The following is a 58859-nucleotide window of genomic DNA, read 5'->3' as shown; positions in this document are numbered from 1 at the left end:
ATTACCCACTGTTGGGGAATAGTGCGTGAGCCATTTTTTTCAAAGTTGTCCACCCCACTTTTTTTGTAACATGGGTATTTTTTACGCGATTCATACTCAGAATTGCGAGGTCTTTCGATCCTGATAGGAGAAAAAAAAATGTCCCATGATTTCTATACATTTTTCAAACCTTCTATTCCGTTACCGCCATACAAAATGTATGAAAAAATGGTAACGAAATTGGAAAAAAACCTTGGAAAACTACTTTCCTCGTATTAGGATTGAAATGAGAGATCTCGCGATTCTGAGTGGAAACCACATAAAATTTTCAAAAAAAAAAAAAATGCGGTGGACAACTTTGAAAAAAATGGCCCGCATATTAGTACTATTCTTTGAATGGTGCCTTCCCCTCTAATCCCCATGATTATCACTTTACATACCTGTGTGCTACACTACACCGGCATAGTCATAGAAAGGTAAGTTTGCAACGATTTCACAAACTACTAAGAAGATATGAACGATTTTGACAGCCCGCGGTCCTCTTCAAACTTCAAATCTTATCAAAAACCGGCCAAGAGCGTGTCGGGCCACGCTCAGTGTAGGGTTCCGTAGTTTTTCGTATTTTTCTCAAAAACTACTGAACCTATCAAGTTCAAAACAATTTTCCTAGAAAGTCTTTACAAAGTTCTACTTTCGTGATTTTTTTCATATTTTTTAAACATATGGTTCAAAAGTTAGAGGGGGGGGGACGCACTTTTTTTTTCCTTTAAGAGCGATTATTTCCGAAAGTATTAACATTATCAAAAAATGATTTTAGTAAACCCTTATTCATTTTTAAATATCTATCCAACAATATATCACACGTTGGGGTTGGAATGAAAAAAAATATCAGCCCCCACTTTGCATGTAGGGGGGGTACCATAATAAAACATTTTTTCCCATTTTTTATTTTTGCACTTTGTTGGCGTGATTGATATACATATTGGTACCAAATTTCAGCTTTCTAGTGCTAACGGTTACTGAGATTATCCGCGGACGGACGGACGGACGGACGGACGGACGGACGGACGGACGGACGGACGGACGGACGGACGGACGGACGGACGGACGGACGGACGGACGGACGGACGGACGGACGGACAGACAGACATGGCGAAACTATAAGGGTTCCTAGTTGACTACGGAACCCTAAAAAGAGTAGAAGTAAGTGACAACATTATTGCAATGTCGTCCCGTGCATGCTTCGTGTGGTAGCACCAAGCGCAAGCGCAATATAAAAAAAAAAGCAAAGTTAAAGACGAAAAACGCCCCAACGCTGTCACATCAAGGTGACCTTCATGTAAAACCAGTTTGACGTTTGCTAACCTATAAAACTATTTTCATTTGGATATTCTACCCGCGAAGTCATGTATCCGCACCCGAGTTTACGTAAATAAATTCCGTAATACCTCTTACAGTGCCAACTCGCTTCCCACCACGTTTTACTTAGTGTTTTAAGTGATAAAACTGTGAAGAGAACTCTTTTTGTAGTCGGTGATAACTCGCTTGTTATTAAACGGTAAGTGTAGATATATATGAGATATAATGCCGCACAACGACGCTGCTTTTCATTCACGCGGCGTGGTTAAAAATAGTTTTAAATTCCTTCCGGTTTTGCGACGTAATTTGTAAAATAAAACAATTTACATTTCGATGTTTTTCAAGTTCAATGCTCGAGGTATTTTTACGTGCGTCTGTATCTATCGGACTTAGTTTCAGCGGTCAATAATCATCGACCACTTTTTCAACAATTCGAGCTTATTATTACTGACAGTATTTTTAATATTTTTATGCTGTGAATAATTTGATCCTAATAAAATTCTAAATAAAGAGAAAAAAAAAAAAATAAGGGTTCCTAGTTGACTACGGAACCCTAAAAACGACGGGGTGTTATAACTTATAAGTTTGACGTGTCTGTCTGTCTGTCTGTTTGTCTGTCTGTCTGTGTGTGTGGGTCTCTCTGTGGCATCATAGCTCCCAAACGGATGAACCGAGTTAGATTATTTTTTTTGTCTGAAAGCTGAGTTAATCCGGAGTGTTCTTAGCCATGTTTCATGAAAGTCGGTCTACTATGTCGCGGTCGGGGGTTTTTTCAAAATTTTAATTTTGTGGTTAGGTTATGGCACAAGCTTTTATCGCCGACTGTACCTTTCTTTGTCAGTCATCTAATACTACTACATCAGCAATTCCCGTTTAGATTGTACATTTAGATCACGTCTCCGATTTGGATAAAAATTGGTAGGCTGATAGAGTCCACGATGCTGAGCAGGATCCACTAGGTTTCCCAAAATGTCCTAGGTTGATTGTATGAAACTTTCCTTTTTTGTTACCGAAAATGTATAGAAACCTGGTAACAAAAAAGGAAGGTTTCATACAAACTACATAAGACATTTTGGGAAACCTAGCGGATCTTGCTCAGCATCATGGACTCTGTCAGCCTACCAATTTTTATCCAAATCGGAGACGTGATCCAAATTTATCCAAATGTACAAACTTAACGGGAATTGCTGACATCTACTTTCTAAAAACCCCTTACTCAATGGGATACGACGTTTCATGACAGAGTTCCTATGACCACCTTTCTGCTCCATCATCAGATCAGCTCCATGATACCATAATATTGCATAAGGTACTTGACTGTAGTTAAAATAAAATATTCTATACCATGCACGAAATAAAGCATCAGATAGTTATAAGAAAAACATGGACAGAAGTTATTTTTAAATCCAATTTCTATTTAATAACTTAGGTATAAATATATAAATTAACTGAGTTGACCGTGACATCACTCAATTCAATTTCATATAAATTCCATATTAGAAAGTCGTTCAAATTCGTTTTGACAGTTCTCAAAAAGAAGCTGATTTGACTAGGAGGCAAGTAGCCTATTGTCACGTGATTTACATGTGTGCAAAATTTCAGCTCAATCGGAAACCGGGAAGTGGGTCAAATTTAGCTTCTACGTTTTGACGCACACTAACATGCTAACAAGACAAGTTTAATTTTTTTTTTTTAAGTTGAATAAAAGCTTGCAAAAGAAAAGAGAAAAAACCGGCCAAGAGCGTGTCGGGCCACGCTCAGTGTAGGGTTCCGTAGTTTTCCGTATTTTTCTCAAAAACTACTGAACTTATCAAGTTCAAAACAATTTTCCTAGAAAGTCTTTATAAAGTTCTACTTTTGTGATTTTTTTCATATTTTTTAAACATACGGTTCAAAAGTTAGAGGGGGGGGACGCACTTTTTTTTCCTTTAGGAGCGATTATTTCCGAAAATACTAATATTATCAAAAAACTATCTTAGTAAACCCTTATTCATTTTTAAATACCTATCCAACAATATATCACACGTTGGGGTTGGAATGAAAAAAAATATCAGCCCCCACTTTACATGTAGGGGGGGTACCCTAATAAAACATTTTTTTCCAGTTTTTATTTTTGCACTTTGTTGGCGTGATTGAAATACATATTGGTACCAAATTTCAGCTTTCTAGTGCTAACGGTTACTGAGATTATCCGCGGACGGACGGACGGACGGACGGACGGACGGACGGACGGACAGACAGACATGGCGAAACTATAAGGGTTCCTAGTTGACTACGGAACCCTAAAAAGTTATATTTAAACAAATGCATAAATATATGAACGTGTAGTTAGCGAACTGGTTAGCACTCTAATAATGAACAGATAAGTATGTTATATGCCGTTACATAATCAAAAACATGATAATGGGATTGAAAGTGAATTGAGTAGACTGATAACATTAACATTTACGAGTGTAGGTTAATCAACTTTAGACACTATTTAACCCCCGACGCAAAAACGACTGACGTGTCTGTCTGTAGCTCCCAAACGGATGAACCGATTAAGAATTAGTTTTTTAACCCCCGACGCAAAAACGACAGGGTGTTATAAGTTTGACTTGTCTGTCTGTCTATCTGTGGCATCGTAGCTCCCGAACGGATGAACGGATGATGATTTAGTTTTTTTTTTGTGTGTGAAAGCTTAGTCGGGAGTGTTTTTAGTCATGTTTCGTGAAGATTGGTCCAGTATGTTGGAGGTTTTTTCTAAATTTTTCCCTTCACTAGCTCGGAAACACGTGTTTTGTCCTTTAATACCAGCGGGTAAAAACGCATTTTATCCACTAGTGGGTAAAGTAATTTGACCTTGAATAAAGTCAAATTAACTGCTTTAAAATTGATAAAAGTAGGTGAATCTAGTAATAAAGATGATTTACCACAATTACCACCTGTAGAAGTACTGGAAGCAGCGATAAACGCATTTTTTGCGTTGTAGTTTCCTCGCTATAGTGAGGGGAAAAGTTTTGTGTTACACTCGGGTGCAAATGTATTTTACTTCTCGTGTGTGTCGCAAGTTCAGGATTCTATTCTCGAACCACTCGCTTCGCTCGTGGTTCAACTATAGAGTCCTTTCACTTGCTCGTTTTTCAATTCCACACTCGGCGTTAAAATACAACTTTGCCACCTTGTATAATAAATAACTATTAATTTTGTGGTTAGGTTATTTCAGTCATGATCATATACATTGGAGTGGCCAAGGTGATCAAAAGTATCTGAACTCGCAATAACAATGTGTCACAAGAGAGCAAAATTCTGTTTACATCTACAGTGTTCGATTCGATTCGCACAGAAAGAAATTTTAAAACTAAAGTAGAATCCTGAGCGTAGTGATGGATCCTAAAATGCAATTTTGAGCGTAGACAGGGAGGCAAGTGACACCCAATGTAGAAACAATTTCAATGGTAGCATGTAAAGAATAAACACAAAATTAAAATTTTGAAAAAATCCCCCGACCGCGACATAGTGGACGGATTTTCATGAAACATGGCTATGAACACTCCCGACTAACTCAGCTTTCAAACAAAAAAAGCTAAATCTAAATCGGTTCATCCGTTCAAGAGCTACGATCCCACAGACAGACAGACACGTCAAACGTATAACACCCCCTCGTTTTTGTGTCGGGGGTTAAAAAGACTAGCAAGAACTCTGAGCGAGCGTCCACACTCATGAGACGCGTGTCTTGCGGCGCGCAACGGACGTCTCCGCCACGCCGTTACATTCAGGCGGCGTGACGGAGGCGTCCGTTGCGCGCTGCAAGACACGCGACGCCTAAGTGGGGTCGGTCCCTGAGGTATTTATTCATAATTTAATGTTCGTTTTTATAGTTTATCGGGTACGTCATCCGGCACGCACGTTTGATCGCGATATAGTGAGAGATGTAAACTATAAAATATTGTACGTAACTCATTTAGTTGACGCTGTTTCTTGTATGTATTCTTTCCTTCTGTGAGGAGTGGAATTCCTTGCCGACGGCTATATTTCTGAGCTCATATAACCCGGCAACCTTCAAATCAAAAGTGAACAGGCATCTTCTGGGCGAGCTCACTCCATCGTAGGCCACGTCTTTGCCTTTGGCTAGTCTGTGGCCAAGAGTAAGCCAATTTATAATAATAATAAAAAAAATGTAATTAATATACGTTAACATTTAGTTAACGTAAATGAATAGGTTTGAGGAAACCCTTAGGCAGTGGGGTACAAAGAGCAACACCCTTAACTAACCATCGGTAGACTTTATGTCCTTGTGATAAGGATTACAGATGTACAGCTAACAGTGTTGTCGATGGTACTAAAGAACTACCTTAAAATGTGGTGTAGCCAAGATGACAATCTTTCGCAGAAGAGAGTGCTTCTCCTCAATGAATTGTTTTTTTAGAAGCTTTTATTCAACTTACCTTGTTAGTATGTTAGTGTGTGTCAAAACGTAGAAGCTAAATTTGACCCACTTCCCGGTTTCCGATTGAGCTGAAATTTTGCACACATATGTAAATCACGTGACAATGCAATGTTATGGTATCATGGAGCTGATCTGATGATGGGGCAGAAAGGTGGTCATAGGAACTCTGTTATGAAATGTCGTATCCCAATCGAGTAAGGGGATTTTAAAAACGTCTCGGAGAGCAGTAGATGACTGTTGAAAGAAAGGTACAGTCGGCGATAAAAGCTTGGGCCAAAAATTAAATTTTTGCAAAAAACTTATTTCTAGTCTTAAAATTTCAAGACATGTCAGACATATCATTAGAATCATGCTACAGTCCCACTTCGAGTGAAAACTGCATCAAAATGAGTTTTTTTTCGAACGGACGCGTGTTGATAGATTATTATTTCACACTCGACTTCACAGATAACGATCTTCAACTGTCTTATCAGCAATGGACCGTGTATAATTTTTAAGAAAAAAAAAACCGCCTTCCTTTGGGGTTCTGGTGATAAATACTTTCAAATGTTGGATTATGTTATCAATTCGTCTGTATATTTTTTAATGTTTGTTATTCGATATCTCCGTCATTTCTGAACCAATTTTGAAATCTGGATGATTCTGAAGTACTTACAGATGAGAATAATTATCAGAACGGAACTCTAACCAGGGGCGGCTCACTCTTCATCAGCAGTTCCACTGCACAAAATGTCACTGTTCTGGACGTAAGTGCATGCTGTTCTTATAAAAATACCAAAGTCACTATAAGTGTGCCGTTCAGATTTGAGGAGTTCCGTTCTGACCATCATCAGCAATTCTACTGCACCAAATATCACTGTTCTGGACGTAAGTGCATGCTGTTCTTATAAAAATACCAAAGTCACTATAAGTGTGCCGTTCAGATTTGAGGAGTTCCATTCTGATCATCATCAGGAGTTCCACTGCACCAAATGTCACTGTTCCGTACGTAAATGCATGCTGTTCCTTTAAAAACACAAAAATCACCATATGTATGCCTTTCAGATTTGAGGAGTTCCCTCGATTTCTCCAGGATCCCATCATCAGAACTGGGTTCTGAGAAAAATGGGACCAATCTGTATGCATATACATTCAATCAAAAAAAAAAATTTTCAAAATCGGTCTAGTAACGACGGAGATATCGAGGAACAAACATTAAAGAAAATAAAAAAAAAATAAAAAAATAAACTTTTTTAACAAAAAATAAAACCGCCTTCAAAAATAAGCGCGTTACAAAACACGGAGAAACTAAAAAGCAAAAAATAATAAACCTTTGAATTCAGATTTCTTATCGTATTGCAATAATCTAAACATCCAAATTATAAACAAATCAATTATTTTTGTAGTCGGTACCAGACCTGTTCGTCGCCTTGCTATTGCCTGTTTGCCCCACCCAACCATACGCAGGCTGGCACCGACTCCAAAAATAATTGATTTGTTTATAATTTGGATGTTTAGATTATTGCAATACGATAAGAAATCTGAATTCAAAGGTTTATTATTTTTTGCTTTTTAGTTTCTCCGTGTTTTGTAACGCGCTTATTTTTGAAGGCGGTTTTATTTTTTGTTAAAAAAGTTTATTTTTTGTTGATTTTTAGTGGTTCCTATTGATATTATACGTATCAGTCCGAATATATGTACACTAGTGAAAGAATTATCCTTTAACTCCTAACCATTGAGGAGTTGACCTTCCATCATCAGCTCAGCCACATAAAATTATTACCATCAGGCGTAAATACTGGTTTACCTTTGAAAAATACACTAAAAACATTACATGTGCCTATAACATTTGAAGAGTTCCCTCGATTTCTCCAGGATCCCATCATCAGACCCTGACTTGGTGCCAATGGGACCATCTCGGGGTTATACCCGTTCGATCAAAAAAAAAATTTTGAAAATCGGTCCACAATTCTCGGAGATATCGAGGAACATACAAAAAAAAAAAAAAACATTCAGTCGAATTGAGAACCTCCTCCTTTTTTGAAGTCGGTTAAAAACATACAGACGACTTGATAACCCCTTCCTTTGAGATTTGGAAGGCGGTTAAAAATGCAAAATATTGAGAGGGACACGAGAAACATGCAAGTGATAATACTTATTAGCACAGTATAATAAAGAGTACTATCGGACAGTATGGCCACTCCCGCTCCCCGCTGAAAGTGCCGCCCACCCGCTCTCGGTTACCTGACAGTTGTCGCCTGTCAAGAACGCGACACCTCGGACAGTGGCGATCAAATATATGAGAAAAGCGCGTTCCTACGCACACAGTTTAAGCTCGTGTACTACGCTACGCTTAACATGAGTGAGATGTGACATTTCGACTGGTTGCATCAGTAGATGCAAGTTATTTGTAGTGACATCTAGCGTCAATCACGCGTCAAATTGCGTAAATTATCAGTAGCACTACTCGACACTAGTTTTCAACAGTGTTGCGTCTGACAAAAATTTAATATTAAAACAGTTTACAACTTATACGACAAGCAGAAGGAATTGAAAACAGAAATTGTTGAGCATATTAGACTTTTTGTTCGTCGCGACATCTATTGACAAGTAGACTGATAATTTACGCTAGTTGACGCGTGATTGTCGCGTGGATGACGCTAGATGTCACTACAAATAACTTGCATTTACTGATGTATGGAGTTACAACTCTTCCCTTACTTATTTCTCAATGGTAGGCGGTAACTGTGAGGTAACCGAGAGCGTGTGTAGCTCATTTTGGATGTAGTTGAAGGTTATATGTGTTCTAAATATTTTAACATATTAAAGATGTGTTGGTCCGATATATACCGATGATAATATTGATAACTTTGATAACAGCTGAACACGCACACTACACATTTGTTTGTTCACAACGTTGATAAACTTATCAGTTATATCACATATCGTCTACATTTCTTGACAGAATATCAACCTTTTTGTAAAAGAATTAAAGTCTACCGACGGTCAGTTAGTTTTATTATTTATTTACACTTGTTCAAGATTATGAGCAAGTGTATAAATAGGTCTATGTCAAGGTACAATCTACAAATATACGATATGAGGAAGTTGTATTTTGATCTTTAGACGAAATCTCTGGAGTTTTAGTTCATATGATCATATCAAAGAGGTTCAAGTACCTATAAAGAATAATAACCTGACCTCAAAATTAAAATTTTGAAAAAACCCCCGACCGCGACATAGTAGACCGATTTTCATGAAACATGGCTAAGAACACTCCTGACTAACTCAGACAGACACATACACAGACAGACACGTCAAACTTATAACACCCCGTCGTTTTTGCGTCGGGGGTTAATTACTATCAAAGTAAAATGTGTACAGACAGACATACACACACAGACAGTAGTCACAGTCTCACAGTAAGCTATCTCTCGACACAGGATAAAAAAATTTGAAACTCAGTGTTGTCAATTTGACCCATATTCTTAACTTGATATTAGCGCCATCTAGCCGAAAATCAACTTAAAAGGTCAACTAAAGTTTTGTGTTTCACAGGGCACCATAATTTTATTTAACCTTCGTGTCTGGAAACCAGTAGTGCTCGAGATTCCCCTTTTCGTTCCACCCTCTATGCTCGTGGGTTCAATATTCGAATTTTTCTTTTGCTCTAGTATCAAATGTGTACGCAGGAATCTCAATGACGGCATTATACCTAGTATAGTATATTTATCACAAGCTTTTATTCAACTTGCTTTGTTAGTATGTTAGTGTGCGTCAAAACGTAGAAGCTAAATTTGACCCACTTCCCGGTTTCCGATTGAGCTGAAATTTTGCACACATATATAAATCATGTGACAATGCAATATTATGGTATCATGGAGCTGATCTGATGATAGAGCAGAAAGGTGGTCATAGGAACTCTGTTGTGAAACGTCGTATCTCCATCGAGTAAGGGGTTTTAAGAAACGTCTCGGGGAGCAGTAGATGACTGTTGAAAGAAAGGTACAGTCGGTGATAAAAGCTTGTGCCAAAAAGGTTTTTTTTTTTTTGCAAAAAACTTATTGTTTTTTTTTTTTTTTTTTTTTTTTTATGGGATAGGAGGCAAACGAGCAGACAGGTCGTTGTTTTGCTCTCAAGCTCTCATCAATGTTTTTTTTATACTACGTCGGTGGCAAACAAGTATACGGTCCGCCTGATGTAAAGCGGTCACCGTAATGTGTAGGCACGAATGTAAATGACGGCATTGACGACCATCATACCTAGTATATTTATTAAAATACCTAAACGTAGTACGAGTATAGGCGCCATGTGATAAGATTTCATATTCGTGTGTAAGACATTCGATAAGCACGCATGTTTTGCGTATTTCTTAGCTTATCTGTAGTTACAAAAACACTATATTCTTGGTGTTACTGAGTGCTAAACGAAACGCGGTCTGTCTATCATTTTGCTATCATTCCTTCATATTTAGAGCGACGTGACCGTGACAATTTCGTGTGATAAGTAGAATAAACGAGAGAATGGTGCTTTTAATTGTGTTTTTCTACTCCAGCACTTAAATCTGTCAATTAGATTATTGTCAGCGGTATCCAAATTAAGTTCATTTGAGTAACGATGAGAAAGTCTATTTGTCTATAAGTTCATAGGATTACTGCTAGCAGTAATCATATGAATATAGGAGTTCTGTTAATTTTTTTTTAAAAGCACAACTTCCATTTATCAGGTATGTTTTCATTTACAGTAATAAGTAACTTTTAATAAATAATATAATATTTAGGTTCATAATTTAAATCAAGATGAAAAAATAAACTTAAATGCGTTTTACATATTAGATATTGCAAAACAAAGGTAAAAATCATAAGTTTATCCAATAATTTTACATTCGACATTTAAATATTCTTGAACGCAACCACATTTTTCGTAATTGAAAACCGGCTTATTTTCTATTTCTCTTGTCTATGGTATGTTTGACATTTGTAAACTTATCACGAAACTATTTGAACTATTTCGGTGGTGTGTAGTTTGTTTTAATTCGACGTTATTGTGCAAAAACATAAGTAATTATGAGTGATTCTGGTGAAAAATTCGCTTCCGAAGAAATCAAGGCTATGGGCGCTCAAAGTGACTGACAATTTGTTACATGAAAAGTCAGATAAAGCGTACCAAAAATGTTATGATTGTTTTGACATGGAAATTGCAAAAAAATGTTTCAACTTTCTCTGAAACGGCGTTGTTGGCATATTTTGAAGAATTGTGCAACAAGTTCTCGCCATCAACATTGTGGACAGAATACTCAATGCTACGACGATCCACACAAATATTCCCATTCATTACATGAAGTAAGTAACTAACCCATTTTATTATTCTCGAATAGGTATTTTTAACTCCCGACGCAAAAACGACGGGGTGTTATAAGTTTGACGTGTCTGTCTGTGTGTGTGTCTGTTTGTTTATCTGTCTGTCTGTTTGTTTGTCTGTTTGTTTGTCTGTCTGTCTGTGCATTCCGAACGGATGAACCGATTTGGATTTAGTTTTTTTTTGTCTGAAAGTTAAGTCGGGAGTGTTCTTAGCCATGGTTTTCATGTCTTCTTATTTGTAACATTTATTTTGTGTGTGTGTGTGTTTTAACGAATAAATGAATTCTATTCTATTCTTTTCAATATTTATAACCACAATACAAAATTTATATTTTGAAAAATAGTGGTCTCATTTCCATCAGACATGGCTAAGAAGCACTCCCGACTAATTCAGCTCTCAAGAGCTTTTGACGACCGGTCTGACTCAGGCGGTAGTGACCCTGCCTGCTGAGCCGCGGTCCTGGGTTCGAATCCCGGTAAGGGCATTTATTTGTACCTACGATGAGCACAGATATTTGATCCTGAGTCATGGACGTTTTCTATATATAACACACACAAGCCATCTTGAGTTTACTGTGGGACTCAGTCAATCTGTGTAAGAATATCCTATAATATTTATTTATTTCAAAAAACAAAAAAAGCGACATCTAAATTGGTTCATCCGTTCGAGAGCTACGATGCCACAGACAGACATACACACAGACAGACAGACAGACAGACACGTCAAACTTATAACACCCCGTCGTTTTTGCGTCGGGGGTAAAAAATACGTCTCACGAAAGTTGAAATTGACAGTATCAAGTCAAGTGTTAAACAGGCTGTGAAACAGGCCATAGTTCGGGCGTACTATAATCTGTAGTACCCTTAATGGCTCAGCCACGACATTGGTTTAAGCGCGACAGCGGCGAGCGGCGGCCATACATTGAAGCGAGACACAGCGATGGGACTTTTCATTCGCACGTATGGCTGCCGCTCGCCGCTGCCGCGCTTAGACCAATGTCGTGGCTGGGCCGTAAGACATTTGATAAGCAGGCATGTTTTCCATCTTAGCTCTACGACAACACGATAAATTATAGTACTGAGCACGGCTTTACACTAACTTTATCTTGCACTCACGTCATGATGTAATGCTGTTCCTATGTATAAAATGTGACGGAGGTGTGTCACCAGTGTCACATTTACATATCGTTGAAATCGTGTGCGATTTCGCGTTTGATAAGATTGATAAGGCTCCGCGCACACGGGCGACAAAACTGTTTTGTCTCCGTCGCTCGGTCTATGGGCTAGTATGAAGGTGCGCACACGAGGCGACGCAACTTTTCATACAAATACGACGGAGACAAAACAGTTTTGTCTCCCGTCTGTGGGGGGCCTAAGACTGCATGTGCAATGTAGAATGTTACGTAAAGCCTGGGGACTTTACTGCTTCAAACTGCACTGGTACCTATTGATACATTTATTTGTACATATTAGTGTAAAATCATAGACATATGTGGATCGCAATTCGGGGAAATATTGCAAAAAGGCCAGGTCAGAAGTAGTCGAAACCGACGAGCGTGTATGAGAAACGTTATGAAAGTGTGTGAAGCGAAAGTGGTTTGTCAGGATCGTAGTAAATGGAAATCCGTGATCTCTGCCTACCCCTCTGGGAAACAGGCGTGATTGTATGAATGTATGTATGTATATGTGAATATAATTTACTTCCTGGCCTGCCGTCCATTTGCTCGTTGGGTGGACGACATTTGAAGAACTGCGGAGCACCTCTGGATGAGACTAGCCCAGGACCGGGATAAGTGGCATACGCGAAGGGAGGCCTATGCTCAGCAGTGGGCGATTAACGGCTGAAATGATGATGATGAATTTATATCCGGGTTTGTCCTTCGTCTGAAGCAACCAATTGTTTTTAACCCCCGACGCAAAAACGACAGGGTGTTAAGTTTGACGTATCTGTCTGTCTTTTTATCCGTCTGTCTGTCTGTCTGTGTTGTGTGTGTGTCTGTCTGTGGCATCGTAGCTCCCGAACGGATGAACCGATTTAGAATTAGTTTCTTTTTGTTTGAATGCTGAATTGGTCGGGAGTGGTCTTAGCCATGTTTCATGAAAATCGGTCTACTAAGTCGGGGGTTTTTTCAAAATTTTAATTTTATTTCGAAATAGAAATAATAATGTGACTATTTTAACTATAAAACTCCCGAAACATATCGAACGCTATATCGACTTAATACGTGAGTAACCCGCTTAAAATATTTTTAAAAATGTGACTATAATCAAATCATTACACAGAAACTTTGCTATATGCTAGATTTTACGGCCGTGGCCGCAGACATGCACAATACCTAATTATTATTCGTAAACTAAGTAGTAGTTTTGAATTTTGCGTGGAAAATCCGTACCATTCATTGCCAAGGCTGTATCTATTGTCACTTGTTTTTATTTGTACTGACTTTGTAGACGTTAATAACCACATTTTGGATTTACGCCAGAACCAGCAACTTCTATGATTTATATGCAGTTGTCAGATGTCAGATACAACGGAATAGGGTGCGTACACTGAGAGAAATTTGCATTGTGAATTTAACAAGTTCGACTTGTTGCGGTTTATCCGTTTGAATCAGCCAAACGTATGTTTAAAACAATATTATGTGTCAGGTTGTTTTTATAAAATCGACTTGTTGATTCAAATATATTGCCGATTCAAATGACAAGTAGCTTGTTGTTTGAACCAAAGAGCACGTAGGCGCTATTTTAACCAAAAAACTTGTTGAACGAACATGAAAACTGGTTGTATTTTCTCTCAGTGTATAGCCGAATAGCACAAACGCTCACGAAATGCTCGTAATTATCTATCTCTGTCGCTCGTGTGAATTGGCGCGACAGAGCCAGACTACCTTTCGCGGCATTTCGTTTTCGTTTCGCGTCGCAGAAATGCCATTCGGTTAAAGCACCTGGGGCCCGTTTCTCGAAAGGTACAAGCCTTGTATTACAAGTGCGCGAACTGTCAAATCGTATGGGTTGTCATGGAAACACACTTGTAATACAAGGCTTGTATCTTTCGAGAAACGGGCCCCTGGTAGCCCAGCGTATATACACCTTATTTTAACCCTGTATCCCACAGTCGACTTCTACGACACCCAGAGGAAGAAAGGGGGTGGTGAAATTCTTAACCCGTCACCACACGGGTGAATATTTTGTGACTCCCTTTATACTTTTACTAGCTTTTGCCCGCGGCTTCGCTCGCGTTAGAAAGAGACAAAAAGTAGCCTATGTCGCTTTCCATCCCTTCAACTGAATCGGTGCACTATGTGGCAGTCGGGGGTTTTTTCAAAATTTTAATTTTGTGGTTAGGTTATGCCGTGTTAGGTACACAGCAAAAAGGAGCGTACAAGTTGCCGACGATTCAAAGGACAATAGACGGAACAAATTAGTTCCGTACGTAGGTCCTTCCGTCACCAGCACACGGCACCCTCGTTGAGCTCTGGCAGCCTTACTGGCAGGAACACACCACTATGAGTAGGGTCTAGTGCTATTTGGCTGCGGTCTTCTGTAAGGCGGAGGTACTTCCCCAGTTAGGCTCTGCTCTAGATTCGAGCGAGATGATATCCGCTGTGCTGTGCCCTACCACACAAAGCGGAATATCATTCGCTATGCCCTACCTAGGGTTGCAAACAGAAAAATAACCAAATGATTTTTTTTTCAGAATTATGAAAAAAAAAATGAAAGCACCTGTGGTTTTTTCTAGATACGGTTTTTTTTTCAGATGAACAAATAATTCGACAATAACGGTTTTTCGTGAGTTGTAACGTGTTTCAATAACAATAACGTACATTTTAATTCGATTAACATTCAGTATACAAACGTTTATTGGGGAATCCCCGATGCTGCGTGCAGCGTGGAGAGGCGGTGGTGTTGCCAACAGTAAATAGTGATAACTACCAACTACAGATTTCGTAAATGTTACTTTTATAAGACCAGAAAATAAAGTTATTTGATTAAATTCGTTTAGTAGTTAACATTAAGTCTAAATAACCATAAATAAAAGTATTAACTGCTTTGCAAATTTTGATATTTCGTACTTTAGAAAAAAAACATACTCCAGAAAAAAAAACTGTTTTTTTCCCGGTTTTTTTTTTCATGTTTTTTTTTTCATGTTTTTTTTTTCATGTTTTTTTTTTCAAGCCAGAAAAAACCGTTTTGTTGCAACCCTAGCCCTTCCTCCTTTAAATAAAATTAATGCGACTTATTTTTCCACAGGCCATGTCGCGCGACAGAACCTCCCGGCGGTTCTACCGGGCTGAGTCCACCCACGACCTGCTGTCCTACATGGACAAGGGACAGGCGGCGAGCGACGAGAACCGCTGGACCTTCGAGACTGCGTGGGAGGCTGCCAACAAAGGTACATGTACATACTGACCTGACAATACTTTATAAACGACTATAAAACACTACAAATATATTACAAATTCACAGGGTAAGAAATGATAATTATCAAAAATAATTATCAAAGATAATTATCAGAGATAATGAAGATAATTATCATGATAATTATCGTGAAATTAAATGGTGGATAATTATCGATTGGTAGCAAACATTAAAATTTTGAAAAAACCCCCGACCGCGACAGAGTGGACCGATTTTCATGAAACATGGCTAAGAACACTCCCGACTAACTCAGCTTTCAAACAAAAATAAAAAATCTAAATCGGTTCATCCGTTCGGGAGCTACGATGCCACAGACAGACACACACACTGACAGACAGACAGACAGACAGACAAACAGACAGACAGACACGTCAAACTTATAACACCCCGTCGTTTTTGCGTCGAGGGTTAAAAATAGAATGCACTTTTCCAAAAAGTGACTCCTTATCGCCTTAAAATCTATCGCCGAAACATCACTATTTAGGATATAATTATAGTACATTACTACAGAGGCCGGGACAAAGGGGGTTGCCGGCCGAAGACATATAGACGGCCGAGCGAAGCGAGGTCGGATAGGTCTGAGGCGGGCAACCCCATTTCCCGCCGAGGTATGTATAGTGCTTTTCTCAAACATGGTATGAAATAACTAAAGTTTACTGAAAATAGTAACTTTGGATGGCTGTATCTCCTAAACGGTGCGTCGTAGCGCAAAAATAATCGAATTTTCGTTCCCCTTTGATACCCCGTATACGCTTATAAAAAAACAAAAAGTTAAAAAAAAACGAAAAAAATTTTTTTTGTATAAAAACGCACCCAAAATCAAATATTGTCTAGGGCCCGTACCAGTTGCAGTCGGCACGTCTATAAAGCCCCTTATAGTTTTTTTTTTAATTGGCTAAATACCTGGATGTTATGTCACAATTATCTGTGTTTGGAAATTAAAAAAGAGGACTTTGCCGGCCTTGGCCTGCAAGGTTTGTATGAAATTCCATTATCTATCAATCGTCCTAGCCGCACCTGCAACGTCATACTTCGCTGCCAATTATAAGGCACATAACATCAATATTTCATACCATGTTTGAGAAAAGTTATATCCCGACTGGGGGGAAAATGTAACTGATTTATTTTTTCCACGTTTTACAATGTTTGCATTATTAATACGCTTCAACATATCTGATAAAATAGTGTTATATATTAAATAGTGTCCACCGGTTATATATGGTAGGCGTGTTCAGTGGGTACATGTAGAACTCAACAACATAGTGTAATAATGGAATAAAATTGATCAGTTACAATTGCCCCCACCCCCACAGTCGTAATTTGCCCCGCTGTACCTTACGTTAGATTTTGAAAACTTTCTAGATTGGCGGGGACTGGAAAGGGGTTCTTAACTATTTTGCAGACTGTACACTTGCTGCCTAGCCTATCTTTTCTCGTTCTGTCGTTGCGTTCTATTACCTTCATGAGACATCTAAGTAACATGATACGAGTATTGTTCGTGTGCAAGACCCTTTACAAAGACGAGGCGAACCTGTTTGGGATTGTCTTACGCACGGCTAGGTTCTTGTTTTGGATACTTAATACCTATAACTCTGACTTCTAATGGATGACTGTAGACTCCCTAAATCTGTTTTCTATTCGGAACTTGAGTATGGAAAACGAAGCCACGGGGGACAGTTCCTGCGTTATAAAGACGTTTTGAAGCGCCATCTTAAGGCTTGCGACATCTCATGTGAACGTTGGGAGGAACTTGCGGTCCAGAGGTCAGAATGGCGCCGTAAAGTAGGAAAAGGTGTAGCTGCCTTTGAGGAAGCTCGACTGGAGAACCTGGACCAAAAGCGCCTTCAACGGAAGTCTCGCCCAAAACCGTCCTACGCGTATACATATAACGACCAAGGGCAGCTTTATTGCGCACAGTGCGACCGAATATTTAAAACGAAGTTCGGTTTTGCGAGCCATATACGTGCTCATCAGAGAAAGTTGTAAAGGTCGCCGTTGTCGGATACGACATGGAGGACTATATACCTATAACTTGAAACTATAATTAAAATTTTGAAAAAAAAAAAACCGAGATTGTGGACCGATTTTCATGAAACATGGCTAAGAACACTCCCGACTAACTCAGCTTTCAAACAAAAAAACTAAATCTAAATCGGTTCATCCGTTCCGGAGCTACGATGCCTGTCTGTCTGTCTGTGCGTGTGTCTGTCTGTGGCATCGTAGCTCCCGAACGAATGAACCGATTTGGATCTTTTTTTGTTTGAAAGCTTTAATTAGTCAGGAGTGTTCTTAGCTATGTTTCATGAAAATCGGTCTACTATGTCGCGGTCGGGGGTTTTTTTTAAATTATAATTTTGTGGTTAGGTTATTTTGGATACAGAGTAATACTTACGCGCGTGTCTGTCTGTGGCATCGTAGTTCCCGAACGGATGAACCGATTTAGATTTTTTTTTAAAACCTGAATTAATCGGGAATGTAGCCATGTTTCATGGAAATCGGTTCACACAGTGGGGTTTTTTTTCAAAATTTCAATTTTATTAAACGAATTTTACTAATATTTTGTCTGGAAGAAATTAGCGATAAGACCGCTGTTGCTTACCTTTGTTCGTGTTGCTTCCTTGTTTTGTATTGTTGTATTTTATCAAGGTGTGCAATAAAGAGTATTTGTATTGTATTGTATTGTACCTTATTATGTTTGTTACAGTTGGTGGCATCTACACTGTGATCCGGTCGAAAGCCTACGTGTCTGTGGAAGAAATGGGAGAAAACTACTGTTTGCTTGGTACGTATACCCAGGGGCGGCTCACTCCGCGATTCTATCGCCGTGCTACAAGTACATGCCGGCGGCCTAATCAGTAGGCTTGTGCCGTTTCGTTCGTTGATCGGAGCGCTCCGATCTCGTTCAATCGCTCCCACGAACTAGTTCGCTTTTTTAGGTCTTTTGCTCATTTAGTTCAGCCAGACCAGCGACCACTGCGGTCGGAAAGATCAGAACGAATGGGACCAAATAGTGTCAAAATGATACGAATAGTCCACAGATAGTAACATTCCGGGCCCAAAGGTTGTAAGTAACCGAAGTTTAATATGAAAATTTGACGTTTTTTTGTTGCTCTGCTAATTACCTCTCGCTCTCGGTCGGCGCAGTCACACACTCGTTCTCGATCCAAACCGCTCGCGCTCGCCGATCCTATACTGAACTAAATGAGCAAAGACCGAATCTCAGAGCCTGGAAAGATTCAGTTCATTTCGGTCATTGATGGGATTTTATTCCTAACAGTTCATAGTTCGTGAACTACACAAGCCTACTAATCAGGGGTGGCGCGCGTTCTCACTTTCTATTGTTACGTGAGTTTTTTTAAGGTTCATATGCGATGTCCGCGTATGAAAATATGTACCATAGGACATTCTTACACATATCTACTATTGATTAAGTCCCACGGAAAAGTTCAATAAGGCTTGTGATGTTGGAACTTAAACCAAAATACTGTATATATTATATATACCTAGGAAGTACCCAAGACTTAAATATAATAGTATAAAATTTTATCTGAGTAATTAATTCGTTTTAATCCATAGGCAACCCTATCATCCGACGCTGCGCACGTGCGGCTGGTTTCTTTGTAAACAATTTGTAGGCATTTAAGCACAGATGTCATATATACCATAGATCAAGCAAACGTATCTACTTAGCGTGTCAAATGAACTCAGTGAAATCCACTGAGTTGTCCGTCTTTACTCGCAGCTTGCAGCTTTCGGGCGTTGTAAGTTGAAGTCAACCAAAACATAAAAAATGCCTCGTTACGTGATATTCAATTGCAACAACACAAAAATTATGAACAATCAAGAGCCTGAGACATATTTAAAAAAACCGGCCAAGTGCGAGTCGGGCTCGCGCACAAAGGGTTCCGTAGCAGCAAATATAATAAACCAATAACTTAACCAAAATTACAGTTAAATCAACCTATCTCAAAAACTATAAGAGATACTTTGATCAAACCAAAAATCGTTGAAAGAGTTAATTAGCATGCATCACCTCTATTTTTTTTAGAATTTTATACCCCGTAGTTATAAAAATAGAGGGGGGGGGACATACTTTTTACGACTTTGAGAGCTGATATCTCAAAAACCGTTCACTTTAAGAAAAATGTTTTTTAGAAAACTTTATATCATTTTAAAAGACCTTTCCATTGATACCCCACACGGGTATGTACATCGAAAAAAAAATTTTCATCCCTCAGTTACATGTATGGGGGCCCCACCCCCAATTTTTTTTTACTATTTAGTGTCATAATTTTGTAGCGGTTCATACAACACATATTCCCATCAAATTTCATCACTGTAGTACTTATAGTTTCCGAGTAAATCGGCTGTGACAGACGGACAGACGGACAGACGGACAGACGGACAGACGGACATGACGAAACTATAAGGGTTCCGTTTTTGCCATTTTGGCTACGGAACCCTAATAAAATTACAGGCAAGAATCAACTTCAGTACAAAATTTGACACGCTCGGCTCCTATACAAATATATGAATTTGTTTCTTCTATATGAATTAAGTTCTGTGCATTTAAGGCATTGCATTTCGTGAACATCAAAGCAGTAGGCCTTCTGTACTTGTACTATTATATACCTATTCTGTCACTTGGGGTCGGCACAGTTTCCTCTTCCATACATCTCTATCGCTCGTCATCTTTATCGGTCTGACTCAGTGGGTAGTGACCCTGCTGAGCCGCGGTCCTGAGTTCGAATCCCGATAAGGGCATTTATTTGTGTGATGAGCTCATGGAAGCTTATGGGAGCCTGGAGTCCGCTTTTGATAACTAATCCCATGATTTGGCGTAGTCACTGCGACAACCCGAAGGGTAACTAGGCCTTATTGGGATTAGTCCGGTTTCCTCACGATGTCTTCCTTCACTGAAAAGCGACTGGTAAATATCAAATGACATTTCTCACATAAGTTCCGAAAAACTCATTGGTACGAGGCAGGGTTCGAACCCGCGACTTCCGAATTGAAAGTCGCACGCTCTGACCGCTAGGCCACCAGCGCTTCATTTGTCTATTTGTATACAATAATTGCATGTGTCTCACTCCAGGTCCGTACAAAGAGCATTGCGCCCGTCAGGAGGTTGAGGAGCAAGATTTCCCCCCCAATTCCCCCCTTTCTGCCGCCGTCAATGCCATGAGGAATCAGGGGTATAAGGTATGAAAAAAAAAAGAAAAATGATTACTGGTAACACTTTAACACATAACTAGAAACAAACAGAAGACTTCTTTTAAGTAAGATATTTACTTGTGCTAGAAGCCTAGGTATAACTACATAATTGACAATTGACAACGTTTCAAAATTTTCAATGTCCCTAAATCGAAAACCATTTCGAGATATACGCTTGTAGATCACATAAATAATTTTTTTAATTTTTTTTCCGTATTTTTAGTATAAAAAGTCTTAAAAATAGTTTAAAGGGAAGTGACGTCAAAAAGCTGATTTAGAGCTGCCACTATAACAAAAAAATCTTCCAGTTGGGATGTCACTTGAGTTTGACAGTGACACTTATCACAGTTCGTAGCAAAGATATTAAAAATTTCATGGCTTAGTCTATGGTTCGTAGTCATTCACTATAGGTTGACAGTGACATATGACAGTCAGACATACCGGACTGTTTGAGCTGACAGTTAAAACTATATTTTTTAGAAATGATTTTGTCGTTTTCTTAGATGTATGAAACAACACATGTGACGTCACGAAGCTGTCTTGACGTTTGTAACTTACGCTCTTTCTGCTCGAAGTAGTAATAAGAAGGGATTTTCTCATTAAAATAGCAGTTTTTGGAAAAATAAAAAAATACGTGTATCTTTTAGTATTGAGTTCTTTCAAACCAAACAATAAAAAGTAGTACTCAAAAATATGAAATGTTGTCAATTAAGGGTTTTGAATGATTCACGGTTATTTTCATTAGACTTATATAGACCGTGATTAAGTTTTTGATTTTCGCCAGTTTTTAACCCCCGACGCAAAAACGACGGGGTGTTATAAGTTTGACGTGTCTGTCTGTCTCTCTGTTTGTCTGTCTGTGTGTGTGTGTGTTTGTGGCATCGTAGCTCCCGAACTAATGAACCGATTTAGATTTAGTTGTTTTGTTTGAAAGCTGAGTCAGTCGGTAGTGTTCTTAGCCATGTTTCATAAAAACCGGTCCACTACGTCGGGGGTTTTTTTCAAAATTTGAATTTTTTTAAGGTTGCATTTCGACGCACATTTTTTGAGAAAACATACATACATACATACATACATACATACATACAATCACGCCTGTATCCCATAAAGGGGTAGGCAGAACACATGAAACTACCAAAGCCTCAGTGCCACTCCTGGCAAATAAGGGTTGAAAGAAAACGAAACTGTGACATTGCAGTGACAGGTTGCCAGCCTCTCGCCTACGCCACAATTTAACCCATTTCCCATAGTCGCCTTCTACGACACCCACGGGAAGAAAGGGGGTGGTGAAATTCTTAACCCGTCACCACACAGGCAAAACACAACTTGTGTCTTGTTGAGAAAACATAACTTGTGATAATCACACACTCGGTCAGAATCAGAACTAAACTACCTCATATCTGGACGACCAGTCTGGTTCAGTAAACCGCGGTCCTGGGTTCGAATCCGGTAAGGGCATTTATTTGTGTGATGAGCACAGATATTTGTTCCTGAGTCATGGATGTTTTCTATGTATATAAGTATGTATTTATCTATTTAAGTATGTATATCTTCGCTTAGCACCCATAGCTTTGCCTAGTTTAGGGCTAAGTTGATCTGTGTAAGGCGTTCCCAATATATTTATTTATTTATATCCTATCTAATTGCAATATTTTTCTATCCTTTCAGCTACACACAGGCACATGGCTAGTGGACGGCAACCCTCAAATAATCCTCTTCGATATTGGCTCAGGCGCGTGGCAGCTGGATGGTTACAAACAACAGCTCTGGGACACTTGCTCTTTGGGCATCCCACACTTGGATATAGAAGCTAACGACGCTGTTATACTGGGGTTCATGGTTGCCCAGTTCATTACTGAGGTACGTCATCGGTTGATTTTATAGGAAAGACAATTTGGGGGCGGTATGTTGTTCCAGCATGTTGTGGCGGAGTATCTAAAACTGCCACGAAATGCTGTCTTGTTCTATACGTCTCGCTCTAATAGAGCCAGTTGGATGTTTGCAAACAAGAACTTGCTACACTTGCTCTCTGGTCATACCACACTTGGACATTGAGGCTAACGACGCTGTTATACTGGGCTTCATGGTTGCCCAGTTCATTACTGAGGTACGTCATCTGCAATGATTTTATAGGAGAGATAATTTCTTTGAGGCGGTATGTAGTTCCAGCATTTTGTGGCGGAGTATCTAAAACTGTCACGAAATGCTGTGTCTCACTCTATACGTATCTTTCTAACTAAAAGTAGTGGTTCGATGGTTACAAACAAGAGCTTGGACGCTAGCTCTCTGGGCATTCCACACTTGGATATTGAGGCTAACGACGCTGCTATACTGGGGTTCATGGTTGCCCAGTTCATTACTGAGGTATGAAGAAACCTAAATGCATATCTGAGACACCCTCACTTAGGTTTCCATTTGGATACTCAACACTACGTAATAGCCTGGTGCTTGAGAATGGAGACGTACATTCTTCAAAACCGCGCGAGTGATTAATATTAGTATTTTATATTGATTTAAACTAACACGATCTTCACTCATATTATTAAATTAAAACGGGACTTAATCGCGTAAAACTTACGTTTTATATTTAACCCGACGTTTCGGACATGACATTACGTCCGTGGTCACGGGTAGACTGGCTGGGAGTTGTATCAACATCTTCTAGCTGTACGAGTTTTTCGAACTACCCGCACTTGATTGTCATCAGTCACTTTTACGCTAGGGTTGCCACTCTGCCTACATACAACACTCACGACATCCGATGGTATGGGACGGGAAGTTTTTTCACGTTTACACTTGCTAATCACTGGATTCCACGAAGATGAAATCCCTTGCCCTTCATTTTGATTGAAATTACGATGTTTCCTGATTTCAATCGCTTCACGTACTTTCCTGCTATAGTAAAGACGTTCAGTTGAAAGGACTTTAGGATTATGCAGTTCAATCCAGTGGTTCGGTCCTGACTCTAGCAAATGCGGGTAGTTCGAAAAACTCGTACAGCTAGAAGATGTTGATACAACTCCCAGCCAGTCTACCCGTGACCACGGACGTAATGTCATGTCCGAAACGTCGGGTTAAATATAAAACGTAAGTTTTACGCGATTAAGTCCCGTTTTAATTTAATAATATTAGTATTTTATTTAAATGAAAACGAATTTTTTATGGGAGGCGGTATGTTGTTCCAGCATTTGGTGGCGGAATATCTGAAACTGCCACGAAATGCAGCTGTGTTGTTCGGCTTGTATTGTGGTTAGATAAAGCTTCTCTAACATACCCGCTGTCAAAATATTTTACAACTTTTTTTGATGGATAACGTCAACAATCTATCCATACTAATAAATGGGAAAGTGTTTGTTTGTCCGTCTTTCACGGCATAACGGAGCGACGAATTGCCGTGATTTTTCAAGCGGAGATAGTTAAAGGTATGGGGACTGACATAGGCTATTTTGTGTCCCTTTCTAACCCCCACTTCCCTGAAATAGAGGGGGTGGAAATTTGTATAGAGGAAAAGGTAGTACGGATTATTTTAACTTACTGTTATTCAATAGCTACAGTTAACTATGATCTAGCCCAGTCCAAGGCTAAACTAAACTATCCTGAAATTGAAAGGTTACGGGGCTACTAAAGGAGCGACTGACAGCTCATAGGCTACGCTTGTCAATTTCCTCAGCCCCCGCAAGCACGCACACATAGAAGCGCCGAAATGCGTTCCGCGGAGCAATAGCCCAGGTAAAGCGCCATCTAGCTTCATGAATGTAAACTACAATTAACTACAATTACTTTAGCTTAGTTTATTTTGTTAGACCAAGTAGAAAAAGTCCTATAATATGTTATATGAGCTTACCGTGGGCCTCAGTCAATGTGTAAGAATGCCATACAATATTTATTTATTTATTATTATATTATTATTATATATTTGTAAACTACTCGGAAAGCTCTTTAATATGATACCACACACGGTATGATTAAGCGCTCGGTTGCGATTTCACTATTTTTCACATGAAAGCCCTCTTAAAACATTGTTGTTGCAGTTCAGAAAAGCTGCTGAAGGCTACAGCGACACCCCACCTCGAGTTGTGGCGCATTTCCACGAGTGGCAGGCGGGTGTTGGTCTTATAGTACTAAGGTATTTATTTGAGGATTTAAGGCAAGAGCATTTCTTATTTTTTTTGCCACTTTTTTATTTTGATTTTTTTTAGGGAATTTTAGGTCAATTGTACTCAGAATCACGAGTATTTTCCATCTCACTGGGAGACAAAAAGTTTTCCAGAATTTCCATACATTTTTGTTAATTTCCTCTTTTGTTACCCCACACAACATGTACGGAAAATGGTACCAAAATAGGAAATAATCGTATGGGACCATTTTTTTAACTACTAGGATTGGAAGCTAGGGATCCTGAGTAGAAATAGAATTTTTTTTTTTCAAAAATATCACATTTCTTAAGTGACGAAAAAATAAATGAAATCTCAAATTGGCCATGTAGAATAAAAATGCAAACGCGAGTGTAGTGAGCGCTAATATGAGTTGCTGAGTTTTTTCTATTGTTAATAATGTGTCGTTCTGACGGGCTTAGAATTTCATCAGCTTTTCTCCCCGTTGACGGGTGTCGACGTCGACGTGGCGTGTCGAGTGACGCCGAAGTCGACTTTGGTATAATATGTAATGTTTTTCCACAGAGTGCGTCACGTAGATGTCGCCACGGTATTCACCACCCACGCAACTCTGCTGGGCCGGTACCTGTGTGCTGGCAACACAGATTTCTACAACAATTTGGACAAGGTATGTAACCAACTAGCGACCCGCCCCGGCTTCGCACGGGTACTATACCTACATGTAAACCTTCCTCTATCATCATTATCATCATCATCATATCAGCCTGCCGCCTATGCAGCCTGTGTGGTGACGGGTTAAGAATTTCACCACCCCCTTTCTTCCCGTGGGTGTCGTAGAAGGCGACTATGGGATATGGGTTAAATTGTGGCGTAGGCGAGAGGCTGGCAACCTGTCACTGCAATGTCACAGTTTCGTTTTTTTTCAACCCCTTATTTGCCAAGAGTGGCACTGACGCTTTAGTAGTTTCATGTGTTCTGCCTACCCCTTTATGGGATACATGCGTGATTGTATGTATGTATGTATCATATCAGCCCTTTATCGCCCACTGCTGAGCATAGGCCTCTCTTCTAGTACGCCACTTCTCTAGAATCACTCTATCTATTAAAAAAACCGCATTAAAATCCGTTGCGTAGTTTTAAAGATTTAAGCATACATAGGGACATAGGGACAGACAAGCGACTTTGTTTTATACTATGTAGTGATAGTGATACCCATCATAAATGAATAAATATACTCTCTACAATAGTATGAATGACAATGGTATATAACCTAACCACAAAAAAAAAAAAATCACAGTAGACCGATTTTCATGAAACATGGCTGAGAACACGCCCGACTAATTCCGCTTGCAAAAAAAAAAAACAAAATCAAAATCGGTTGATCCGTTCAGGAGCTACGATGCCACAGACAGACACACACACAGACAGACAGACTCAATATCACATTTAGTTTTCTTTCAACCACTTTGCTAAGAGTGGCAAATATGATACTTGAGCTGTTTGATGTGCTCTGCCTACCTTGTTTAGTATAGTTGAATTGAAGAACACTATAATAAAGAGTACTATCGTACAGTATGGCCACTCCCGCTCCCCGCTGTGCGTGCCTCCCTCCTCCTCCCCCGCTCTCGTCTCACAGTTGCCGCCTGTCACCGCGACCACGAGACCTGTCTCTCACTCACACAAGCATGGTACGCGTTTATACGAGCTTAGACTGTGTGCGTAGGTAGGGTTGCAAAAAAACGTTTTTTTTCTGGCTTGAAAAAAAAAAACATGAAAAAAACGGTATTTTTTTTCTGGAGTATGTTTTTTTTCTATGTTTTTTTTTCTTTTCGACAATGCAATATTATGGTATCATGGAGCTGATCTGATGATGGAGCAGAAAGGTGGTCATAGGAACTCTATTATGAAACGTCGTATCCCCATCGAGTAAGGGGTTTTAAAAACGTCTCGGAGAGCAGTAGATGATTGTTGAAAGAAAGGTACAGTCGGCGATAAAAGCTTGTGCCAAAAATGTTTTTTTTTGCAAACAAACTTATGTCTATCTCGTTTTAGTTCTCAGTGGACGAGGAGGCGGGAAAGAGACAGATATACCACCGCTACTGTATGGAGAGGGCAGCGGCGCATATGACACACATTTTCACCACGGTGTCAGACATTACAGGTACAGTCAAGTAGAAAATGTACATATTTAATGACATTGAGAATTATATTAGCCTGTGTAGCCTGTGTGGTGACGGGTTAAGAATTTCACCACCTTCTTTCTTCCCGTGGGTGTCGTAGGCGACTATGGGATATGAGTTAAATCGTGGCGTAGGCGAGAGGCTGGCAACCTGTCACTGCAATGTCACAGTTTCGTTTTCTTTCAACCCCTTATTTGCCAAGAGTGGCACTGAAGCTTTAGTAGTTTCATGTGCTCTGCTTACCCCTTTATGGGATACAGGCGTGATTGTATGTATGTTATATGTATGTATGAGATTTATATTATCTTTTTCTTCTGTGACAATTTGATATATTTTCTCTGAAGAAGAACGACGTATTATTAAGCTATAATATTTAGTTCTTGTGTAATTCTAGGTTAGATAATAGTATTAGTTGGAGCTCGCTGCATTATATGAGAGAATGTTATGTACTCCGTAATTGTCATATGCCTGTTTGAATGCTTGTTAATGTAATCTACAATATATATGATGTGGATGTACTTTTATAATAAAATAAAAATAAAAAATATAATGTAATTTATTGGAATTAATTTCCATAGAGTACCTAGTCTGTTAACATTTTTTGATGAATACTTTTGCACGTTAAATTGTATCTTGTTATTTAATGCATGTTAATTATAAGATGTAATGTTTTGAAAAAAAGTGGCCCGCCGAGTTTCTTGCCGGTCCCATAGTGGATACCCCCCTCCCAACTGAGGGGGGACTGAAATCTTCTCGAGGCTGACGTAACCGGGATAACGTAAGAAGGATGATGATTACTGTAATTTTAAAACTTTTTTTTTTCAGGTTTCGAAGCTGAGCACCTTCTCAAACGCAAGGCTGACATCATAACGCCAAACGGCTTGAACGTGAAAAAGTTTTCAGCTTTACACGAATTTCAGAACCTCCACGCTTTAGCTAAGGATAAAATACATGATTTTGTCAGAGGACATTTCTATGGGTAAGTCCACTGTGAATAGGAAGCTTGATTGTAGTTAATAGTATATTGTGCAACAAGGGAGGTAAGGGGGACATAATAGCCACAAGTCTTTAATGTTCTTACCTCCTGAGTTACACATAATGTTTTTCATCACATTTGAGAGAAAAATACAGAGGAAACAGTCATAAGGCGTTGCGACCAGTAATGTATCTTGATCTACATCAGATTATTCATATTAAATCCATTGTTTTTGATAACAAACACTTTTTGAACGAAAACAAACACGAAAATACTGCATATAAATTAAATGCAACGTTAAAAAAAGCATTAAATCATATAATTGAACTAAAATTCTACTTATTTTTCATTCATTCAAATTTACGATATAAATGCAAAACACACAGAAATAATTGTATAACATAAATAAAATGCATTTTAATACCGTATTATATCTTTCAAATTTTGGTTGTGCAATAAAAATCCTTGGCAGATTGAAACATCCTTTGCCTGAAGTATTGTACGGATTGTATTAATTTTTAAAACTAAATCCATTATTCCCTTGGGAATAAAATAGTACTTTATGCTTCAGTACACGTAGACGCAATGATACCTTTAAACAGCAAATGTGATGAAATAGTATATTGTGCAACAAGGGAGGTTAACCCTCGGGTTAACCCTCCATTTTCGTCGGTGCAAGTGGCCCTTAGTATGTTAGTTTGGGTCAAAACGTAGAAGCTAAATTTGACCCACTTCCCGGTTTCCGATTGAGCTGAAATTTTGCACACATATGTAAATCACGTGACAATGCAATATAATGGTATCATGGAGCTAATCTGACGATGGAGCAGAAAGGTGGTCATAGGAACTCTGTCATGAAACGTCGTATCCCCATCGAGTAAGGGGTTTTTAAAAACGTCTCGGAGAGCAGTAGATGACTGTTGAAAGAAAGGTACAGTCGGCGATAAAAGTTTGTGCCAAAAATATTTTTTTTTGCAAAAAAACTTATTTATGAAATTAAACATAAATATTTTTGTTCGCAGTCATTTCAACTTCGATTTAGACAAGACGTTATATTTCTTCATCGCTGGTCGATATGAATTCGGGAACAAGGGAGCAGACATCTTCATTGAGGCTCTAGCCAGACTTAACCATTATTTGAAGGTTTGTGTATATTTATCTAAAATTGCAAACGGGGCCTGAGCATTTTTTTTTTTGCCATTTTTATGAAGTGCGATATTTTTGAAAAAAAAAAAAAATGCTATTTCTACTCAAAATTACTAGCTTTTTCAATCCTAGTAGTTAAAAAAATTGTCCCATACGATTTTTTCCTATTTTGTTACCATTTTCCGTACATGTTGTATGGGGTAACAAAAGAGGAAAGTAACAAAAATGTATGGAAATTCTGGGACACTTTTTGTCTCCCAGTGAGATTGAAAGTACTCCTGATTCTAAGTACCATTGACCTAAAATTCCCTAAAACAATAAAAAAAATATTGGCAAAAAAAAAGAAATGCTCGCCTAGTCGCGTATTACTATGTTTTAAACACTAACCTACGATCATTAGTAAATGTAAGAATTATTAATAAAGATTTTTAAGATATGTAGTTGTATAGCTTTTTTTAAATCTATATTATTTATGGTTCATAAATATTTTTAATATGTTGGTAGTTTTTGCACATTGTAGTTTTCTTCAGTCACCCGTTGACCACGAACGCTGTAAAGTGTTCGAAACGTCGGGATGAATAGTAAATTCATTATACGCGATTTAATCCGTTTCCATTGATTTATTTCATGAGTAACTATGGGGGGGACAAATGTAACTGGTCTATTTTTTCCATGTTTTACAATGTTTGCATTATTAAATAGAGTGTCCACCGGTTATATATGGTAGGCGTGTTCAGTGGATACACGTAGAACTCAACATCATAGTGTAATGATGAAAAAAATGGATCAGTTACAATTCAATTCGTCGTACAGTTGCGTTCGTGACCAACAAAATGGTCCCGACGGAAGACCAGCGCTGACCCTCGGGTTAGCATTTTATGCTGAGTCGGGACCATTTCGTGGTAACTTATATGTTTAATTTCTTTTTTCTACTCCCGTACTGTTATTTGTGTGTTACAAGGTCGTGCATAGAACTTTAAAACCCTACATAAAAGATGTCAGGACAAGTCTATCTAGTCTATACCCTGAAAACATTTAGTAGCAGTAGCACGATATAGCTGTTACAGTTCAGTAAATACATTGCTACCAACTTAACAAACCAATTCGCAGAGTTGAGACTCCTTCGTTTTCTGCTGCGTTCATTGGCGACGCGTCGAATCGCATTCAAATGTATGAGAACTCGATTCAACTCGGCTCGATTCGTCTTAGTGGCCAGGCTTCAAAGAACCATACCATAGACAGTTTTATTTTCATGTTTGCACTCAAACTGCATATTCAAAATGGTAGGCGGTCCACCTAAATAACTAAGATGACTGAAAGTAGGTATTTGTTGAATTTATAATTTTCTTTCAAAATAAGTGCTTGGTCGTAGAAAAAGTATTGTATGCAACGGTGTATAACTGAGTCAAAAAATGCTCGTGGCGTCTTTATTAACAATTTTCGGCTTCGCCTCAAATTGTTACCCACGCCACTCACCTTTTTTGACCTCTTTTAACCACCAGTTGCATAAAATACTATTATTTGCTGTTTCTGTTTTCTTACCTGTGTATTTTGTAGTTATCACGAATAAATAATTGATTGATTTGATTGATTGAATTGCCTCCCAGCCGAGATTAGCCCCAATGTACCTTATAAAAATGTATATTTTTCCCAGGCTGCAGGGTCAGACATGACCGTGGTAGCGTTCCTCATCTTCCCCGCCAAAACCAACAACTTCAACGTTGAGAGCTTACGCGGTCACGCGGTCACTAAAGCGCTGAAGGATACTGTACAGGATATACAGCAAAAGGTCGGGAAAAGGATGTACGAGATTTGTCTCAGGTCTGTATTTCTGGTATAATAAAAGTATAAATAAATAAATAAAAATAAAATAAAAATAAAAATTATTTATTTTCAGATAACTATGATCCATATATTCTTAGTTAAAAAGAACACTAAAAAACTATATTAGTAAACTACTAACTAAAATTAAAATTAAATTAAAATTACAATTACATAATTTTTGGGCGTGAGACATGTAGGTCGGTATATCGGCGAAGAATATCCGAATTCCACCTCTCTGCTATCATATTCAGAATACTATTTGAGCTCGTCCTCATCCGTAACACCACTGATGCCGTCTTTTTCCGCACTATAGCATAAAAGTCATCTACACTAGCATCGGCAAACATTCCAGAGGCACTACAGAATCGAGGAAGCCCAAACAGCATTCTGAAAATGTTATTATATTGGATACGCAGGGCGTTATAGGTCTTCAGCCTGAAACTGGCCCACAGGCCGCACGTATAGAAACTCTGACAATAAGCTCGAAATAAAGTTAGTTTCACTTGAGCACTACAGCGTGCGAACCTGTGCGCCAGCATCCCACCTCGGACAGACAACGCCCTGCGCTCCCGTTCGATGTCGAGATCGTCTTTTAGGTCCTCGGTCACAATATGCCCTAGGTATTTAAAATGTGCGACACGCTTCAAAGGCACTCCGCTCAACATTATTCTGGGCGTGTACGCTGGACACCTCAATTTACCCCTGAAAACCATCAATTCACTTTTGGCAGCGTTGTATTTCAAACCATGTTGCTGCGCATACCTCTCACATGTATTGATGAGTTGTTTTAGACCTGATACTGATGGGCTCAACAGCACCATGTCGTCCGCGTAACTGATATTGTTTACAGAAACATCATCAATTCGACAACCGGCATGAGTACTGCTGAGCCTCTCAATCAGTTCATTTACATATAGGCTAAATAATCTCGGTGAGGTTAGCCCGCCCTGCCTGACCCCACACTTGAGCACATAAGGATCTGAATAATCTTTAGCCCACTTTACAACATTAATCTGCTTGCTATACCAGTGCGACATGATTCCCGTTATAGCCGGATTTATTCCTGTCTTTTCCAACTTTGACCACAGTATATCATAAGACACGGTATCAAACGCTTTAGATATATCTAAAAAACATGCATACACAGGCGTATTTCTCTTGACATAATAACTAACTGCATGTTTTAAGGCTAATATTGCACTTTCCGTAGATAGTCCCTCACGAAAACCAAATTGAGCATCATGTAATTTAACATGTTGGTTTAAACAAGTATCAAGAAACCTATCTAGTACCTTGGCAGTGACTGTGGCTAAAGAAATGGGCCTATAGTTACTTTTATCTGCCAGGTCTCCCGTAGAATTTTTAACAAGGGGAATAACCACAGTTTTCATCAAATCAGGAGGTAAATATGTGTGCCTCAAGCTGAGCGTGAACAACATAGATAATAACCTACTAATGTGCGGGCCCGCGTGCTGAAGGTGCTCAATGCTGAGCCCGTCGTGTCCCGGTGATTTACCTCTTTTCATGTTAGCTATAGCTAGTCTAACATCCTTTGCGGAGACTGTAATCGCAGTACCTTTCACTTTGGACTCAGCACCGAACCCCTCCCTCACGGTTTGATACGGGGGCTCTACCCTAAAATAATCCCTGAACATGTTCGCAACATCTTTGGGTTCACTTATACCATCCACACTTGCTGACAGACTTGGTTTACAATTTAACTTTTTTGTACTTTTCCAGAATTTACTAAACTGTTTAGTTGCGTGTTGTGTTGCTAATATGTCAAATTTAATTTGCTCTTGATTTTTTTGACAAAACTTAAGCCTAGATTTGAAGATTTTACGACTAGAGCACATACTTTCATAAATAGGTCCACTCTTCGGCTTTCCATGTAATACATAAGTCAAAAAATCTGTCCTAGCTTGCTTGTGACTCTGTGATACATGTTTATTCCAGCCTAGAATATTTTTACCGTTATTATTCAACCTATGTACACTACTTTCCACAGATGCGCTACTTAGTGCACCTATTATGTCACAGTATAATTGGTTAATAACACTTGTGTGTGAAACATCTTGACACATATTATCGGCACAATAGTGTAGCTCTTGAGGAAATTCAATTACTTTTAAATATTGATTACATAGCTCTGAGTATTTCGCAATTTGTTCAGGACTTCTAGCACCCCATAATACTTTATTACATAGATCACTTTTTTGTACCTCTTTTGACCTAATTACGTCAATGTTACATTCAATTTTTAATGGATAGTGATCCGACCAGTATACATCATATAGAACCTCAACATTATTTAACGTGTAAAATGCAGAAGTACTTACCAAACAGTGATCTAACCACCTTTGGGATCCGTGCGCATCACTAACAAATGTGTGAGTTCCGGACGATGCACCCAGTCGAATCACATCCGCACATAGCCACTGTCTTTCATTACAAAACTCGAACATTCCTTCGTAAAATTGAGCCGTTGGGTGGGCATTGTAATCACCTAACATGTAAACATTCTCAACACTATTGTCCTCTATTATAGCATTCATTTCGCCCAAGCACTGCGTAAATATTGGCAAATTATCAGGTACATCTGTTGGCATATATATACATAGCACTATGAACTCCTTTCGATGTTTAGTTACGACTTTTATTCCCGCGATACGCTCACTACTGCACTTTAAAACGGTAACACTGTGAAATGCACTATTTCGCCACAGAATCGCCACTCCTCCGTGAGGTCTACCACGTAGAACGCCGGCTGACAAATCCACCGCCGATTTGCCTGTGTAACTGAATTCCTTATCGATCTGGCCTAGGAACGGCACATCGTGGGGCAAATCTCGATCTATTTAGAATGCGTGGCCCTAACTACCGAAATGGAAGTAATCTCCTCCCTAACAGACACAGACTTAAAAAGTCCGAACAATGTGTGTGGTACATTGGTCCGAGACTATATAATCGTTTGCCCAATAATCTTAAATCTACTGAACTTGCATATAATATTTTTATCAATAATCTCAAGGAATATTTATTAAACGAAGCTTTCTATTCAATAGAAGAATTTTTAAATAAGAATAATTGTATATGATTGTTATAAAATTGTTATACCTATAGCTACTAAGATGGATGTAATTGTAATTTTTGTAAATATGTATTGACATGTAACTTTCGTTATGAAGGAATAAATTGAAATTGAAATTGAAATTGAAAACAGCCAAGTTTCCTGAAGAGCAATCACATCCGCCTTCTTACAAAGCGATCTCACACATTCAACGCTTCTTTTTACGTTCTTACAATTGTATGTTATAAAAGAACTACTATTATTATTTAACTGGGTCGTTATCAAAAGAAGAATTGTTTATTAGCCCCTGCCCCCCACTCCTCGCTGTAGGGTTACTGGGTTTAAATCGCATAAATCGACAAAACTTTATGCCGTCGGGCCATAATTTATTGTCCAGATACATGTCCAACTTGTGTTTATTTACAAAAATTTTGTAAGCATCGTACGACCTTTCAATTTTCATGCTTATTTTCTGAAGTGTGATTATGTCATTTGTTTTGCTTTTTATGTAATCACAAATATCTTTCTCCGAAGTTTCTTTGTCTACATTCGAAATAAACAACGGTATTTTTATTTCTGCCGCTTTAAATTTCATTTCGGGCACCGTAGTGGCCTTACCAATACGGCCTGTAACACGATTTCGATTTTTTCTCTTTTTATTTTGCACTAATGTCCATTTGTTTTGCTTCATATTATTATTTCCGCCTCCCTTCTTAACCATATCAGAAAAACTATTCGACTTGTCTAGCAACGTATCCTTTGATGTATGTGCCATACATTGCTGTTTTTCCACCACGTTCGTTGTATTGTGGACTGGTGACGCCTCAATGGACGATTTACACTCCATAACGGAATCGTTACTTAGCTTCGGAGTCAGTTCACAGTAGCGAGGCCTTGGCGTGACAGAGAGAGCACTCTCCGCATCGAGCGCGCCGGCGCCAACGGGTGACAGAGATGGTTGCGACCGCGGCGCCTTGCACGGCGTTGTCGTCGGCTCCGGCTCATTATCTCGCGCGCAATCAGCAGCCGTTCGGCAAACCTGCGCGCACGTCATTCGCGCGCTACCCGCATCATCTGAATTTATGCTGTGCGGCAAACCTATGGGACCGCTATCATAAACGTATCCACCTCGTTTTCTCATATTAACGTTATTATGGTTGCTAACAATGATAGATGCACCCTTTAAATTATCAATTTCCACTTGCATTTCATGTAATTGTGACACTGTTGCAAATGTTTCCTTTAACGAACATAATTCGTTTTTTATTTTTATAACGTCTTTCACTAAGGTAACTGCATCAATGTGGTCAACCGACGTTGGAGGCAATTTTTGAAGGTCACGAGCCACAAAAATCGGAATCAAATGGGCATCCGTATCGTCGTGCATGAAAAAACTGACTATATCATCCAGGTTTCTCAACTTTTTCCCCTCGCTCCGTCTTGATATCACCGGTTGCTTTGTTGTCACAGATTCAAATAGAAGTTTCTTAGCACTTTCCACTTCACTTTCAGAAAAATGCGCATCACACATTTTTATTAAACTATCCTTGTCCATTACATCGTGTTTGTATTGAATATAGGACAATAGTTCACAGATAACTATATTGCAATTTCCACATTTTAACGTATTATACGCCATTTTAGACAGCACGAAACGCGCCCGAGTGCAACCGCTGCGCGAACGTCACTGCGAACGTCAAAGTATAATCTTACTACAAAATTTAAATTTAGAAAAAATCTTCAACATAGTTCACCAACTATGTTGAAGATTTATTACTCATCTGTCCCGGGCGAATACAATCTGGGTGAATTCAAGTCAAGAGTGAATAGGCTATTACTGAACCAGTGAGACAACCTCGGCCTTGTCGTCACTTTCCATCAGGTGCGACTAAGGTCAATCACTGGCCAGTCTAAAAAAAAAACTTCCATCAAACATGTCTAAGAACATCCCGGACAAATTCAGTTTTCAAACAAAAAAAAAATCTAAATCGGGTCATCCGTTCGGGAGCTTCGATGCCACAGACAGACGGACACGTTAAACTTATAACACCCCGTCGTTTTTGCGTCGGGGGTTAAAAAATGGCAAAAAATTATTTTACAAAGTCACATATCGTCACTACTTTTAAAAAAACTTGTATCTTCGTCGGTCAATGAAAAGAAAATTGTAGTAAGTATGTATGGAATGCATATAGACTTACTGCGTTTTAACTTTGAGGAGCAGCGTGAGATACGAGATTTTTTAAAAGTAGTGACGATATGCGTAATATCAGCCCTCAAACTTCTTTTGTTTTAGACTTATTTACGAAAATGTCAAAACATCATGGTAATTTTTAAACTGTGATATTAGCTAAACCAAGTAAGCGAGAGTAACCAAATAAATTCAGAATTAAAGAGCATGAAATGGGATTCATAATGCATATTTTTAAAGACATTCCTATCTTTGAACTTGGATGAGAAAAAATATAGTTCTTTTTTTCGCTTATGTTTTTTGCCACTTCTCGCGGAGGCACAACTACCAAAAAAATTACTTAATAAGCCACAACTGGTAACACACATTAAAAGATTTTGAAAAGTGGTGCGTCATGTCAAAAAAAACATTTACGTTTACCCTTTCTTGACTAGATAATATTACTGCCTCTAGACAACTATCGTAACTTGTATGAGACTGAACTCACTGCGCTTCTATTAATTAGATTAGATTTTTAAAATTAAATGGCCTCAGTCCCATTGGTGGGACTATTTTGCCAGTGTCAAGGTGGTATAAGCTTATTGTATTCGATCTTGGTACGCTAAGTACGACAGTGTTCGGTAGTTGGCACTTGTAAATTGATAGCTAGATTTTACAAGGGCACGTGGACTATCGGCCGTCGATGACAAAAAAGGGGGCTAAACGCGTTTCGAGATTAATTCTTCATCAGCTTCTCACTATAACATTAGTTTACTGCATAATAAGCTATCGATATTACACTTTAAACAACGTTAATGAGCAAAAGAAGGAGAAATTATTCACGACACGATACCTACCACTAAGATGGCACCCGAAACCGGAAGTCTTCTATTAATTATATTCATTACTTTGTTGACAGGGGCCATTTACCAGAGCCATCAGATTTATTGCATAAAGACGATACCGTCCGGCTTAAGCGGTGTATATACGCGTTACAGCGAGACGGTCTCCCACCTGTCACAACTCACAACGTGGTACGTACATTTATCTACTCGACTTTAATCTATATGTGTTGTGTTCGTGCCGGTGAGTAAGGCTGCCAGAGCTCAACGAGGGTGCGGTGTGCTGATGACGGGAGGACTTACGGAACTAACTTGTTCCGTCTTGTCCTTTGAGTCGTCGGCAACCCGAACCCTCCTTGGAACTTGTACACTCCTTTTTGCTGTGTACTTAACACAGTAAAAGGGAGTGTACAAGTTTCTAATGGGGTGGCAACGCGCATGTGACACTGTTTGAGTTGCAGGCGTCCATAGGTTACGGTGACCGCTTTACATCAGGCGGACCGTATACTTGTTTGCCACCGACGTAGTATAAAAAAAAAACTGTCAATCTGACGACCGGTCTGGCGCAGTCGGTAGTGATACGCCGCGGTCCCGGGTTCGAATCCCGGTAAGGGCACTTATTTGTGTGATGAGCACAGATATTTGTTCCCGAGTCATGGACGTTTTCTATGTATATAAGTATGTATATCGTCGCTTAGCACCCATAGTACAAGCTTTGCTTAGTTTGTCTGTGTAAGGTGTCCCCAATATTTATTTATTAATTATTTAATTAGGACACCACAGACTAAACTATACGTGCTGACTTTTCAGTGTTGGATAGTCTTTGACACTTAGTCAACTATAATATTTCATTACAGTTAACTTTTAGTTAACTGTAATAATTTCAAAAATAGAACTTCATACAAGTTCTTTTCTAATTTGCGATACCTGACAAGTTTTTCTGCATCTGAAACACGTTTTTTTTGTCGGTTGACGGTTATTACAAACAATTGGTTGCCAGGGGCCAATTTCTCGAAGCTACAAGTTACACATGAAATAAAACCGAAGACCGAAGACAATACTACAAGTTACAATTTACAAGTGCTTGTCAATGTCTAATATGAAAATTTGGAAAGATACTTCCGGTTGTAACTTGTAATTGTAAGTTTTGAGAAATGGGTCCCAGGTAATTTGATGTTGATACAACGGTGAACGACGCTATTAACATTAATTTTAACTTGAATGATGATAGAAAAAGTATTGTATACAATAGTGATCTAATTAAGTTTTTCACTCTCGTACTGTACTATTAGGCCACTCAGCAAGCTTCGTGGTCTAAACATGGTACTCGACTGAATGGCTTTGTATTATATCACGATTGTATAAAATATTAGTTAAACTAGTTTATATCAGGAAAATGTTTCTTTCTAGGTGGATGATTGGAGCGATCCAGTTTTGAACGCCGTGCGACGTTGCCAGATGTTCAACACCGTCAATGATAATGTTAAAGTAAGTAGTTTCATAATATTTTTTTTCTACTCGTCGACTTTAATCTGTCAATTAGGACACCACAGACGTCCTGCGGCTGTCGCGAGCTATTAACACACGTTGACAAAATTCCCCTTACCTCCCTTGTTGCACAATATACTATTATGATGGTCCCCCCCCCCCACGTAAAGTGGGTAGTGTTTTTTTTTTTCATTTCAACTCTAACGTGTGATATATTGTTGGATAGGTATTTATAAATGAATAGGGGTTTTCTAAAATCATTTTCTGATAATGCTCATATTTTCGGAAATAATCGGTCCTAAAGTAAAAAAAAAAGTGTGTCCCCCCCCCTCTAACTTTTGAACCATAATTAAAAAAAATATGAAAAGAAATCACAGAAGTAGAACTTTATAAAGACTTTCTAGGACAACTATTCTAAACTTGATAGGTTGAACAGTTTTTGAAAAAACCCCCGACCGTGAGAGAGTGGACCGATTTTCATGAAACATGGCTAAGAACACTCCCGACTAACTCAGCTTTCAGACAAAAAAAACTAAATCTAAATCGGTTCATCCGTTCGGGAGCTACGATGCCACAGACAGACACACACACAGACAGACAGACAGACAGACAGACAGACAGACAGACAGACAGACAGACAGACAGACAGACAGACAGACAGACAGACACGTCAAACTTATAACACCCCGTCGTTTTTGCGTCGGGGGTTACAAAAAATAGGGGAAGCTACGGAACCCTACACTGAGCGTGGACATATTTTTTGTCAGAAATGAAGTATTGTATGATTATCATTGTGAAACACTGATTTAAACTTTCACGATTATTACACATGATTATTTTTAACAACCGGGACTTCATCGCGTATAACTACATATTAAGAGGTCAGTTTAATATGTAGTTATACGCGATTAAGTCCCGGTTTTTAAAAATAATTATTATCATTGTGTTTCAGGTAATATTCCACCCAGAGTTCCTAACCTCGACAAATCCTCTCTTCGGCCTCGAATACGAAGAGTTCGTGAGAGGATGTCACCTCGGCGTGTTCCCGTCATACTACGAACCATGGGGATACACGCCCGCCGAGTGTACCGTCATGGGCATACCTAGCGTCACCACTAACTTGTCAGGTAAAAAAAAATACTTACTAACTTTATTAACCCACTCAAACCCACTCAAACCCACCCACTCACTCACTCACTCACTCACTCACTCACTCACTCACTCACTCACTCACTCAACCGCTTACTCACTTACCCACCCACTCACCCATCCACTACAACACCTCTGGACCTGCGGGCGTCTATAAGCTACTGTGCCAGCTCACCATGAGGTAATATAGTGTATTTGCAGCAGTATTGTACCAGGCGTGAAGAGTTCGTGAGAGGATGTCACCTCGGCGTGTTCCCGTCATACTATGAACCGTGGGGATACACGTCCGCCGAGTGTACCGTCATGGGCATACCTAGCGTCACCACTAACTTGTCAGGTAAAAAAAAAATACTCACTAACTTTATTAACCCACTCAAACCCACCCACTCACTCACTCACTCACTCAACCACTTACTCACTCACCCACCCACTCACCCATCCACTATAACACCTCTGGACCTGCGGGCGTCTATAAGCTACTGTGCCAGCTCACCATGAGGTAATATAGTGTACATTTGCAGCAGTATTGTACCAGGCGTGAAGAGTTCGTAAGAGGTTGTCACCTCGGCGTGTTCCCGTCATACTAAGAGCCGTGGGGACACACGCCGGCCGAGTGCGCCGTCATGGGCATACCCAGCATTACCACTAACTTGTCAGATTAAAAAAAATCACTCACTGTCACTAATTCACTCACTCATCCAGTCACTCACACGCTTACCCACCCACTCACTCACTTGCCCACCCACTCACTCACTCACCCACACACTCACTCACTTGCCCACTCACTCACTCACTTACCCACTCAGGCGCTACGCTCCGTTTTGCCGTCAAAGACGGAACACACAATTTCCCTAATATTAAAGTATGTATAACAGAAACCATATCACTGAGATATGTGTTCGTTTAACAACAAAAAATAAACCCATGTTCCAGGTTTCGGCTGCTTCATGCAAGACCACATCGCCGACCCCATGTCCTACGGTATCTACGTGGTTGACAGGCGGTACATCTCTCTGGAGGGATCTGTACAACAGCTGGCGCAATACATGTTTGACTTTACCAAGTAAGTATAAACTATAAACTGAAATAGATACATTAGATACCATACACTAAAGAAAAAGCGATCAAGCCCACTGGTGGCGAAGCCGGGAATCGAACCCGGGTCTCCAGCTAACGCGGCTGACGTGATGAACCGCTACACCACCCCGACCGCCGAGGTACCCGTCGAAATTTCTCTAGTGTATGTTATCTCTGAAGGCTAGGCGCCTTTGACCAACTCTAAGGGCGAGCAATTTGTGCTTGCACCTCCTATATGAATCCTTTTGCAGGATTACGATATAGCGAGAGAGATGGTGCTGCCATCTATCGATGTAGGGAACAAATCAAATTATTTTATTAAATATTTTTTGATTAAGTATAAACTGTTGAGTTTTTTTTTTATTAACCCCCGACGAAAAAACGACGGGGTGTTATAAGTTTGACGGGTCTGTCTGTCTGTCTGTCTGTGTGGGTGTCTGTCTGTGGCATCGTAGCTCCCGAACGGATGAACCGATTTAGATTTTGTTTTGCAGGCGTCCATAGGTTACGGTGACCGCTTTCCATCAGGCGGACCGTACGCTTGTTTGCCACCGACGTAGTATTAGAAAAAAATCTTCATAAGTTGTTACGTAAAGATTGTTTTTTTTTTTTTTCAACAGAATGACGAGACGGCAGCGCATTATTCAAAGGAACCGCACAGAGCGACTGTCCGACCTCATGGATTGGAGAAATCTTGGAATTGTAAGTATTTGACGACCGGTCTGGCGCAGTCGGTAGTGACCCTGCCTGCCGCGCCGCGGTACCGGGTTCGAATCCCGGTAAGGGCATTTATTTGTGTGATGAGCACAGATATTTGTTCCAGAGTCATGGATGTTTTCTATGTATATAAGTATTTATGTATTATATATATCGTTGTCTGAGTACCCACAACACAAGCCTTCCTGAGCTTACCGTGGGCCTCAGTCAATCTGTGTAAGAATGTCCTATAATATTTATTTATTTATTTATTAACCTCGAAACGCCCACAATACAAATTTTTTGCTAGTGAATTTTGATTCTATTTGTACTTGAGATTGAGTTTTATCATAAATTAAATATAACAAGATCATACCATCCCATACATTAAAATGCGACCGCCTACGAACGCGCTTACACTCCACCACACATAGATGGCGCCACAAAAAATGCCTTGTTGCCACCGATTATTTGTAGATTGGCATTAAGTGTCAATTCCGAGCCGTAAATCTATGTCAAAAGTGACACTTAACGCCATCTACAAGTATAATCGAAAGCTACAAGACATTTTTTTTGTGGCGCCATCTATGTGTGGTGGAGTGTAAGCGCGGTCTTAGGCGGTCGCATTTTAATGTATGGGATGGTATGATCTTGTTATATTTAATTTATGGTTTTATAAAGATAACTCTCAAATCTACATCTGAATGTACATTTTTACATATTAAAAGATGTTAAGTTATATTTAAGTCTACTAAGGGATCATCCTCCTTGCGTTATCCCGGCATTTGCCACGGCTCATGGGAGCCTGGGGTCCGCTTTGGCAACCAATCCCAAAATTTGCCGTAGGCACTAGTTTTTACCGAAGCGACTGCCATCTGACCTTTCAACCCTAAGGGCCAGTTGCATCAACCACATTTGACAGACACATCATCGTCACGCAGCAGAAGTCTATGGAACTTCCCATACTATAAAATTTAACGAATGCTTTAACGGTGACAGACGGTTTGGTGCAACTGGCCCTAAGTGCGTTTTCACATTATCTGATCCGATATCGGATGTCGAAACGATATTCCATACATTACAGGCGCCATCTTGAGTTTTTTATAAGAAAAATATGGACCATGGTTAGTTTACACTTCAATTTGTATTTAAATTATCTGTCGCTTGTGGCAAGAAATTAAATTAAAAATTTTAGAATTGAAATAGATATACACGAAAGAAAAAACGACAAGGCCCGCTGGTGACCCACGTAAGCTGAAGACCCGGGTTCGATTCCCGGCTCGGCCGTGACGACCGGTCTGGCGCAGTTGGTAGTGACCCTGCCTGCTACGCCGCGGTCCCGGGTTCGAATCCCGGTAAGGGCATTTATTTCTGTGATGGGCACAGATATTTGTTCCTGAATCATAGATGAATTCTATATGTTATATAAGTATTTATATATTATATATATCGTTGTCTGAGTACCCACAACACAAGCCTTCTTGAGCTTACCGTGGGCCTCAGTCAATCTGTGTAAGAATGTCCTATATTTATTTATTTATTTATATATAGTAGGTAGTGTGACTACTTGAAAAACAACAAAGCAAAAAATATCCAATAAAATAATTTGATTTCTTCCCTAGTTGTAAAAATTGTAGCTTAAAATTATGTATACGTAATAATCACCTTTCGTTTCCAGTATTACCGCCAAGCGAGAGCTCAAGCCCTCAAAACTGTGTACCCAGACTATGTTGACCAAATGTACATCGAACTAGGAAAACGGTTCAACTATCCCCGACCCATCTCCGAACCGCCCAGCCCTACACACTCTAGTAAGTATACATACACATACATAGTGTAGAATAGGTGTATATACATACTACGTGTACTATATGGACAAAGAACTATACAAACGATTCAACTATCCCCGACCCATCTCCGAACCGCCCAGCCCAACACACTCTAGTAAGTATACACACACATACATAGTGTAGAATAGGTGTATATACATACTACGTGTACTATATGGACAAAGAACTAGAAAAACGGTTCTATTACCCCCGACCCATCGAACCGTCCGGCCCTACACACTCTAGTAAGTATACACACATACATAGTGTAGAATAGGTGTATATACATACTACGTGTACCATATGGACAAAGAACTGGGAAAACGGTTCAACTATCCCCGACCCATCTCTGAACCGGCCAGCCCTACACTAAAGTAAGTATACACACACATACATAGTGTAGAATAGGTGTATATACATACTACGTCTACTATATGGACAAAGAACTAGAAAAACGGTTCTATTACCCCCGACCCATCGAACCGTCCAGCCCTACACACTCTAGTAAGTATACACACACACATACATAGTGTAGAATAGGTGTATATACATACTACGTGTACCATATGGACAAAGAACTGGGAAAACGGTTCAACTATCCCCGACCCATCTCTGAACCACCCAGCCCTACACTCTAGTAAGTATATTATCAAAACATACATATGAGAGCCTAATTTAATATGTGATATAACTTACAGTTGAACTGGCTTTTTTTTTCTGTGAAATGACTAATACGGCCATATACGGCTTATTTTAAGTGCAGAGCCAATATTATGTTGAGTGAAATCGTGGTGAAATTGAGAAATAAATATTCATAAGAGAAGGTGTGGAATAGGTATGAAAATGTTTTCCATACACGTGCGGAATTATTGTGAAAAATTGAAAACTAATAAATTAACTTTTATCAAGCGTAATCTATCAGGATTAGTATCTATTCAAAACTTAAAATTACTGTTTTGTTTAACTTTTCGATATTAATAAAATAAACAAAAGACAAACGAGAAAAATATAGACTAGGATACATTACGACTTTGACCGATTTATTGCGAGGAAATAATAGTATATTGTGCAACAAGGGAGAAAAGGGGGATTTTGTCAACGAGTGTTAATAATTCGCGACAGCCACAGGCTGGAGAGAATTATAGACACGAGTTTACAAAATCCTTACCTCCTGAGTTACACACAATATTTTTCATCACATTTGAGAGCAAAACACAGAGAAAAAAATCATAAGACAAAGCATTTTCTTATTGAAGTTTCTGTTGTACAGCCCGTTGCTATGGCAACGCGGTCAAGCACAAATCGAGATGGCCGTCAAAATTTCCTGTCATATTGTAAATTATAACGTTTTATCTGCGTGAAATTTACAAAATAAATGTAAAATACTTTGAAATAATTGTAAAACATAAATAAAACGCAATTTTTAAAATTTGTAATTTTTTTTATAGCTTAATAGTCAAACTCTGCTAGTGCAACAAAAATCCTTGACTGATTGAAACATCCTTTGCCTGAACTAGTGTACGGATAGTATTCATTTTTAAAACTAAATCCATAACTCCCTTGGGAATAAAATAGTACATTATTCTTCAGTACACGTAAATGCAATTAGACCTTTAAACAGCAAATGTAATAAAAAAAAAGTTTTTCATTGTTCAGGTGACAAAATTCTCATATACCTTCAAATAACTCCTCCCGGCGCTGGTGAACAAAATGATTACCAACTTTGTGGTTGCTTGGAGATCGCTAAGCGTAAGTGTGGATACTGTATAAAGTGTATACTGTGTTTAACTATTGCATTAGTTTCAATAATAACCACAAAATTAAAATTAAAAAAAAAACTCCGACATAGTACCGATTTTCATGAAACATGGCTAAGAACACTCCCAACTAACTCAGATTTCAAACAAAAGAAAACTAAATCGGTTCATTTGTTCGGGAGCTACGATACCACAGACAGACACACACACAGACAGACAAGTCAAACTTGTAACACCCCGTCGTTTTTGCGTCGGGGGTTAAAAACAGTAATATCGAGTAGACTCGAACTAAAATTGCATGACATTATAAATGTCAACAATAAAAACATAAGGTTCACTGGTGATGCTCAGGTATTGTACATTTTGATCTGCCAAAATCTGGGCAGAGTGCAGAGTTAGCTTAAGTTGACAGTAGTAGCCACATTGATAATATGAAATTACTAGCTTTTCCCGCGGCTTCGCTCGCGTTAGAAAGAGACAAAAAGTACCCTATGTCATTTTCCATCCCTTCATCTATCTCCACTTAAAAAAATCACGTCAATTCGTATCTCCGTTTTGCCGTGAAAGATGGACAAACAAACAGACGCACACACTTTCCCATTTATAATATTAGTATGGATTAAAAAGTACATAAAACTAATTTTATTAAATTTTCTGTAATATGATTAAAGTGTCTAAAATACCTAAGTACCTAAAAATGTAATCCATGTTGGTAAATTGAAAATTAAAAAAAAAGGTAATTTTTCCAATTTAAAATAATTCATTTTACGTTTTTCTTATTTCTTCGCATAATTATCTGTTTATTATACTTTCCGCACGTGTATCTAAAATTATGTATCTCGTAATTTTGTTTTAGGTACATAACAATGACGTATATTACAAGCTTTTCAGGGAGTATAGAAGTATTATATAAGTATATTATATATATATATAAGTATATTTCTAAACTCCATAAAGCTTTTATTCAACTTGCCTTGTTAGTGTGCGTCAAAACGTAGAAGCTAAATTTGACCCACTTCCCGGTTTCCGGTTGAGCTGAAATTTTGCACACATGTAAATCACGTGATAATGCAATATTATGGTATCATGGAGCTGATCTGATGATGGAGCAGAAAGGTGGTCATAGGAACTCTGTTATGAAACGTCGTATCCCATCGAGTAAGGGGTTTTTAGAAACGTCTCGGAGAGCAGTAGATGACTGTTGAAAGAAAGGTACAGTCGGCGATAAAAGCTTGTACCAAAAACGAAATTTTAGCAAAAAACTTATTTTAAATTAATGTTTTTCAGCCTCTTCCCAAAAGTTTATGTTCCCAAGTGGTAAATCCAGTGGTAGGTCAAAAAGTGATTGTTCTAAGCATGTCATAGCATGGTTTCAATACGTATACAAATACATAGAGGTATTGTCAATAACAAAATTATGTATAGCAATAGATATGTTCATAGAAATTCCATTTTTCGTTAATTTTAAGTGTCACTAAATAGCGTGATAATTATGTGAAATGTCATTTAATGTAATTATTAGAAGCTCTGTAAGAAACTAGAAATTCTAGACATTTTTTTTTCAAAATAGATTTTTCTATTCTGTTTTCTGCGGAATCTCAAATAGGTACAAATTTAAAATGAATCTTTTACGGATTTTAATGGACACATTTGCGTTTAATATACATTTAGAATACCTACTTATTATAGTTATCTGTCGTATGGCATTTTTTTTGGGCATTTTCAGAATTTGGGTCCCCCAATTAGCGTAAGTTGTTAACAAAAATGAACTCGCTGTTAAGCATAAAATCTGTCTAAAAATTTACTTTTTTCACATTCTGAATGTAGTTTATCGCTGAAAGTTCATGTAATTAACACAAAAACAATACTTTTATAGCAATTTCATGCTTAATTATCGTCACAAAACTGACAATGAGTTAATTTTTGTTAACAACTTACGCTAATGGGGGGTCCCAAATTCTAAAAATATCCTTCTACGTCTTACTAGATTTAGATTACATATTTCGCTCAAGTACTAAATCCTAATCTAGAGGTTGATGTCTGTGCTCTTCAAATACCTATTGATTACAAGCTTTGTTAGTATGTTAGTTTGGGTCAAACCGTAGAAGCTAAATTTGACTCACTTCCCGGTTTCCGATTGAGCTGAAATTTTGCATGCTGTAAATCACGTGACAATGCAAATATTATGGTATCATGGAGCTGATCTGATGATGGAGCAGAAAGGTGGTCATAGGAACTCTGTTACGAAACGTCGTATCCCCATCGAGTAAGGGGTTTTTAGAAACGTCTCGGAGAGCAGTAGATGACTGATGAAAGAAAGGTACAGTCGGCGATAAAAGCTTGTGCAAAAATTAAATTTTTGCAAAAGAACCTTATTTTTAATATTAATTAAAGGTAATAATATACACGGTGAAAAAAAAGGACCATTCAAACTTTGCATAGTGACTTTTGGGGTCATAATAAACAACTTTTATTACGGGACCAATGCTGAAATGACAAAAAAAATGTTGGGTATTTCATACGTTTCGACTGTCATAATGCCGCTCATTGCCATGGAACAGCCAAATTTTTTTTCGCGATTTCATCATTGGTAACCATAGTTATTTGTTATACAAGGGGGCAAAGTTGTACTTTAACGCCGAGTGTGGAATTGAAAAACGAGCAAGCGAAAGGATTCTATAGTTGAACCACGTGCGAAGCGAGTGGTTCGAGAATAGAATCCTGAGCTTGCGAGTTTTTCAATACACGAGAAGTAAAATACATTTGCACCCGTGTGTGACACAAAACTTTTCCCCTCACTATAGCGAGGAAAGTACAACGCAAAAAACGTGTTTATCACTGCTTCCAGTAGTGCCACAGGTGGTAAAACATCTTAATCACTAGATTAACCCACTTTTATCAATTTTAAATCAAAAAATTTGCCTCTATTCAAAGTCTTATTACTTTATCCACTAGTGGATAAAATGCGTTTTTACCCGCTGGTATTAAAGGACAAACACGTGTTTCCGAGCTAGTGAGGGGAAAAGTTCATTATGACCTCAAAAGTTACTATGTAAAGTTTGTACGGTCCTTTTTATGTTACCCTGTATAATATTAATTAAAATACCAAATTTATCAGTACGCATCCTCCGGCCAACCTTCGTCGCAACGACCACAACAAAAGACATGGACACACAGACCGAGAAACCAACGCTCAGCGTTCAACAATCTCTAGAACTCCTCGACATCAAAGACGCTCCTTCCACCGACGGAATAGAGCTCAATTTCGAAAAGCCATTCAACGAGTCAGATAATGAAAACTATAGGACGCCCAACGAGCAGTTTTTGGAACCGCTGAGCGAAGCTGTGGCCGAACAGATAGATGAGTTGATATCGAAGCTGAATGACTGTGTGGATAATAAGTAGATCATGGTACTGTGTTGTCAGGGTTCAATTTTAGGCACTCGTCTTAACAAAAGCGATAAAGTAAGCGATGAGCTAGCAATAAATAAATAAATAAATATTATAGGACATTCTTACACAGATTGACTGAGGCCCACGGTAAGCTCAAGAAGGCTTGTGTTGTGGGTACTCAGACAACGATATATATAATATATAAATACTTATATACATAGAAAACATCCATGACTCAGGAACAAATATCTGTGCTCATCACACTAATAAATGCCCTTACCGGGCTTACTTAGCAATAAAAACGAACAAAATATAGTCGCATATGTGTAAATAAAAGATGCGATGATGTTTTTGACGACCGGTCTGGCTCAGTCGGTAGTGATGCCTGCTAAGCCGCGGTCCTGGGTTCGAATCCCGGTAAGGGCATTTGTGTGATGAGCACAGATATTTGTTCCTGAGTCATGGATGTTTTCTATGTATATAAGTATGTATATCGTCGCTGTATAAGTATAGGTGAAAAACTTTAAAATATCACCTGTTGTATGTGCGTGTGACGTGTTCGAATAGAGAACACATATTTAAAATTAGTAACACAAACAAAACAAACGCCTATTGACTGACTTTCTTAAGTTTTCAGTACAGATGGTGTTTTTTTTACGCACTAGTGCGAGAAGTGGTTCATTATATGCCAGGTCGAAACTTCAGAGGCTCATCTGTACTGAAAAACGTCGTACGATACACGTGCGAAAAGGAAATTCGTAACTCGTGTCGATTTAAAACACTCCCTTCGGTCGTGTTTTAATTTATCGCCACTCGTTTCGAACTTCCTTTTTTACGCACTTGTATCGTAATGTACTATTTTCACGTATATGTATTTATCTATTTAAGTATGTATATCGTCTCTTAACGCCGTGTCTTGCGTGGGCGACGGTCGCGCGACCGTCGCCGTCGCGTCTCATACTTCAATATCGATAAGGTTTATTTCGTATGCGTCGCATCGCCGTCACGCGACCATCGCCCGACCGTCGCCCACGCAAGCCACGGCGTAACACTCATAGTACAAGCCTTGCTTAGTTTGGGGCTAAGTTGATCTGTGTAAGGTGTCCCCAATTTTTTTTTATAGTTCATCGCCGAGCGATCGCGCTCTATCTTTTGTTTGCATGGGAGCGACTGTCTTTAGTTTGTAGCTCATCGCTTACTCGGTTTTGATGAAACCAGTGCCTTATCGCGTGTCCCACGGGATGGTAGCACCAGTATTTGCTATACTAAGTTTACCTAGGTTTTAAAAAATTAAAAGTTTATTGAGCACCGAACTCTCACCGATTTGCTAGCACATTAAATTCTGATTTAAAGAATATTGCAACAATTTGCATATAAATAATAGTTATTTGTTTCACAGGGGGGCGAAGTAGTTGTTTAACCGCGTGTGCCAATATTGACACCAGAGCAAGCGAAAGATTCCAATATTGAAAAAGTGGAATCTTGAGCGTAGCGAGGGTTTCAAGGCACGAAGGTTAAACAAACTTTGCCACCGAGTGAAACACAAAATTTTTCACCACACCAACACGAACAAAATACTGTCTATAAAACATCAAACTAAATCAAATCCATCGATTTGTTCAATATTTATGATTTAAAATCATCACTTATAGGTAAATTCTATCAGCTAGCTTAAGACATCAAGTTAAAAGTTGTATGAAATTACTTTGCACTCTTGTGGATAAAATGCAATTTTGCTATCTGTTTTCGAATAGCAGAGTAAGCCTTTACCCGTTGGTGTGGTGAAAATGTTAGTCGGTTTACTGTGCTTTTAGGTAGATTAGCATAGCCGCACATACTAGGAAATTAAGAACTAAATATGCTTCTAATTAGAATAGAATAGAATAGAATAGAAAAGTTTTATTCGTAAACACACAGACAATAAACAATATTTATGAATGCCATAGGAGAATAAAGTGCCACGAAAATTAATTATTAATTAAAATTAATTAATTGACACTCGAATTAAATTATCTTCTAATGAAAATGATAGAGGGCGCCATAAGAATAGTAAGTTATATGGGAGGTAATTTCGACCTCAGCAACTGTGACCTGGGTGGCCGAGAGGGTACAGGCATCTGCCGCGATTGCAGAGTACGCTGGTTCGATTCCAGCCTCAGGCACTGGAGGCCTTGGTCACTTTGAGGAGTGTAAATTTCTGAAGGAGCGCTGGTAGCCTAGCGGTAAGTACGTGCGACTTTCGTTCCGGAGGTCGCGGGTTCGAACCCCGGCTCGCGCCAATGAGTTTTTCGGAACTTATGTGTGAAATGTCACTTTGATATTTGCCAGTCGCTTTTCGGTGAAGGAAGACATCGTGAGGAAACCGCACTAATGCTAGTAAAGTCTAGTTTACCCTTCGGGTTGGAAGGTCAGATGGCAGTCGCTTTCGTAAAAACTAGTGTCCTACGCCAAATCTTGGGATTAGTTGTCAAAGCGGACCCCAGGCTCCCACGAGCCGTGGCAAATGCCGGGATAACGCAAGGAGGATGATGATGTGTAAATTTCTGTTTTAATAATCACAGTACCTTTCAGGTTTTTATTAGTATCATTTATGTATAAGGTTTAGTTTGGTTGTATTGTAGCCACATATATCTGTTTAGTAGACTGACACGTACTTTGAATAGTTAAATAAATACCTGTTTTTAACCCCCGACGCAAAAACGAAGGGGTGTTATAAGTTTGACGTGTCTGTCTGTCTGTCTGTCTGTGTGTGTGTCTGTCTGTGGCATCGTAGCTCCCAAACGGATGAACCGATTTAGGTTTAGTTTTTTTTGTCTGAAAGCTGAGTTAGTCGGGAGTGTTCTTAGCCATGTTTCATGAAAATCGGTCCTCTATGTCGCGGTCGGGGGTTTTTTCAAAATTTTGATTTTGTGGTTAGGTTATATCTGACGACCGGTCTGGCGCAGTCGGTAGTAACCCTGCCTGCTGCGCCGCGGTCCCGGGTTCGAATCCCGGTAAGGGCACTTATTTGTGTGATAAGCACAGATATTTGTTCCTGAGTCATGGATGTTTTCTATGTATATAAGTATTTACATATTATATATATCGTTGTCTGAGTACCCACAACACAAGCCTTCTTGAGCTTACCGTGGGTCTCATTCAATCTGTGTAAGAATGTCCTTTAATATTTATTTATTTATTTATTTATTTATTATTATATCTCATGTTTTTTGTGACAGAAGTACAGTTAGCAGCAAAAGGTTGGTCGAGTTTATAGATTAACCCTTAAATGCATGGTGATGTATATATGCATCATATATTTGATGGCCCGTGGTTCGGTATGTAGCTATCCAAAATCATATTTACACATATACACATATACAATCACGCCTGTATCCCATGAAGGGGTAGGCAGAGCACATGAAACTACTCAAGTTTCAGTGCCACTTCTGGCAAATAAGGGGTTGGCAGAAAACGAAACTGTGACATCATATTTATTGCTTAGTTATTACATTCATTATATATTATTATTATTTAATACTAGCGACCCGCCCCGGCTTCGCACGGGTACTATACCTACATGTAAACCTTCCTCTAGAATCACTCTATCTATTAAAAAAAACCGCATCAAAATCCGTTGCGTAGTTTTAAAGATTTAAGCATACATAGGGACATAGGGACAGAGAAAGCGACTTTGTTTTATACTATGTAGTGATGATAGTGATAGTGATACAATGAAATAAATTAAATAATATAATGATTTACTATTTATTATTTAAGGATTAAGATGAAATGGCGGAAAAGTGTGAAAAAAACAGGACGATGGCGATTTTTAGTATGTGATTTAGGCTGATTTTTTCGGAGTTAGTAATTAGTTTATGTTTAAACATTTTATCATGAAGGTTTCACAAATAGTGTACCTTTTAATTAGGAGTATTTTTTTTTAATAAAACTTACCAATTACGATATATTTGTATAAATAAGATTTGGCCTATTTAACTTTGTTGTAGGTAGCTTAAGAATAAGTAAAATCTACCCGTTATTATTAAATAAACCAGTTGTCATCTGAGCTCGGTGTTTGATTTACAACATGGTGACAGCGGTGAAGAAATTAATAGTATTTATACAGTTATTGGTGGTTATTCCTGGAAATATTGGAGTTATTGTGTTTTTGTGTTTGTACTAAAGTGCGATTTAAAATGGAACACGCGAGACCGCCTCCCGAGCTCAGTACAGATGGGAGCCCCGTCAGCCGGGCTGACGCGTGGCAATGTTGGAAGACACAATTTAACTTATTTCTTAAGGCATCTGGAGTGGTGAAAGAGGACGCCGCGACTCAGGCCAGTTTGCTTATCAATTTAATTGGACCCGAGGGGTTCAATGCATATCAGACGTTCGAGTTTGAGAAGGAGAGTGATCGCGATAGCATAAAAACCCTTCAAGAAAAATTTGATGCATATTTCGGTCTGAAACCTAACATAACTTTAGCAAGATACAAGTTTTTTACTCGCAACCAGGAAGACGGAGAAACGATAAGCCAATACGTAACGGCACTTAGGTTATTAACAAAAACATGTGCATTTTCCTCATTGGAACAGGATTTGATTCGCGACCGTATCGTCTGCGGCATAAAGAGCACTATCGTTAGAGACCGTTTGCTTCGTACGGACGATTTGACACTCGATAAGGCGATAAAAATTTGTCAAGCGGACGAGGTATCGAGTGACGGTTCCCGGAGACTGGAAGCGCTCAAAATAAGCGCGGGACCCTCGCAAGTGGACTTGGTGCAGTTCCGCGGCGGCAGGGCCGGCCGCGGCGGCCGGAGCGGCGGCGGCGGGCGCTGGAGGCCGAGCCGCGGCGCCGGCGCCGGGGCGCGCGGCCCGCGCCCGGGCCCGCGGCCAGCGGCGCGGCGCCGCCCGCCCACCGGCGCGCTCCGTGTCCGGGGTGCGGGCAGGCCTGCGATCCCGGCAAGTGTCCGGCTAATGGAGTGCAGTGTTTTGTGTGTCAGGGCTATGGGCATTTTGCGCGAATGTGTGTGAGTAAATCTGTCAATAAAAAGGTGTATGACATTGCGATTTGTGACGATGAATCGGGTAACGAGTGCGAGTCGTTTTTTATACCGGTGATTTGTAATGTATCGTCAGTAAACTCGTCGGCGAAGGACTGGTATGAGACACTAAAATGTGAGTATGGCGAGGAACGTTTTAAACTGGACAGTGGTGCCGATATAAATATGTTATCTTATCAAAGGTATTTGCGATTAGGTTTAGACCCTAAAAATATTGTACACGAACCGAACATGAGATTTTTTGGTTATTCCCGAAATGTTATTCCTATTAAAGGTGTATCTGTAATAGATTGGTATTATAATAACCGAGTTTATAAATTAAAATTTGCCATTCCTGACAATGAGCACTCTGAAAGCGTACTGGGGCGTGACAGTTGTATTGAGTTAGGGTTGATTAAACGCGTCCATACTATAGACTTGTCCAAACATAGTGATTTGTTTGAAGGGCTAGGTTGTCTTCCAGGGCTATACCACATCGTGGTTGATAAGACTGTTCAGCCGGTTATTAGTGCGACGCGGAAAGTACCGATAGGTTTACACGATAAATTGCGGCAAGAGTTAGACAGAATGGTACAGTTAGGTGTTATACGTAAAGTGAGTCACCCTACTCGATGGGTAAATGCGTTAGTTATCGTCTCTAAGAAAAATGGGTCACTTCGTATCTGTCTCGATCCTCGGCCGCTCAACTGCGCCGTGCAGCGCGCTCACTTTCAGTTGCCGACTATTAACGAGATAGCTGCCAAGCTTCACGGGGCCCGGTACTTTTCAGTTTTAGATGCCAGTTCAGGGTTTTGGGCCGTACAGTTGGATGAAGAGAGTGCAGACTTATGCACTTTTGGCACGCCATTTGGCAGATATCAGTATCTACGCTTGCCATACGGAATTAACTGTGCTTCGGAAGTATTTCATGCTAAAATTAAACAGTTGTTAGAAAATTTAGACGGCGTTGATTCATTTATAGATGATATTATTTGTTGGGGTCGCACGAAGGAAGAGCATGACGAAAGATTAAATAAATTGTTAGACAGGGCAACGGAAATTAATTTGAAATTTAATAAAGAAAAGTGCAAGTTATGTGTCGAAGAAGTAACGTACTTAGGGCACGTATTTAATAAAGACGGTATGAGACCCGATCCCGAGAAGACTAGAGCCATTAAAAATATGCCCGCACCAGAGGATAAAAAATCACTCGAGAGGTTTTTAGGCGCAATAAATTTTTTGTCTAAATTTATCCCTAATTATTCGGAACATACTTTTCCATTAACCAGATTGCTTAAAAAAGAATCTGTTTGGGGTTGGGACTCCGTGCACGACACAGCATTCGTTAAACTGAAAGAGTTAGTGTGTAACGCTCCGGTGTTGACGCTGTTCGACGCGTCGCAGCCCGTGGTGGTGTCGGTGGACGCGAGCGCGGTGGCGCTGGGCGCCACGCTGCTGCAGGCCGGCCGCCCCGTCGAGTACGCGTCGCGCACGCTCACCGACACACAAACGAGGTATGCGCAAATAGAAAAAGAAATGCTTGCCATTGTGTTCGCGTGTGAGAAGTATCATCAGTACATTTATGGTCAAAATAATGTTCTGGTAGAAACTGACCATAAACCACTAGAAAGTATTTTCACGAAGCCGTTAGACACCATCCCAGTGCGCTTACAGAGAATGCTTTTACGTTTACAAGGATATGACTTAAAAGTGACCTATAAACCTGGTAAATACATGTACATACCTGATACCTTATCGCGCGCGCCTCTTCCTGATTTATATGATGACTCGATAAGTAAATGTGTTGTGTATCAAGTTAATCAATTGTTGAACAGTGTACAAATGTCACAGTCAAAATTAAATCTTATTAGAAATGAAACTGAAAAAGATGAAGTCTTGTGCGAGTTGAAAGAATATATAAACAAGGGTTGGCCGGAGAACAGACGTGATGTATCAGAAAAATTAAAATGTTTTTGGTCTTATAAAGACGAGTTACATATTATTACAGATATAATATTTAAAAATAAGCTTGTTCTTATTCCTGCCGCGTTAAGAGAACAAATGTTAAAAATCATTCATGACGGTCATCAGGGCATTGACCGCTGCAAGAGCCGCGCGCGAGAGGTATTGTTCTGGCCGGGCATCACGCGCGACATTGAGTCGTATGTGCGGCGCTGTGAGGCCTGCCAGGAGTACCAGAATGCTCCCGCTAGGGAACCTATGTTACCAATACCTATTCCAGAACTGCCGTGGTGCAAAGTAGGAATGGATATATTTGAGTATAGAAAGCAGTACTTCTTGATTATGGTTGATTACTTCTCTGGATTCATTGAGGTAGCACAGTTGAAAAACATAACATCATTGTCTGTAATTACTGTTATGAAAGAAAATTTTGCTAGATACGGAATACCGCAAACAGTAATTACAGATAATGCAACCACATTTACAAGTCGGGATTTTAATAGGTTCAAAGATCAATGGGGATTTGCCCACGTAACATCATCTCCTCATTATCACCAGTCAAACGGGAAATCGGAACGTGCAGTTCAAAGTTTAAAAAAGATTTTAACAAAATCAATAAATAGTGGTACTGATTTCTACCTAGATCTGTTAAGTTACAGAAATACGCCGCGCGGTAACATAGGTTCTCCCGCGCAATTGCTAATGGGACGAAGGTTAAATTGCAGACTGCCCGTTCATCATAGTTTGTTAGAACCGGTAAATATGAACTTGTCGTGCCATAAAGCACTAATTGAAAAACAGAATAAAACCAAAACAAACTATGACAAACGTTGTAGGCATCTTCGAAAATTAAATGTTGACGATGATGTAATAATAATGGATCACACGAACATAACTAATAAAATGAGAGGTAAAATTGTAAAGACATGTAGTACTCCTCGATCATACATAATAAGAAATCGGAGAGGTATGGAATACCGTCGTAATCGCAGGCATTTAATAAAGTGCGAGGCGGGCGTGTCCCAGCCACCGTCCACGCAGTCGCTTGCACTGGGTTCGAGTCCGCTCGATGTAAAGGCTGCGCCCACTGCCGAGCCGGCTCCGAACCCGGGACCGAGCGGTGGCGGTACTGCCCAGACTACCGTGTCAAATGAGCCCACAATGACTCGTAACAGAGCTCGCAAAATGGGTATTGATATTAATAGCTTATTTTAGATACCTATGCCTAATTACTTGTACTCATTTAATAACTTAAATAAGTATGTAGTTTGTAGGTATAATTATATACGCCATTTTATGTTGAGATAATTATTCTCCCTTCTCTTTGCTTACTATTCCTTTTGATTTTTTTTTTGTTGCTTTTTTAAAAAACAAAGAGAAGACGAATGAGTAAGTGTATACTAGTTTACTTGAGTTGTATACCAACCTATGCGTCCTATACGCTAGTAGGTATTGTAGGTAATACTCTTTAATAAACTGTTTACTGAAGATAAGTTTAGATTGTGTTTCTATATTGCATGCTTTTTATTTTTAAGGGAAAGATGTTGTAGGTAGCTTAAGAATAAGTAAAATCTACCCGTTATTATTAAATAAACCAGTTGTCATCTGAGCTCGGTGTTTGATTTACAACAAACTTCTAACACTGATTTAGTATAAAAATCGATAAATATTTTTTTTATTATTTTTCCCAGAGTCAGAAAACCATTGTCTATCACATATTGAATATCTCGTTAATAGAAAAAATCATGCATTTAAGGGTTAAACGAAATCCAACAAAACTGAATATTGTGTATTGATAAGTATTTTCTCAGTTTCTTGTATATCATTCGTTAATACACTTCTGCTGCTTTCTACACATGTTCGTGATAGCATAAATTAAATACAGAGTGGGGCCTGTAACCAAGGTGAAGAATTGAACTGTAGGCTATTCTCCTTATACTGATCAACATTTGTTCAGTGACTTTAAAAAAATTATGAAGTCTTTAAATTTTTAATTTTTCATACAAAATAAATATTAGCTTCAATGTACGCCATTATTGTTGTCATTGACGTTGTCTGTCACACTTTAGACTTAACAGAATTCGCAATACATTACCTCTTAGAAAAAAGTTTCAAGGGTAATAATAAAAATTAAAATTTTGAAAAAACCCCCGACCGCGACATAGTGGACCGATTTTCATGAAACATGGCTAAGAACACTCCCGACTAACTCAGCTTTCAAACAAAAAAAACTAAATCGAAATCGGTTCACCCGTTCGGGAGCTACGGTGCCACAGACAGACACACACACAGACAAACAGACAGACAGACAGACAGACAGACAGACAGACAGACAGACAGACAGACAGACAGACAGACAGACAGACACGTCAAACTTATAACACCCCGTCGTTTTTGCGTCGGGGGTTAAAAATCAAAATACAAGTTATTTTTAAAAGTCGCCGAACAAATGTTGATCAGTATAAGGAGAATAGCCTAGAGTTCAATTCTTCACCTTGGTTACAGGCCCCACTCTGTATAAGAAGATCATGCCATCCCATACATTATAACCTAACCACAAAATTACAATTTTGAAAAACCCCCGACTGCGACATAGTAGACCGATTTTCATGAAACATGGCTAAGAACACTCCTGACTAACTCAGCTTTCAGAAAAAAAACTAAACCTTAATCGGTTCATCCGTTCGGGAGCTACGATGCCACAGACAGACACAGTGAACAGGCATCTTCTGGGCGAGCTCACTCCATCGTAGGCCACGTCTTTGCCTTTGGCTAGTCTGTGGTCAAGAGTAAGCCCATTTATAATAATAATAAAAAAAAAAAACACATACACAGACAGACACTTTTAACTTATAACACCCCGTCGTTTTTGCGTCGGGGGTTAAAAATAACCGTGAATTCAAAACTATTAAGCCTAATGTATGCTTCTTTTTATAGGAACAACGACACCCGCCGCGTCAGTCCACGGCTCCGACGACGAAGATGAAGTGGACGAGGAGAAGGAACTCGCGGAATTGAGGATCAGCGACAAATAAACAAAATAGGAATACAAGAAAATAAAAAAAAAACCTCCGACACAAAAACCTTTATTAACCACAAAATTAAAATTTTGAAAAAACCCCGACCGCGACATAGTAGACCGATTTTCATGAAACATGGCTAAGAACACTCCCGACTAACTCAGCCTTCAGACAAAAAAAAAACTTAATCTAAATCGGTTCATCCGTTCGGGCTACGATGCCACAGACAGACACACACACAGACAGACGCGTCAAACTTATAACACCCCGTCGTTTTTGCGTCGGGGGTTAAAAAATAGAACATTTTTGACGACCGGTCTGGTTTGTCGGTAGTGATCCTGCCTGCTAAGCCGCGGTCCCGGGTTCGAATCCCGGTAAGGGCATTTATTTGTGTGATGAGCAC

General features: G+C 39.2%; 1 protein-coding gene across 1 annotated transcript; it reads left to right on the top strand.

Annotated features, from left to right (window-relative positions):
* Positions 1-1345: 1345 nt before the first annotated feature.
* Positions 1346-58488, top strand: LOC125240255 (glycogen [starch] synthase). The gene is made up of 18 exons (XM_048148101.1): positions 1346-1537; positions 15358-15499; positions 18230-18307; positions 20621-20727; positions 22408-22599; positions 24771-24865; positions 25419-25521; positions 26907-27015; positions 27860-28013; positions 29033-29153; positions 30811-30977; positions 37137-37251; positions 38470-38547; positions 39500-39674; positions 40630-40759; positions 41394-41475; positions 43148-43280; positions 58374-58488. Exons 2-18 carry the CDS (start codon positions 15361-15363, stop codon positions 58469-58471), a joined length of 2076 nt encoding a protein of 691 aa, XP_048004058.1. The 5' UTR covers positions 1346-1537; positions 15358-15360; the 3' UTR covers positions 58472-58488.
* Positions 58489-58859: the final 371 nt, after the last annotated feature.

The sequence above is a fragment of the Leguminivora glycinivorella genome, chromosome 27 (assembly GCF_023078275.1).
Source record: "Leguminivora glycinivorella isolate SPB_JAAS2020 chromosome 27, LegGlyc_1.1, whole genome shotgun sequence".
Classification (NCBI taxonomy): Eukaryota; Metazoa; Arthropoda; class Insecta; order Lepidoptera; family Tortricidae; genus Leguminivora; species Leguminivora glycinivorella.
Note: the sequence above shows the minus strand (reverse complement) of the source record. Positions and strands in the feature narration are given on the sequence as shown.

Coding starts and splice junctions, on each gene's coding strand:
- LOC125240255 (XM_048148101.1), top strand. CDS start 15,361: ATGTCGCGCGACAGAACCTCCCGGCGGTTCTACCGGGCTGAGTCCACC. Junction 15,500..18,229: donor GTGGGAGGCTGCCAACAAAG/GTACATGTACAT, acceptor TGTTTGTTACAG/TTGGTGGCATCTACACTGTG. Junction 30,978..37,136: donor ATGTACGAGATTTGTCTCAG/GTCTGTATTTCT, acceptor CTTTGTTGACAG/GGGCCATTTACCAGAGCCAT.